Raw genomic sequence first — 72089 nt, 5'->3', positions numbered from 1 at the left:
GAAAATATTGCTGGAAACCACCTTGTTTGATACATCACTTATTTGTTAAAACCCTATGCATTACTTATTTCGTATATTTACCACTTTCATTACTCATAATGGTTTTGTGACAGAACTATATTCTTCATTAGAGAATCAGCACACACATAATAAAAGATTAACTTCTTTGTTACTGTACAGTGATAGTTAACGCACCAATATTTTATTTAATTTAAAATTTAAACTTAATTTAGTTTTAATTTAATCTCAAGTTAACTATGCTATCCAGTGGTATATATCCAGATGTTGAACAACTAACAAAAACGGAATGTTAAATTATAATCTAGTGCCTTATCCTACTCTTTTTATGAGACCTACTTTTATTGTCAGTCTTGACATCAATGTGAACGCTGATTTGAAAAAATACGGAATCGGGCTGCAAACTGTGTAAAACTTCTGTGGCAGTGAAACTAAATAATGCAGCCATTAGTATAAAGAAAACCAGATTATTTTGACAAGTAGCTGGACATAACACTATTCCTAAATTAAAATTTTACTGCAAATCCCAAGCTAATGAAATTTGCAAAAAAGTTAATTAAAAAGAAAAATACATCACTAGATAAGTTCCTAACTGTAGTCTAACTTCTCAAGGCGGTAGGACAGCCTAATATCTGCACTACATATTTGTAGCCACTTTGCAGTTAATAGTCTGCTTTGGATGTTTTTATTGCATATTCAATGGTTACCATTTGCAATGATAGTGACTGTCATTTTTAATTAGCATTGAGTAACAGCCTACTAACATAAAAGACTTTCTATACTTACAATAAATAACCGTTGGCTCATAAAAGCTTTCATAGTAGCTTTAGGTATATTGGCTTTGTGGACTTCAACACATACACACAATAACTTCTTCCAGAACTATACAAACTTCATTACCGCCAGCTAAGACTGATTTTATACCAATTACAAATTCAGGAAAGGATGCTGAACCCACAGCAGGCATTTTCTTAAAAATTAATGCTTGTACCTCCAAAAAAGCCCCCTGTGAATCCATTAACAAAGATGCTAAATGGTAACATGCTTTAGTGTTTAAAGCCAAATGATGAAATTAAGACAACACTTTTCAGTATACAAAGTTATCGCAGTCTGACTGTTACAGTTATGACTCCACAGAAAAACCCTCACTTTTTGTAACACAAAGCTATTAAATGTATCACAAGAGAGGTACTCTAACGAAGAGTTAAAAGATTGACAGTGGATATTAAACACACTACTGTTCCATGTCCAGATCATTTCTGCTCAAACATTATTTTCCAATTATGACATTGTCAGAATTCACAGTAAATAACATTATGGAAATAGCTGTCAATCAGAGAAGTGGCTTCCTGAAAAGGACATCAGTCCAACTGTTCACACTACTCCCAAAACATACAGCAGAAATACATAGCATGGTGCTGCACAGACTTCAACCTTACCTTTCAAGTGTTGGAATATGTCATTGCCTCTTCTCAAAACACTAGAAAAGATTTTGGACTTTATTCCTATCGATACAATTTGAGGATCTCCAGCTGACAAATACTCTATCTAAATCATCATGATTATGAAGATGGAGATATTCCTAAAAAAAGCAAAGCATTGGGATAGAAAACAGATGACAAGAAGTTGTTTCTTGAGACAGAAACAAACATAAACACACCAAGGAAGTGTCAAGAGTGTACCCATAACATTCATTAGAACATGCTGCCCATATGCTAGGGCGAAGGGTCAGTTTAGCATTTTATCCTATATACCCCTACACCCACTAAAGACCCGCTTACATCTTCAGTCTTGCTAACAGGCTGTTTCTCCCAGGATGGATTTGGACAATCACAATCTATGAACCACCTCAAGTCTAGGCTGCTGTGCTTTTCCTTACCTAATTCAGACATGCTGCATCAGAAGCACATCCAAAGGAACAGAAAATCTTACTGGCATTTCGGGGAAACCTGTGACTAGCAGGCAAAGCTATCACCAATTGCCTCTAAACCAGAAAAAACACCCCTCTCTATATACATTTAGAGCACAATACTGCAAGGCAAGAGGCTATCAACCGACTAGAAACACTGGAAAAAATTAATGAGGAACAGAGGTAACGATGTAGTCAACTACAGAACAAAATAGCTGAAAATCACATGCAAGCACTCAAAACTTAGAATGACATTAAAGAGTACTTAAAATATCTGCCAAACTTAGCTATGTACCTATTAATTTTGTTGTACAATGCTAATTACAAACCTGAAACTATCTATGGTTACAACTTGTGCACGCTACTGCTAACTTCTTGTCCTCTGTAGGTTTATACTGCTTCCCCCCAGTCACAGCAGGAGCAGGCAATCTTTTCCATACAAGTTTTTAGCACTTCCACAGGTTAAGTCCTCCCTTAACTGGGCAGGCAGAGATGCTCAAGTTAAAAGCAATGTGTCCTAGATTTAATTAGGTCTTAATCAAAATAAGTATCAATAAGGTCCAGAAACCTTGATACACAATCAGGATGCAAATGTGTTTATTTTGATACAGTGATACAGTCAGGACCAGAAAAGCTAAATTTTTAATTGCTCCTACAGGGATGAATATAGCACCTTGTTTTAGACATCTTCACCAGTATAACAATGCAGGGCTGAAAGTAATAACAGCATATCTTAAATAGATTAAAGGATTTCATATCTTTAAATTTTTATGGCACAATGACTCTACTACAATCTTTACTTTCTTCAAGCTGCCTTCCCAGGAGGTAAAAATCTGCAAAACCAATTTCCTGCCCCACAGTTATTGAGTAGCATGGGAAATGGCAATTTTTTTCTCCAGAGAATCTTTCCCAGATACTTTGACCCTAAAATTAAGCAGGATCTTTTCTTTAATTTCTGTGCCAGCATTTGGAGAAACACATCAACCCATGCACAACATTAGTGCAACAGATCTCTCCGACTGTGTCTCACAGTCTGAACTCCAGTGGTCACCTTCTCTCTCAACTCACACTAAAGAATATAATGGACATTGTTTTTTCATATCCATTTCTACCAGAAGCCCTGAGGAACGATATACTAACTGCATTAGATCAAATTCACATCGCTTACACAGAAAAGTCAGAATGACTATGACACTGATATCACTCCCTCACTGCAGAAATGGAAGGTGAAAGACGACTGGATGTTCTGTACTTTAAAGTACTTAGAATAATACATTCTTTAAATATCAACTTCTATCTCTACATGTCTGTCACTGAGCAGCATAAACAGCGTACCAGAAAAAAGAGGGCATACACATACATTTGACAACTTAAAGGGAGATATAAGAAAATGTCACACCGTACTCTTTCTGGAGGCATATCAGGAAGCAAAGCAGGGAAACGCTGAAAGATCTACAAAAAAGGGCATGCAAAAGCTTTCAAGCTGCCATCATTTCCTTGCAAAACACAGGGAAGATATTCCAATTTGCACAGGCATTACCAATTCACACCATTCTCACTGGTTCACTTTCTGCTACAAAAGCCAAGCACAGTTATCTGAAAAAGGTAGAGAAATACATAAACAACACAGCGTAAGTTATAATGATTTCCACAGACACCCACCTAATCTTTACTGTTCTAAAAAGAAACTGTCATGTAGTTGATGCTCTAAGATTTACCAAGCTAACAAATGGCATAATTTACTAGATAGCGCATGCACTCAGTTTCTCAAAGCTGAAAGAATCCCTCTCCACACACATTTCTTACTGAGAAATATAAACAGAAGCTGTTTGGATACAAAAACTTCTATTTATCCTATTATTTATGTGCTAAGACATGTTCCAGGCACTGTGTAGACAGGAAAATACCATTGTATAAACAAATTTTACAAACTAAGCCATACTGGCTTGCTCTCCAGATGAAGAAAAATATTCCTGTCAAATGGAAAACTGTTGGAGAAATTTGTTTTTAAGATTCTACAGTTCTTTTCAGAATAAAAATCTTGTTCTTTGAACAACAAAATAGAAGTATATTTTTGAAGTGTTTGGGGCTGTTTCAACTATATCCAAGAACAGAAAATAGCAAACGGCCATTTTCAGTAACAAAATACTGACTTTGCTATCTACAAAGATACTAGGAAATAATTGAAGCAGAGTAATGCATGAAGGAAACAGTGGAAACTTAAGAGGCAATTTGTACTTCAAACTATGATTTCTTAAATTTTACCATCAAATGTAATATTTAACTGCTCCTTTCTGGCAATTGATTAATCCAATTAGTCCTTGGCAAGTCACAAATTATAAGCATTATTGTGAACTGTAATGAATAACCTGTACAGGCTGACAGTCCACTCTCTAATTCTTTCTAAACTGCTTCACACTTTTTCAGCATTAAGCTATCCCATACACACTACATTGCATCTGAAAACCATTTACGTAGTTTCCTATAATGCGCAAGTGGAGCAAGAATCGTCTCCCAAAGACCCAAGAACACTTCAGACTTTGCATTGCATTGGAGAATTTCCATGACCACGCACAGAAAGAACAAGATAAATATTGTAAACTTTAATCCTGAAAACCCTTATTCACTTCAGTAGACCCTGTGACTTAAGTGAAACTATTCAGCTGTGTGGGACTGAGCACAAACATAGCTGTTTGCGTAGGAATTCTCAAACTTGCATTTCTTGTTTTTGCAATCTACAAATACAATCGAGAAGGCCAGAGGTTCTCCAATACTAATGTAAATAGTCTTGTTGGGGAAAAGGAGAATTTTTTTTTTTCCCCAGCATCCTAAGATGCTTCTGAAACTACACTTCTGGCTGAATCCCAACAGAACAGTTGAACAAGTCAATTCATCACATCTTTTGTTCAAAATTTTTAAAACAGAGATTGATAATCTGTCAAGACTCGGCTAACAAGCTACTAACCAGCCAGCTGATATTCAGCTACCTAAAAAAACTTCTAAATTAGCAACAACAGTCTGGAAATACCTCATCAGCACTATCCCTGAGCTTTTTTCTGGAAACACTTTATTATCAAATCACTAGTGATTTAATTTTTGTAATGCTTAATGACTTTTGATGCAAATAATATATGAGTATCCACCATCTATTGGTCACGTGTGCTACTGCAAGACAAATATTGCTTGTCTCAAAATTTGATCAGTAGATATTGAAGTACTTTAAGAAAGAATTACCATGATACCCCTTCCGTGAATGGAAAATGGAAACAGAAAGGTGAATTGACTTTCCCTAATCCAGTAGGAAAGCAAGGAAAACATTATTTGCTCCAATTCCACTGTCCTATTCATTAGGTTGTACAGCATCCTGGGCCTGAAATACCAGCTATATCACCCTTAAATACAGTACATCCTAATAAAGAAAGATGATAAAACAATTTCAAAATACATTGAACAATGAAATTAATTGTCACGCATCAATAGCTATATCTGAGTTTTGATGTAGTTTATAGAAGCTTTCTGCTTCAATCTAAAATAGCAATCTCTATATAAATAAAAATTTTCATCTGAAATAATAATCCTTTATTAAGGCAATAACAATGTACCATTCCATTCAAATGTCAACGCCAACAATAGGAAAAAAGAAGCAAAATACTGCCCACTAACAGCAGCAATGGCATTCCTTTTCCTTCTCTTCCTCCTTACTAGGGCAGAATACAAAGCGAGTTTTTAATGATTTTCAAGAAATGACAATTTAAAAACAAAAATCAGTACATTTTTAGTTGATCATTTCTACTGTGAGAACCATTTCTAACTAATGTGAACTACACTGCTGTTGAGTCTATTTATCATTTTGCCTGAAGTCCAAAACCGTACATTCCACTCACAGGTTTAACCCACACTGATGCACCGTAGTAGTGAACGCAGTCTCCTAAACAGATACCTCATAACACACTCTTAGAATATTTGGGAAAGGAAAATGTGGGATTATGACCCACAAAAAGCTAAAATTGTTTCCCAGCAAATCCATAAACACATTAAAAGTTTTAACACCAAGTGTCTAGACTATGCTAAACTACAAGTTCCCCTGTGGACTTCTCATAAGACAAGTGCTTCTCAACCACCATCTTGAGAAGGGAGATCAGGAAACTCAAAACTTTAAAATATTTTGTTAAAGAAGTTTCTTACACATTGTCAAAACCCCAGTACGTTTTGACCTCTATTACTAGAAAGCTGCACATACTTCACATCCCCAACATGTCTCTGCACTGTAATAGTGAATGTACTTTTCATTTTTATAGGGAAATGGTCCCTCTATACTGGAAATTAAACCTGACCTCTCCCCTTTCTGTTTCCTAAATATTCCAAATAGGTAATCACTAGTTAGTATCTCTGGTGGCTCTTTCAGAACATATGACTTCTATGTGCAAGCATGACAGTCCTTCCCATGTCCCTCTGAGCTGATCAGCATAATCTGAAGTTCTTCCCTGAAAAGCTCAGGGTAACGTTGAACCCTCTCTCAACTCAAGGAAAATCAGAAACACAGTCAAAGTCTCTCTGGCTGCAGTTCAAACTCCCCCAATACCTACCAGCTGAAACACTAAGCTCTGATTTTATTTTCTACTTCATATGACCACCATTCTTCAAGTTAAAAAAAAAACAACCTAAATACATATCATATGCATGTGTAAAAACAGGAATGCTATGCAATCCAAGTAAATCAATATTGCTTAATTCTGCAAGAACCTAAAATGAGTTAATTCAGAACATCAGACTTGACCTGTCAGATCTTATGCTGCTGTCACTTGGTAATGTAAAATCTATGCTGGGTTCTGGTTTTGTTTCGATGGAGTGGGAGGATTATTTTAATATGGACAGGATTGATATTGTTTTAATATGGAATAATTTCATTCCTGTATGCGTGAGCTGCTGTTGATATTCCCAACCAGAAAGATTCCTTTCTAGAATTATCATCAATATATATTACAAGAGAGTGTTTACTACCACCTGCCTCTGTTCTAAAAGCCTCCTCAGTGTTAATTCCCAGAGCAAGGCTACAGGTCTCCTGCTCAGAATTTCTCTTTAGATTTTCTAATCCTTTTCTCCTTTAATCTCTATTATACAAAAAGAAATCCACATACGCATGGTCTGTGAGAAGCTAAGTAACTTTACCTCTCACCATAGTTACCACATCTGATTTAACCACTGGCTCCGGACATTGAATCATTGTCCTTTAAGATTTAAGATTGTATTTGTGTATGCCTCGATGCATTCAACAAGCATAAAATCCTACAAACAGACTGGTTTTAATATCATTAGTAGACAATGACATTTCAATTTATGCGACTAAGATAACATACCATCCACCTCTGCTATTTCTGCACTGTGTGTGTTGTTTTCCAAGATGTTGAAAGCTAAAATGTTTAAATGTGTTATTATGACTGTTATTAAAAATATTTTTCCCTCTAATTCAATTCTTTGAATGATTTTGAAACAATTTTATGTTCAGATTTTTATCAGTGTGCTCAACTATCCTATTAGACTTTTTTGTTTCTCATGGTAACCAATTTTATTTGGCTTAACAGAAGCTGTTCAAATATTTAAAGGCAGTCAGAGATGGCAGGAGTTTATCTAGGAGCGTACATGTTGTGTCACAGATATTCCTTTCCTTGCTCTTACTTGCCTTTTTTTTTCCCCCCTCAAAAACAGTAGCAAACAAATGAGATCTCGACGAGCCACACTGTACCGGGAACGTGCTCGCTTCATCTGTTTATGTTAATATTCAAGTTACAATGGGCACATTTCGAAATTACAAGCTCGGCAGTTAAAACAGATGCTTCTTACGATCCTTCCTATGCCCTGTATCCCTCTGCCAGTATCGTCAGGCGCAACGCAAGAACTAAACTATAAACATCTGCAACACCTCTCTGTTTTGTTAACATTCTTTCACACGTTTTCTTGCTAACTCCAAAAAAGGCTCAACGGTGTAAAAAAAAAAAAAAACAAAAACACAACCACCAACCAACATTGGAATTGGAAACATCTGCGAGATAGCTACGGAAAACGGAATGAAACATGAATAAACAAAAACATGGCGAAAGTGGCCTGGGGTTGTTACACTGTCAGATCATTTTTCCAAGCCCAACATCAAGGCTTTTGTTACAACCAAAGCGGTCATTTGCATGGAGAACCAACAGGGTTTCTTCTTCTTCAGCGTTTTCCCGATCGTAACACACACTCGCTCGCCCCGATGCACACCGAGGCAAAGCTCCTTTCCTGCAAACCCCCACCGCGGCTGAACGCGCACATACCGCAACCGCGGAACCCCCCGAACGCCAGCCACGCTCCGCACACTGAGCAGTTTGCTAGGAAGGCGTAATTTAGGTATAAAAACGAGACAAACCTTTGGAGCGCTGCCCCAGCCGGAGTTGCTCTCCCTCTGCTCTGCTGTTCCTGGCAAGATCAGGCTGAGATTAACAAGTCCGCGCTGCTCTGGCAGCCGCGCTCCTTGGCCTTTGCACACACGCCGGGGGCTTTCGAGAATAGCAAACTTTCCGAAAGTTAAAAACGGAATGAATTAAAGGAATGTAAAGGACAATGGCAGGAAAGCGGAAAACACTGCCTGGACAATTATTGCAGCAGTACGCAGGGCACTGCTCTGTAGTTAATGCTGTGTCAGCACTTTCTTTCTAACACCACCTCCCCCCCCCATTTTTCAGGGGGCTATCACTCAGAAAGCAAAAAAAAAAAAAAAAAAAATTGCTCACGGTTAAAAATTTTGCTCACAGGTAAATCCCCTTCCCCTTTGCATTTTAAAACGTCCATTTAGACCATTCAGAAAGTTACAGGAGTCTGTGCACTTCATCAGCAAGTCCCATATGCCATTTTTTATGCAAATACAACTCTTTTTTTCAATGAGATTCCACAAGAATTTGATCTACATCGTGAATTTTGCCCTCCCCACCACTTTTTTTTTAAATAAAAGCACATTAATAAATATTTTTGACACCTGAAAATCGGTTTGCATAAACACGGAATAATTTCTAAATAACTTTTACAGGCATGCATCGCCTGGAAGGTACCAGAGACATTAAATTGGCTGCTCACACAGCTGATTCAGCACAGACAATGGCCTCTACTGAGGTCTCAACTCTAATCCATTATGGCAACTTTGTAACCTCAATTGCCGAGTGCATCTACATTTTCCCCTGATAAGGAAAGTGTCCTTATAACCATGCTAAAACAAGGAAACAAAGCGTTTGATCTGCTATTACTCCTTTACAACGACGCTCTAAACTGCGGCACATCAGGGCAATCTCTCCTGCTGCTGTTAATCGCTGGGTTTTGTTTGTGGGGGCTTTTACACTCTCGGTAATTTCCTCTCAGGTACAGAAATAAACACACCAGCTTCTCCAGCCTATTTACATAAACCAGATATACTAATACACTTTTCAGTTATAAGCTTAAAATTACAATACCAAAAAAAGCACTGTAGTCATATTATTACTTTCTTTTACAGTAAAAATATGCCTTTAATGTAAAAACTGTGCAACGGCCTAAGTCTGCTGGGCAAGACAACCAAAGCATAATTTTGCCCCTTTGGACTGATATGGAACAGCAAAGACAACAGGCAGCTCCTCTGACCCTGACAAAACTCAGTATCTCAACACTTGTTCATCAAAAGGTGTGTCTCTGCTCTCTGTGAATTTCTGACTCCGCACTACTGTTGCATACATATTACATAAAATCAAGTAGCATCCCTTAAAATGGAGCAATCCATTAAAAATGCTCAGTTGCTGTGAATAACTCAGTAAAACAACAATTTCCCCAGGAGGAATTGTCTCATCCTCATTATCTTCTAAAAGTCATAACACTTACTGAATATCTTTCTCAAGGTATCTGATATTAGTACAGGTCATCTTGCATTTCTGTCTTACAAAGACAGCTGCCTGGCATATTTTGAAGAGAAGCTGCTTTGATATTAACACCTTATTCTGTCAGTGCTGTGCACAGTAGTTAATAAAAAATACCAACGTTTCTCCCATTATTCAGAAGAAAAAAATAACATAGATTAAATTTAAGGTCCTAAATACTTCATAACTTCGTAACTCACCAGAGGAATATAGTGAAGGCTTCTACTTCTCCATCATAAGATGGACAGTATAATCACCACCCATCTGCTCAGGCGAAGAGAGCTCTTCTGGCCAGTGGGGCAACCTGTGCTCCCACCTGACCCAACATACACCTTGGTATCACTGGCTTACACCAGTCTCATCTGCTAAAATGAGAAATGATGGTGACACACATTCACTTCTGCCACCCTGGCACAGAGGTTCTGAGATCCACAAAGAGGAAAGAGAAGCAAGTAGAGTAAAATCTCAACCCACGGCAGTTTTCTTCAGCACGTGGAAGCAAAGCACTAAGGTTTCTGCTTTGCTCTACCAAATAACATACAGAGTATTTACGTTTTTGAAAGATACATAATTTGCATGTGTAGTTTAATGGTAGGCAGATGTTTTTCTCTAATCATTAATCTGTGGCAAAGCAGAAGACTATACTTTTAAGATACCGTCAAACGAGTAAGGTTCTCCTAAAGGTTTGGAGTGCTCTGTATGCACTGCTTAATTTTAACTAATTGCTAATTCACATTACTAAGACACTAAATGAGGACAAACATTAACAGATTATGATTTAACTGGACAATGCCAAGAAATACAAAATGGAAGCTGATTTTTATTCTTCCTTTTACACTAATAGGGGACAAGGAAAAACAAACAAGATACGGTACACAAACCTTCTTAGTGGATCCAAATTCGTATTTCCCATTTAAGAATAAAGCAGTAGAATTTATAAGAACTGTAAAAGCAAAGTTCTATTGGTAATTAAACTAATTATAATTAATTTAAGCCTGAGCTTTATAACTTTGTATGGTAGGTTAAGCAGAAGACATTTATTAACCTAATATTAAAGAACAAAGTACAACCTCTGTATATGAATAACCATACCCAGGAATAACAATAACCATAAATATTTTGTTAAATTCAGCAGGAAACGACGGATTTTAACAGGTTCTAAAGATCGTTAGCTTAGTTCTTATCTCCACATTTATCACGCCAACACTTATATTATAAATCAACAGCTGCAACCTAAAGTTGAAAACATGCCAGAAATATGCATAGGTTGTATCAATGTTTGCACATGGAGCCTAGAACATAAATTAGTTGACACTCAACACTTAAAGCTTCCTTTCTGAAGTTGCAATATTTAAAGGTTAAAGATTAGACATGCTCCCTCTTGTGTTAAACTAAGAATACACGGAATACATGCTGTTTTCTCTGACATGATGGTTGCTTGGCCATCTGTTCCATTAAGCAAACCCTTTAACTTTGGCTACTAATGTCTGACAAACCTTCACTAATAATTCTCCATGTTTAAAGACAGATACAGTCTGAGTGCATAGCCTGTATCCATAGAATATGTGTTACATTAAATTAGCTACTGTATTATGAGAAATGCCCATTAAGGCATTACATACACAAAAATCTGTTGCAAATAGGTTTTTTTGACAAATACATATATGACTTGGTAAATTACAGGGAAAGTCACACTTCTTTGGTCCCTATAAGCATCACTGGCCTAAAGAGTTAAAGTATGTCAAGTTCAAGCTGTTCAGTAACATCAATGATATGGAATATTGAACAGCAAATTTCCTTCTAAATATTAGCTTACAGAATGTTTCAGACAGGAACAACAGGAAGAATTTACACTGCCACATAATTATGTTTGTAAATACAGCAACAACTGAGCTAAGTATTCAGTCCTCCACTTGACAAGCTCAGGTGAACCATTCTCTGCACAGAGCCTTAATGGAGTCAAAATCCTCCTTACACAAATCCTCTGGCAGAATCTGGCCCCAAGATCATGTCTAGACATGAATGTTAATCCCAGGTGTAACTAACACTAATGCTTTTACTAATATACTTTTTAAACAAAGGCTTTGCACCTGGTGTGGGCTTGGCAAATTATGTTTAGGCATACATTTGCTTATTATGGTCAGTACCAGACTGAATGCCAGGGCAGCTGAAAGTAAATACAAGTAAATACTTTACAGTCCAAAGCTGAAGAAAATCTAACACTCAACTACATGACTTCACACATTTTCTTTTATTTACCGCCAGCCCTTTGTGGTGATAGAAGATGCTCTCAGTGCAACAGGGCCTACGTACATTGGAAATAAATAATGTTACCAAATACACTAAAAAACATACTTGTTCAACATGACTTGCTCTTTCAAACCATGAATGTTAAATGTGTCTTATCTTCCTGCAAATGTCTGTGTTTATTCCTCTACAGTCTTCTGCACACCAGAAATAATATAACCACAAAGTTTAGAAAAGGCAGCAAAAACCACCACAATTATTAATGGATACAGGTTTTGGGGTCTCTTTAAAGCCTTAAACCACAACAGCACACTACCTGAAACATATCTGCTGACAATGGCAAGTGCCTGCATCAAGAAACAGAACTTTTGCCACCGATTTTAGCAACAGAAAAAAGTTTCTATTGCTGCACGTACCGCTCCTGCTCAGCACATTCCCACTTTCTTACTGTTATGCTGCAGAGCTAGTAGCTTCAAGGTCTGACAACGTGCCTTCCGTGTCACTCACAGTGAGAAGCTTCATGTAGGGTACTAAAAGTGGGCACATGTTATGGTTGAATCTAAAGACACAGCACTCCACGTATTATCAAGAAAGTAGCTTTACGTCAATAGCCAGAGGATTAATACTCCAGGAGTGTTTTTATTCCCTCAGACACACAAGTAGAGACAGTCTACAGGATCAGGCCCCTTTTTGTTTTATATGGAAACATCCACGTATGCTCAGCAGGGGGATTATTTCTTTAAACCAGTGCTTTTCACCTTACGGCCCACCAACTCCCGTGGGCCACTCTCCGGGACTGAACAGAAGGTCAGCAAGACAAGCAAGCGTTTTGAGTGCACCGGCCAGAGCGAGCTCCACAACTCGCTCCGGATACTGCTGGGAGCCCGCAAACCCAGCCAAGAACAGCAAAAAAATAAAAGAGAGAGGAAAACCCCCACAGTTGACTCCCGCCGCTCCGGCCGTGCGCCGCTGGCCGGTGCTGCGGGCCCCGGGGCGGCAGCTGCCCCCTCCCCAGCGCGGCGGCCGCCGCTTCCCCCCGGCGGGGGCCGCAGCGCTGCGCCGCTCGCACACGCCCAGCCAGGGCAGGGGGGCGCGGGGCCGGCGGGAGACACTGCCTGCCGGCCGCGACCGCTCCGCAACGGCCGGGCGGGAGCCAACCCCCCCTCCCCACCCGCCCTGCCCGCGGGGGAGGCGAGGCCGGCCCGGCTGCTGAGGGAGCTGCTCCCGCCCCGCGCCTCGTCTCACCCCAAGGAAACAACTTGGCGCCGGCCCGCCCGGGAGCGGGGCCCCGCCGCGGCCTCCCCTCCGCGGCTCGGGGCCGCCCGGCCCCCCCCAACTCAGCAGGGAGGGCAGGGGGGACCGCGGCGGACTCGGGAAGGGAGAGAGGGAAGGGAAGCCACACCAGACGCCTTCGCCCGCCCCGGTCGAGAGAGAGCGGCGGCGAGTGCGGAAGGGCGGCCCAGCACCAGGGAGAAGGACCTGAGGGGAAGGGGACTCACGCTGTCTCCGCTATTTAAACCTCTTCCCGCCGCCTCCGCCTCACTGACTCTCACTCACTCTCTCCTCCCCGCGGAACTTACTAGGGGCGGCCCCCTCCCCTCCCCGGCCAAGATACACAGAGCCACACGCCGGGCCGCCGCCGCCGTTGCCCCGCCCGCCCCCGCCAGACACGCCATCCATTCGCTCAGATTTCTGTCCGTCAGCAGGACGACGCAACAGCGTTGGGTGGGAACCCTGCCCATCAAAGTGCGCTCCGCACCGCCTCCTCCGGGCCCCGCCTCTCGTCCCGCCCCTCCCCTTTCCGGACACCTCGGGGGTGTTAAAACGGCCGTTTTAAGTCACCATCAAAATTTACTTTTAGGTCCCACCTACTGATCTCTAGATGAGATTCTGATTGGGCGATGGGAAACCCCTTCCTATCGCGACTGGGTGGCTGAATGTCCATAACCCCCCAAAATCCCGCCTATCTCGATGCCGTCATTCCATTTGATTTGTCCGCGCATCCAGGCGGCCCCGCCCATTTCCACACCGCTGCCCAATCAGACGCGGCTTCTCAAGCTCTAAGGCGGTGTCGACCCGCACGAACGGAACGTGCGAAAGGGTGGCCTTTATTGGTTAGCGCCTCTCGCCTCGCTGTGGCTCTTCCGCCACCACCGTCCCGCGGAGCGTACCACGCCGCCGCGGCGGCAGGGGTGGGGGCGGGCTGGTCTCAGGAGCGAGCGTCGTTGGTTCGTCCCGTCTCCATCAGGGATGGGGCGGAGGAGGGCCTTTATTGCCCGTCATGCCGCGCGCGCTGTAGGTAGCTCCCTCTGGTCCGGGCTGGGGGAGGGCGGGGGAGGAGGAGGGAGGAGGAGGTTGATGCCTAATCCAAGATGGCGGTGCAGGAATCAGCTGCTCAGCTCTCAATGACTTTGAAGGTGCAGGAGTATCCCACTCTCAAGGTGGGTGCCGAGCCTCCCCTAGCACGGAGGAGAGGGGTGGAGCCGCCAGTGTCCCGCCGGAGTAGCGCTGAGGGGGAGATGAGGGCTTGGCCAGCCGGGCGCCCCGGCCCCTCTTTCCCTCTCCGCCTCGGGGGCCCCTGGGGCTGCGGGGTGGGGTTGTGCTTGGGGAGGGATTCCCACCCCTTGCAGTTGCCCGCCCGTCCCCGTTTTCACCCGCTTGACGCCTTGGCTTGTGCCGTTACGGCTTCTTTTCCCCTCCCCCTCGGCTGAGGGTGAGGGACGTGCCTGGAATATGCCGCTCTCCCGGGTGTCTCCGTGTCCTAAGGTGAAGGGGGAGGCCCCCGGGCCGCCCCAGGGACACAGAAAGGGTCGCTGAGAGCCGGAGGAGCCGGTCGAGGAGGGAGAGGAGGAGGAGCCGGGTCCTTGTGGCAAGGCGAAGCTGTGGTCGTGGGGTGATGGGGGGGGTTAGGGCCGTGTGAATGATGGCTTAGGAAGACCGGGGGTTGCTTTAAATGCTCACCCCAGATGATTAGCTGCATCTACGTGGCGTTGTTAGGAGACGTGTTAAAGGGGAGGGAGCGGGGGTGGTGGTAGAATATGGTTCCCTGGCTTCTTGGTCCCCCAAAGATGGAGCTGAGCTTAAAATACAAAAAACGACAAAGGTACTGGAAAAGGCTGGAGGCCTGTAGAGACGAATAAGCGCAATACTTACGGTTTGGTAAAAGTATGGAGTGTTGGTGAAGGTGCTGGGTCTGTGTGAAGGATGGTGGTTGCCCAAGACTGCATAGCTGGTCTTTGGCTTTAACTAGGTATTGTAAAGCAAATGAAGGACTCGGTACTGAGCGGTAAGGTCATCGCCTTTAAGAATTGTTGGACTGGAAGGATGATGCTCATAGGAATCAATGGAAACCTTTGTTTGAAGTCTTGTGTTGTATATACAGTAGGTCTAGCACAGTAATAGCAATAACTGTGGAAGGGAGCTAGGAGGAGGATCTCTATTGCAAAATGCGTATTTGAACATCTCTCATGTCAGTGTGTCAACGTTTTTTTCATCTTTCGTAGATGTTTATGCAAAGTAAACTTTGTTGTGCTGAGATCATGCTGCGCTTTCACGCCCTGAGTACAGTGCTCTTTGCAGCGTTTGTTTTGCAGGCTTTCTTGTGATGTTCTTGTGCATGTCCTCCTTCTCCACTCTCCTTGCTTCATTCTGCTTAAGTCCAAGAAGCAGAAGGACAAAGTGTTGACTCCCATTTTACATATGAAGGTTTCTTTCTATCATTGTGAAGTGCTTTAAAGCTGAGAGCATCAGGCTTAAATTTTAAAATATCTGTGAAGAACACTCTAGCACTTTCCACAGCCAGAAAAATGTGAAGGCATTTAAAGTTAAGATAATCATTTTAAGACTGCGTTTTAGATGTGTTCCAGTTGTTATCACAGCTTTGCTTGTTACATTCCTAAAAAATTACTGACACAGAGGACCAGTGAGATTTTATTTTGCTGCTTATGACTTAAGATGAATTGTCAAGGTGCCAGCCATTTAAAAGGTAGAGAATATTTTGGACTAATTCTTTTATTTCCACAAGCATTCTTTTTCCCTGAAAAATCTTAACAAAAATATACATAAGAGAATGGAATGTTCTTTGTAAAGTTGGGAAGCTGAATAGTAAGAGGGTGAGACACCCTTGCACTGAGACTCTTAATTTCTTACCAAAGGGGATGTTTATTGATTCTTCCCACCACCCATTCAACTTCTGGGTTGTTCCTGTAATCTTTAATAGCATTTTTCATTGTTTGAAAAACCTGCCAGAACAGTGTCTGCTCAAGTCTTTTGAATGTATCCTCCTAAATGTTCATAACTCTGAGTCATATATCAAAACATTTTAGTGGTGGAGGTAAAAAAGCAGCAGGGAGAAATGAAGACCAAGGCTAAAGTCTACTGAAGTAAGTTGATATCAAATCCCCTTTTCTTCATTAGAAGGCAGGTGCCTACAAGTTTTTGTGGGACTGAGCCACTGAATTTTTATTTCCAATTTATTCATCAGTGTGTGAAATGAATGCGTATCACTTTTTTAAATTTTGTCCACCATCACAGTAGCTCAAATATTTCTCTGGGAGCTCTGGACACTGGTTATTTTCCCTGATGTGAGTAAAATAGAAAAGATTGTAGACTTGTATTTATATCCTTCCTGTTTCCTCGCTCTAGCTTCCTCATGCCAACATCACTAGATAATAGTTGTGTAATAGCTCTACATTTACAGTATGTTCCACAGAGTGCCTTTCATGTGAAAGAGTGCTTAAAACTGCAAAGGGAAATCCCTTTTCCATAGCTAAATTGTGGTTGCAGCAGGAGTAGAAATGCTTCAGCCACTCTTCAAAGTTCAGCTCAGGGGAAGTAAATGGACTTCTTCAGCTGAATCTAGGGAAGCTATTTAAGTGTACAAAATTATACTTCAGTATTTGCCCCCCTTCCAGTCCCTTCTCAAGGGCAAGAAGGTTGCCAGCTATTCTTCCTCCAAAGTGCTGTGGAATCTTTTTTTTTTTTTAAAGCCTACTGATAGCGAATTATGCCAGTCTCATCTGGGAGCATGTAACATGAAAGCTGACAGTTTAAAAACGAATGAATGCAAACATTGTTATCGTAGTTCTTTGCTGAAACACTAATAAACAAGTGATGACAGGAAGCTAGATAGTTTATCCACATCTTTAGAAGTGTGAATAATTATTAAACTGAACTAGCAAACTATGGAGTAAGACCCCAGAAGTGGAAGATGGAAGACCTGAAAGCAGGGATGATCACTCGTGAATAATCACTGGGCTGTTCATTGGCAAACAGTTAGGGTTAGCTGGGCTGCAACTGCGTTAAAAAACAACTGCTCGAAAGGAGAGCTATAGAAGCACAGAATACTTGAGCACCTTCTCAGAGCTGCTGTTTGGCTTCTTTTGTTGGCAGCTGTGGCAGGGGAAATGCTGGCAGCAGACTTAATATGGTACTAATTTCTCATGGAAATACCATGTTTACCAGACTGTTAAAGAGGGAAACAGATAGGAGAATAGGATTATATGAAGTGTACGTTGTTTCTATCTCGAGTCTGCAGAATTGCAGAATAGCTGAGGTTAGAAAGGACCTGCAGAGATAGTCTGGTCTGATAGCCTCCCCGCAAAGCAGGCTGAACTAGAGCAGTTTGCTCAGGGCCATGTCCAGACTGTTCTTTATTATCTCTGAGATGGAGACTCCAGCCTCTCTAGGCAAACCTCTTCCAGTGTTTGACTGCTGTTATGGTATTTAGTGGGGGGCGGGGCGGAATCTTCTGTTTATATGGAATTTTCTGTATTTCAATTCGTGCCCATTGCCTGTTGTCCTTTTACTGGGCACTGCTGAGAGTAATCTGGCTCCATCTTCTTTACTCCCCTATCAGGTATTTATACACATTGATAAGACTTCCCCTGAGCCTTTCCTCAAGGTTAAACAATCCCAGCTCTCTCAGCTTCTCTTCATATGTCAGATGCTCTAGTCTGTTAGTAATCTCCATCGCCTTCTGCTGTACTTGCTCTAGTATGTCCATTTTTCTCTGGTACTGGAGGCCCAGAACTGGACACTCAGCGCTATGCTGAGTAGAGGGGAAGGATCACCTTCCTTGACGCTCTGGCAATGTTTTTCCTAACACAGCCCAGGGTGCTGTTGGCCACCTTTGCTGCAAGGGCATGTTGCTGTCTCATGGGCAACTTGTCCACCAGGACCTCCAGGTTCTATTCTGCAAAGCTGCTTTCCAAGCTGTTGGTCTCCTTCCCAAGTGTAGGACTTGGCATTTCACTTTGTTGGATTTCATGAGGTTTGCCCATTTCTTCAGCCTGTTGAGGTCCCTATGAATTCGACGCAACTATCTGGCATATTAACTCCTCCCGGTTTTGTATCATCTGCAGACTTTGGAGGTGTACTCTGACCCATCATCTAGGTCACTAATGAAGATGTCAAACAGTTCAGGTTAACTTCTTTTTCCCACTCAAGCAGAAAAATTGCAAGATTGATTTTTTTGCATAATTGATTGCATTAAGTTGGGGGGGGGGGTTCCCCTATTTATAAGTTTCACTGCAAGTTGTTGTTTTGAACATAGATTTGTACTTCGATATTATGAGCCACAGAGTACTTTTGACAAAACTTCAAACATATAGCAGCAAAAGTTGTTCAGTAAAAGTGGTTCAGGCAGAAGTTGAGAAGGATAGAAGTAACAGAACTTGTAATATCCAGTGCATTGTCAGTACATCAGTGTACAAAAAAAAAAATGACACTTCTAGATAATTTCCTGATTCGTGAAGTGCTTTTCAAGTAGAAGGTTGACACAGTAAGATAAATGTCGATATTAGTAACAGCCAGTTCTGTACTCACTCAGTGTGAAGACTCATATCTCCCGTTAAATCCATCTTCAAACCAGATGCTCTGACTCACCGAGTGTGCATTGAATGTCCATACCGAGCATTCGCGTGTTGCTGAATGATGCACTTCCTGTTTCGACACATCCTGTGTGCATGTCAACAAACAAGTGTGACATCTTTTGTACTGCTGCTGTTCTTCTGCCCTGGGCTGTGTGCGCCGCAGTGTTTTAAGAAAAATCTAATACTGTGGGACTTCAGAAGAAGACATTGGAAAGGAGCTAAAGTAGGAGTTGGCTCCTGTGGGAACTGGTCTCTTTTTCCACCCCTGCCCACTCCCTATAAAACACATTTTGAAGTGATTAATGAAGGAAGAAAATGCACTAACAGGCAATAAGTAACAGAGTGGCCATGATCTAGAGATATGTTCCTTGATTATCAGTACTCCATTGTGCCTGCAGGAAAATACTTCAAGAAAAAGACTCTCAAACATTTTACAAAAGATCTCCTATTAGTCTCTTCAAAGGGAATACTTACCTGATGTTGCAATTCACAGTTGCAGCGTACTTGATTTGTAGTGTTTTGACAGGACAGTGCACTGAGTTCTTGTGAGTTTGGTTTGTGTGGTTGTCTGCTATAGAAATAATATGTTTGTATGGTAGCTAACATGTTGGGGTCTTTAAATGTTGATATAAAGCAAGAATAGCTGTGAAATCTTTAATTCTTTGCATAGTGAATGTTTTTTAAGAGCTGGGAAATGGGAGTAAAGATGACCTTCAAACATTTGCTAGATATCGTAATAGGAGGAAAATGCTTCACAACTTTGTGTGGTAGGAGTGGACCTCTTCTTGGATGTTGTGGACCACCCGGTGTTGATTTTTTTTCTCTCTCTAAACCTCTTCACATAGTCTTTCAATTCAGTAGTTCCTATATTGATCAGCATAATCATGGACCTTTTGGGCCCACAGATTTAGGAAAGTACTGTTTTGGCAGATGGGTGTTTGCTATAAGGGCATGCTGGCAAAATCCATCCATCCTGGTGAACTGAAGAAACTGCCTGCATTGTAGTCTTGGCCTCCCATAGCTTACAGCCTGAAGATACGCTATACAGGAAGTGTTTGCTAACCCAGAATGTGAAATATGCTATATTACTTGCAATACATTATTGCTTATTTAAATAGAGCAAGTTTTTGTTAAGATATCTTTGTTTTGATAGCTAGTAATTTAACTTTCACAACCTACTTTTGATTCACCTCAGCTTTTTTTGAGTGCTCCGTGGATTACCTTGAATTGTAAACTAATGAGAACTAAAGTAAAACAGGTGATATATTGAGTAGAACTTTGGTCATTCATATATTCTGCTCTATCAGTCTGCTGAATCCATAATCCTTAATTATTTGTCTTGGGAGAAATGCTGTCACTTCAGCTTGATTAGGTTAATTTGGGAGCAGTCTGATTGGAAATGGGATCCCTAGCCTAAATGGGCTAGCCAGTATCTGGACTGTGCAAACACAGGAGGACGATGACCTCTTTCATTTAAAGAGGTGATACTGTGATTAAAATGAGCAAATATTTGGAGAAGAAGGGAGGATCAAAATAAATGAAGGGACTTGCTCAGGACACAAACCTCATGTGTGACCTTAGCTTAGCAACTCAACTGCTCCTTTGGATGGGGAGGAATGCTTGGGTTTGTGTTAGTACTCAAATATTTCTACTAAAAGGAGAAAAGCAAAGACATTTCTTTTGAGGCGTGAGTCCAAGATGGCAGCTAAAAACAAGTGTATTGAAAATGAGTGGTCTGTGATGTCCTAGTGTGGCTCTAGACAGGACTCTAAAATGGCTGTCCATTTGCTTACATAAGGCTGCAAGACAGCTTTATATAACTGTAAAATGGCTTGTAAAGAACTTAATTTTATTGTTGGAAGCCTTGTTTAAAAGTTTGTAATGTATTCAGTAATAAGTTACTAGCGGTTTGTGTAAAAGGATAATATCTTGAAGGATTATAATTGTTTCTGTTGAGTGAGTATGTGTGTAGCAGATGGATGGTCCAAGAATTTTCACTGCTAATTCTCTCCTGTATTGAAGTAGCAGCTTTGAATATTATAATGGTATTTTCTTTCTAAACACAGCTGCTCTAGGATATGCAGTACTATCTTCCTGAGTTGTAAAACAGACATGTTTTTAACTAAGGGAAACTACTAGGCTTTATACTTCAAAAACATTGAAACTGGTTTTAAAAAGAACTATTTTTTACCTTCCAAATGATCTGCAACTGCATTTAGGCTTGTGAAATTATTTTGTTTGTTTTGATCTGCATCTCTTGAAGAGTTTATATTAATGCTTGTACCTAATTAAACCTAAATCTAGCCATTATTCTAAGCCTCTCATTCCTGAAATATACTACTATTCCTTTCTTTTAACTTTCTTTTGTTTTTCTGGTTTTGCCTAAACAAGGAAAAAATAGTTCTATTTTAAGGGATTGGTAAGAGCTACACATCAGAAGAATTCATTCTGTGAATAAGTGGTGATATAATTTATATTTTGGATGAGTTTGGTGACAAATAATGGTGCTGACTCACTTCTGAAATCATCCAGGAGTTCTAGAGGAAGAAATCAAAGTGTATAAAAGTACAGAATTTCAGTAATTCTGCATGGAAATGCTTAGTTGTTATTGGTTGGAGGGAAAACTTGCAATAGTTTATTGTATGCTGCCTCATTTTTCAAATGGCATCATGTATAATAGATGTCTTCTACTTTTCTGTTTTGTTGAAGGTGAGCATGGGGATCTAATTTAGTCTCAAGAAAACAGCTTAATGCCCAAAGGTATTTCTTGCTGGATTTCCCTTTTCTCTTGACACTGTTCATTAAAACTATGTAGGAGATGCTTAATTTTTCTTCCAGGTTCCCATACTTCCTGTTTCCTCTTGCATAAAGTAGAGCTAAGTTGTCTTTGCTTTTCTTTTTTTGAAAGGCAGTTTCATCATTGTACTTCTCGCTTTCTTTTCCCTGCCTATCTGTAGCTAGGCTTAATTTCATATAGGGGCACAATGTATGGCATTTGAAAAAGCTTATTTATACCTCAAAGTCTTCAACTGAATTCTCTTGGAGAGCTCTAGATTCATACAAATCTCTGGTGCTTTTCAGGTGTTACAAGCTAACACAATTGAGGAGAGGAAGCACATAATTTTTCTGACCCTTGAAAGGAGAGCATAGCTCTGTAATGGTTCCCCCCTTCCCCCCCCCCCCCCCCCAATCTGGTAGGACTTTTATTTTTCTTGAAACTTTTTTTCTTCCCACTAGTTATCTGACTTCATGTACATGAGAAGACTTAAAAATCCATTTCAAATTCCCTCCTGCCTCTGATTCAGTTCATTTGAAAAGATAGACAATGTAGGTATTTGTGCTTTAAAAAAAAATCTACACTTTATGTGGCAAGGAGTTGCTTTCAGCTAGGAGACTGTAACATGAAGGAAGAATGATTCACACAGACATCAGTAAAGTCAGGATATATAGTTAAAACTTCCCCACATATGAGTTGGTACTGCTGTCAAGTTAGACCTGATCAACTTCTTTCTCCAAAATACAGGAGGAAGTAGGTTTGCAATTCTGTAAAAGAACATCCAATGTACAAGGTGCTTGTTTCTGTTGTCTATACTGTTTTCTGTGAAAATAATTTTTTTAGAAAGTAAACCTTTGAAAATTCCTGTTAACAGGAGACTGGGGAATGATTAATGGTCTTGCTTTCCCCACTGAATAATTCTTCCTTCAACTGTGATGACTTTTTTGAAGTATCATTCTTAGTCTATAATTGCCAACAATCAAAAAACAACCAGTCTACAAACTGGTTTTTACTTTCTATTTCTTTCTGTTACATCTGAACTAGTTTCTTATATGCAGTCACTGTGGGGTAGAAACTCTTTTTGATTAATGTTGTGGTCTGAAAAAGATTGTTTGGGTTTTAGTTACTATTTTTATTTGGAATTCTTTAGGCTTGAATATGCATAAGTGAAGAAGGAATCTAGCCTATGTTGTAGGATGTGACCAGATCAGTTTGAGAACTGTGTGCTAAAAGTCTAGTGTAAGGCTAAAGACTTGTGGGAGGATAAAGGCTTACATTTTTCACAAAACTTTAATTATGAAAGAAACGTGCAATTCAGTCTTTCAGTATTACTGTGTATTAGTTAGGAAAACTTGTGGGCAGTATCTGGCTGGTATTTGAAGTTCATGCAGTAGCCATTACACTTTGGCCTAACAACCTACACCTCTAAAGGAGTAGAAATGCAGGATGTAATGCTTTTTTATTAAAAGCTGATTTGGTTTAGGGAAAATTCCTTTCTCCTGTGTCCAGTCCTCTTAATTCTCTGGAAATTCTCTGATGAATGCTGAAGGAATCTGTCTATTTTCCACAGCTATAAAAAAAAAAAAAAATCCCTCAAAGTAGAAGACATTGTTTCAGTAGTGCTACTTTAAGTAAAATTTTAGTGAGATTCTTAATATAATATGTTAATATTAATAGATTGATCTATTTTTTTTCCAACCAATGGCTTTTTGATGCAGAAATACTGTCCTGACTAATGAAATATGGAATAAGATACATCAGTTACTCTGGCTTTTTAAAAGGAAAGTCATGCCATGCAAAGATATTGAACTTCTATGTCAAAAAAAAAAAAAAAGGTGGTGACGTGGTGGTGGATTCGGTTGATAGTTTGTGCGTATTACTGAATGTTTTTTGGAGATATCCCTTATCAGGAACTCTTGAGAGAAAGAAGACAGAAGTCCTTATGTGGATAGGTAACTGGGCAAGATAAGACACAAACATCAAGATTTAATAGCCAACCTCTGTAATGGAAGAAGGTTAGTATTAGGGTTCTGCGTTCATCGCTGCCGGTACTGCTGATACTCAGCTGTTTGAACAGCCTGGAAGAGAGAATGAGTGCTCAGATGATCCAGTTTCCTTGATGATACTAAGATAATTGAGGTATCATAGGTACAACCCAAGTGTGAAGCATTGGAGGAGAATGAGAGACTGAACGGGTGTTAAAATAGATTAAATTCAATATAGGCAAGTGTAGTGTGATACAGATTTTAGGTATAGTGGAGAGAAAAACAATCCTCATCTTATATACACAATATCTGAGTCAGAAATTATCATTATTGCTCAGTGGACTCTTGGAGTTATAGTGAATAGTTTCTGAGAATGATCAGGTTAATGTTGACAAAGTTAGGACAAAAGTGTTGGAAAAGGGAAGAGTAGAGAACCTCAGTATGTTGCGATGAAAATCCATGGTTTCTTCTTCTCTCAAGTACTGTGAGTTACTCTTATTTTCTCCTTTCCCTCATACTGAAAAAAGATATAGTAGAACTGGAAAATGTCTACAGAAGGGCAACAATGATTAGAAAATTGGAATGGCTGTCTTCAAAGAATGATTTAGAAAGAGCCTCTTCAATCTCAGGAGACGTGAGAGGCACAGGAGAGAATGAATGTTCCCTTTTTTGCTTCTGAAACAAGAACAAAAGTGTTTCAAATTAGGCTAGCAGTTGACAAGTTAAAACCAAGAAGTGTTTCCTCACACAGTGTGTGAGGCTGTGATATGTTTCACCACAGGATATTGCAGTGCTAAAACTCTACAGGTCAACAGCAAACAGCAGAGTTCATGGATGAGAAACACCCTGTGGTGTTTCTTCCATAAAACTCCCACTTCTGGCTTAAGAAGCCCAAAGAGACTATTTGGGATTAATAACCTTATGTTCTTGCCTTTGTTTTTTTCAAGTGCCATCCCCTTTCTGGATGTTGTCAGAGAAAGGATAGTGACAGAGGAGAGGGACTTGTGGTCTTACCTGGTATGGCCATTCATATCTTCATATGGAGATTAATTTGGTGTCTAAATCAGTAATGGGGATCTATCATCCAGACTCTTTCTAGATGAATTCATAAAATCAAGGTAGAAAAGGACCTCTCCAGACAGTGTAGTTCAGGCTTCCTGCTGGAATCTGGACTAACTTTAAAGCTAATTTGAGTTGCCCAGGGTCCTGCCTAATTCTGAAAGCTTCAAAGCGTAGAGATTCTACCACCTCTCTGGGCAACTGTTTCAAAACAGTGCTTACCAACTCTCCTGGTTAAAATAATTTTTTTCTGTATGTCCAGCTGTAGTTTTCTTTGCCTCTTGTCATCTGCTTCCTTCCTATTGCTCTGCAACTGAGAAAAGTCTGGCTAGCTCTTATCTGTGACCTTTACCTTTAGGTAGTGGAAGACTTCTATCAGACTGTGCTACTCCCAACTCGCTATAGCCTTCTCTTCTGCAAGTGAAACAAGCTTGCCCCTCACAGCCTCTCTTTGGATTTTGTATCTGCCAACCAGTTAACCATCATGGTAGCAGCCGTCTGGACTCTTTCCAGTTTGTCAACATCTCTTCTTTGGCAGGAGAGGGAGGTGACCTGAAAACCAGACCCAGTATTCCAGATGAGTCTGCACGAGTGCTGAGCATAAAGAACCATCACTCCTCTCAACCCACTGCCTTTAATCTTGCTAATGCAGCCTGGTATGTGGTTAACTTTAATTGCAACAAGATGCTGTTGATGATTCATGACCACCCTGCTGTCTATCAGAACCTCTACATCTTTTTCCAAAGAAGTGGTCCTAGATAGTTATTCCACAGCCTGTGCTAATGGATTGGGTGGTTTTGTGCCAGGTGCTGGGCTTTGGTTTTTGGCTTGATTGCATTTTGTAAAGTTCTTGGTGTGTTTCTCCAGCTTTTCCTTTCTTCTGAATGGCAGCTTTGCCACCCAGCATTATCAAGCACTCCACCAATTTCTTGTACTCTGTGAGCTTTCTGATTGTGTGTTCTGTTCCATAGCACAGATGGTTGAAGAAGACGTGTATGTTGGAACTGATAACAATTCCTTGTGACACAAGCAGTACTTGCAATTGGTCACCAGGTAGCTTCTGGACCACTGACGATTATTCTTTGAGCCTGGCTGTCCAGTCAGTCCCTAAACCATGTTGTATTCCAGCCATTCAGTCCCCATCTCCCCAGTTTGGCTACAAGGGTACTGTGGGAGACTGTCATGGTTTAACCCTAGCTGGCAGCTAAGCACCCCACAGCCGCTCGCTTGCTCCCCTCTCAGTGGGATGGGGGAGAGAATCGGAAGGGTAAAAGTGAGAAAACTCATGAGTTGAGATAAAGACAATTTAGTGGGTAAAGCAAAAGCTGCGCATGCAAACAAAGCAAAACAAGGAATAAGTTTACTACTTCCTGTGGGCAAGCAGGTGTTCAGCCATCTCCAGGAAAGCGGGGGTCCATCATGTGTAACAGTTACTTGGGAAGACAAATGTAATTACTCCAAATGTTCCCCCCTTCCTTCTTTTTCTCCCAGCTTTATATGCTCAGCATGATGTCATATGGTATGGAATATCTCTTTGGTCAGCTGGGGTCGGCTGTCCCGGCTGTGTTCTCTTCAGCTTCTTGTGCACGCCCAGTCTCCTGGCTGAAAAGGCCTTGACTCTGTGTCAGCGCTGCTCAGCAGTAACGAATACATCCCTGTGTTATCAACACCATTTCCAGCACAAACCCAAAACACAGCCCCATACCAGCTACTGGGAAGATGAACTCTACCCCAGCCAAAACTAGCACAGAGACGATGTCAAAAACCTCGCTAAACTTAGCATGAAAGACTGCCAGTCCACTCCTGTCATTCTGAAGTAGTCATTTCATCACTGAAGGAAAACAGTGTTGTCAGGCTTGATTTGCTTATGGCAAATCTAGACTGGCTTTCCCAGTCACCTTTATGATCTTGGAAAAGGCATTCATCTGAATTTTTTTTTTTCCCCCATAACTTTCCCAAGAACTGAGATGAGGCAGACCAAGGCAGACCAGCCTGTAGTTTCCATGATCTTCCAGGTTGTCCTTTTGGAAGAGAGCCAAGAAACTTGCACTTTTCAGTCATTGAGGACTTTCCTTGTTCACTATGACATTTTAGAGACGATAGCTTAACAGTGTCATCAGTGAGCTCTGATATCTCTATAGTTTGATATAGTGACCTGTATATCTTCAGCTTGCTTTAGAATTCTCGTGTGAATAGTACCTCTCTCCCCAGACTCAGTTGCTCATACACAATTAGGAAAGCTTAGGAGAAGACCTGACCAGTAAAGGCAAATGCAGCATTTAGAACTGAGACTTTCTGTTACCCTTTGTTGCGAGGTCACAAACTCAACTCTGTACATTCTTCTCTTCATATTTCTTATGCTGCTCAGCTGTCTATAAAGCCCTTGCAATTACAATTGCGTATTAGTTTGAACTCTTACTGAGTAAAGTGGAGGTATGTGTTGGCCATGATGGTAACAAGTGCTGGATTTCTAGCTGTGACTCAGAATGCTTTTCCTTCATCATGACTGGAGGACTATAACAACTCTGCAAAGAAGATCTTTCCACAACTCAGATTTCTTTTGTTATCTCATACTCTCTTCCAGGCAGAGAGCCCTTTAACAGTGTATGTCTTTTTACTTTGTTTGGAAACTCCATGTTCTTAATGAGTGAGTGAGTGACTGTGTCTGTCATGGAAGCTGCGAGTATGCAAGAAGCTAAAACTTTGCTACATTCTTGAGATGCCGTTAAGCTGCTTAGTGGAATTCAAGGTGCTAAAACCACCACAAGAAGTTGAGTCTAGTTGTCTGACTCCCACCAACATAAATACCATTGAGGTAGTGGAGCTTTTTAAGCTTTGATCACTCTAATGAACTTCTATGAAGGAAAAAGGAATTGCATTCTGCTCTCCCTTTCTATATTGTTAAAGGCTATAGATGGTATGTTCTCATGGCATGTTTTTTAAAGCAGATTTTCTCTGAGCCTGTAGAGGAAAGCATGGGCTGAGGTGAGAGTACTTAGCAGCGGTCTGTTTTGATTTATGGAGGGATTACTAACTGCGTGCATGTAGATACATTTAGAAAACCTTAAGAAAAGAAAAATTAAGAATCTCATTAAAATGTTGATAATTAATCTAAAAACAAAGGTAGATATGCATTGTAGGATGATGTGTAAATTGACTGGTTTAACTTGATATTATTTATATTTCTTTAAATATCTTTTTACAGACTGATAATAAACACTTGGGAAGCATATACAGTTTGCTAACCATCAGGATACAATGTATGCAAGCACTTAATACTTGCTTTTTTTTCTAGTTTTAGTATGTATTCAGAAAAATCAAGAAAATGATATAATTTGGTAAATGAATGGCTTGTTGAAATTTTTCTTTTGATGGAAATATATTTAGTATTAAACTCGCTATATTTAAGGGTATTTTAAGTTAAATTTGATGTTGCTTATGAAAAGAAATATTACCTATAGTTGCGCAATTTGAACAGTTCTAGCTACTTCATGATTTTAGAACTAGTCAGTCTTGCCTTGGTACCTTCTTGGCATTCATGGGCTAGAAGAGGACTGTGTTTGGGCTGGAGGCTGGACAGTTAACATCACAGTTGAGTTCCTAAGTGTAAGCTTAAAAACTGCCTTTGACAGTCTTAGCTCTGTTTTCTATTCCTTCCACCCAACTGAACAACCAAGGTATAGCTCTCATGTCAGTCCTTCCTCCTCTTCCACCAGTTCAAGCTTTTAGACCCAGAAGGATCCTCTCCTAAGTCTTATCACCACAGCTAGAGGTTGTTGGAGCATGTTCTGGGATAGCACACCAGCGTTTTCTGGCTTTCTAAAACCAGAGTGAAGTAACTCTTGAAATGAAGAAAACACTTGGATCAGGTTATTCAGTTGTCTCTGCCCCTCTGTTACCATTTAGCACCTGGAAAGAGTCATGCTACATTTGCAGCAGGCTCTAGCCAAGCAGACTTTCCTTCACATCACAGTAGCAAAATTTTGATCTTAAAAATTCGTGTTACTGTAATTTTACCCCTTGTGTAGGCTGTTCTAACTTAAGTTCCTTTTCATTAGGTTTAAGTTTGACCTGTTTTAGTACATGCTTAAGCTGAATAATGTGTCTGCAGCTGTGGAAGTTGATGAACAAAAGAATCGGAATCTATTTAGTGACGCTGGAATTCAGTGTGCTGCCCACTGATATTTTACATCTCTTTGTATCCTCTTGCATGGTCATGGTGTGAGCCAGCTGAGGTGTGGTTTTTTAAGTTCTAATGCATAGGACAAGTTGATATTGTGCTTTTACAGAAGACATTCTGGTCAGTTCTTGCTGCTTTATTTCAAATTTTTTCAGTGTTTAAGAGCTGAAAGCTAAGGCCATGATAGAGTTAAACCTGGCCAGGGACATCAGCTTCTATAGGTATGTCGGTGATAAAAGGAAGACTAGGGAAAACGTGGGCCCCTTCTGGAGGCTGAGGTACTTAATGACTTTTTTTGCCTCAATCTCTTCACTGGCAAGTGCTCAAGCCACACAGCCCAAATGACAGAAGGAAAAAGGGACTGGGAGAGTGAAGAACTGCCCACTGTAGGAGATGATCAGGTTCAAGATGGTCTAAGGAACCTGAAGGTGCACAAGTCCATGGGACTGGATGAGATGCATCCATAAGGGATCTGGCAGCTGAAGTTGCCAAGCCACTCTCCATCATATTTGAGAAGTTGTGGCAGTCTGAAGTACCTACTGACTGGAAAAGGGGAAACATAGCCCCCATTTTTAAAAAGGGAAAAAAGGAACACCCACAGAACTACAAGCTAGTCAGTCTTGCGCCTCTGCCCAGCAAAAGCATGGAGCAGATCCTCCTGGAAACTATGCTAAGGAAAATAAGGAAATGATTGGTGACAGCCAACATGGCTTCACTAAGGGCAAATTGTGCCTGACAAATTTGGTGGCCTTCTGTAACTGAGTTACAGCGTTCATGAATACGGGAAGAGTTACTGACATTGCTGACCTGGGCTTGTGCAAAGCATTTGGCACTGTCCCACACAACACCTTGTCTCTAAATTGGAGAGACGTGCATTTGACACGTGGACCACTTCGTGGATAAGGAATTAGCTGGATGGTCACACTCAAAGAGTTGCAGCCAACGGCTTGGTGTCTGAGTGGAGACCACTTGACAAGTGGTGTTCCTCAGGGGTCAGTATTGGGACTGGCACCACTTAACACCTTTGCAACATGGACAGCAGAATTGAGTGCACCCGCAGCAAGTTTGTTTACAACACCAAGCTGAGTGGTGTGGTTGACAGGCTAGAGGGAAGGGGTACCATTCAGAGGGACCTTGATAGGTTTGAAAGGTGGGCCCGTGCAAACCTCATTAAATTTAACAAGACCAAGTGCAAGGTTCTGCATCCAGGTTAGGGCAATCCCAAGCCCAAATACAGGCTGGGCAGGGAATGGATTGAGAGCAGCCCTGAGGAGAAGGACTTGTGGCTGTTCGTTGATGAGAAGCTGAGTATGACCTGGCAGTGTGAGCTTGCAGCTCGGAAGGCCAACGGTACCCTGGGCTGCATCAAACGAAGCATGACCAGCAGGTTGAGAGAGGTGATTCTGCCCTTCTGCTCTGGTTTTGTGAGACCCCACCTGGAGTACTGCATCCAGCTCTGGGGCCCTCGACATAAGAAGAACGTGGACCTGTTGGAGCAAGTCCAGAAGAGGACCATGAGGATGATCCAAGGGCTGGAGCACCTCTCCTAAGAGGACAGGCTGGGAGAGTTGGGGTTGTTCAGCCTGGAGAAGAGAAGGCTCCGGGGAGACCTTTTTGCAGCCTGCCAGTACTAAAGGGGGCCTACAAGAAAGCTGAGAGGGACTTTGTACAAGGGCTTGTAGTGTTAGGACAAGGGGTAATGGCTTTAAACTGAAAGAGGGTAGACTTGCGTTAGATCTAAGTAAGAAATTATTCATTATGAGGGTGGTGAGGCACTGGAACAGGTTGCCCAGAGATGTTGTGGGTTCCCCATCCCTGGAAGTATTCAAGTCCAGGTTGGATGTGGCTTTGAGCAACCTGGTCTAGTGGAAGGCATCCCTGCCCATGGCAGCAGGTTTGGAACTAGATCATCTTTAATCATCCCTTCCAACCCAAACCATTCTATGACTGAAACTTTTTCAATGTTTAGTAGCTACTTATCCTTCTTTCCTTAAAGTAATGCTTCCCTAGGCTGAGTACTGTAGGTCACACTTTACCTTAAAGAATAACTGTGTAATCCAGGCTTGGTCACAGAATGATACTGGCAGTAAAAATTGAAAGTCTCTAATGGGCTTGTGGCACCTAATGATACATAAATTTTGCAGCTGTCTCTTGATCCAAAATGTTCAGTGTTCACTGTTTTATAACTATGGTACCTGAAAATTAAAGTGAACCATAATTAAGAATTTTTAGAATTACATTTTCCAGAGCATTGCTTTGTTATGTTCTCCTTCCACTTACTTTCATTATTGAAGGGGGAAAAAACCTTATTGGTACAGTGTCTGTAACTTTTGAAGAGTTCTGTGGTAAATCCAACCAGTGCTGGGAAGCAGAGTCTCTTTTGGAGCATAGGAGCTGTACAAGTAACAAAAGAACCAGTGAATCACAATGCAGAGTCTAGATAAGATGCTTTCTCAGTAAGGAATGTAGCAGTTGCAATTTCTAAATTTTGGTATTCATCGAATCTAGTCCTGTAAACTAAGTTTGAAAGCTGTACCTGGATACTATTTACAAATATTCTCTAATAACTGATGGCCCTATAGTAAGAAACAAGGGCTCATGCAAATTATGAAAAACTCTGGTAAGGAGTATTTACTGTGAGTTTCAGTTGTGCAAATACTTTCATTGTACCTTTAAAGTCATTTCCCTTGTTATGGTATGTTAAAATTATGTTTAGCAATATATTTGTTTATATTTACTTTCAGATTATACAGTAAAACAGTTTACCTCTCAGCCTCTTCCACACAGGATATGCAGATCTTTTTTGGGGGTAGAAAAAAAAAGATAAACCAAGATTTAAAAACCTATTGCACCTAGACACCTTATAAATGATATATAATGATGACAACTGAAATTGAAAGTCCAATTGTTCTAAATGTCGTATGAGCACAGACTGTGCCAGAAATTTGCACTCTAAAGAGACAGAGCATGGAAACAGGAACTGTTATTGCTCTTGTGTGCAGATAAGAAACTAGGGGAAAAGGGAGATTAAAGCTAGATTATTTTTTTCCAAACTGACTAGAGCTGCATGTCCAGTTCAACTGACTGCTCAAAATCTAATGAAAACACTTTTTGTAGTCAAACAGATACCTCAAATCAATAGTAGCTTCTGAAAATCTTGATTGATGTAACTTTTCAGTGGAAGAGCTGATTAGCAAAGTATTTGCAGAAATTGAATTCAGTGGATGCAAGTAACTGAAGAAAACACGCTTTTCAATGAATAGTAACAAAAATGCAGGGGAGAAAAAGGGAAGAAGTCTTAATGCTGTCTCGCATTAAGTCTTGGAGTTGGAAACAAGCTCCCATGCTCAAAAGCATGAGATGTCAAAATAATGATCCCCCTAACACCCATTCTATCTATGGGCATTAAAAACCATTTAACTTTTTTGTGGAAGTGGAGAAGAGAAATAGAGCTATACATAGAACAAAAGATGGTTATATAAACAACTAAGGAGGTGTTGAAGCCTATTAATTTTGATGTTTTATGTGGTTTGAGTTTTGGGGGGTGTGGTGCTGGGATTTTAGGGGAGGATGTATAAGGAAAATTGTTTTAGCTTGGTAGTTCGTGTGGTAAAAGCTTGTTCTGTTCCTTGTTTAGGTCTTAGTTTGAGATGCCAAATAACATTAAATAGATCATTTCAGTCTTTCTGAGAGGAAGAGAAGCCCTTTCGTGTCTTGTCAGGAGTATCTTTGTGTTATGCTTCTACTACAAATAAAAAAACCCTATTGTAGGTCATATAAAGTCTTGGAAAGCAAGTACTTTGGCTCATCTTTCTTACTCTGAACCTCAACTGTTTCTCAGTGCATCTCTATTTGTGAATTGCAATGGTCATGTAGTAACCTCTCTCCTAATAGAACCCAAGAGGAGAGTGGACCCTGGGGATGCTTTCTTGCATGCAAATGATTAGAAGGAAGAAAATGGAGGCAATTTTCATGTAGTTGATTAGAAGTGATATACTTGAAAGATTTGTAATCTAACATATACGTGATATGCACCAAACGGAACACTGATTTGTGTTTCCTCTTTTACCTTTAATATGTGTAATCTGATTGCTAGCTAAATTATGCCTTTGATTAATGGAAAAGCAATCAAGATTATTATAACTACCTGAATGAACTTCTCATGGACTTCTTCAGGATAAAAGATATGGATGAATTAAGTGTATAACACTGAGATGTTTTTAGTTCTAAAGTTCCTGTTGCCGTGAAGTAATAGAACTTCTAAATCACTTATGCTGTCGCTGTAGTGGAAGCAACATGATGGGAGCAGCTTAACATTTACTGTAGGCTTGCCCCGAATCATTTGGTACCCTAGAATTTGACTAGGCAGTAGGCTACTCCCATATGTGTCCTTAATGGTCATCAGTAGCAGTTCTGATATGGTTGTCCTATTAAAGGCATGGGACAAGTAGGACAGGAGGCCTCCAAGACTGGTTAGTCTCTAAGCCAAGCAATGGAGCTTTAGAGGAATTCAGCAAACTTAGTCATACATTTTGGGCTTTTTTCACAAAAGTGAAACTTACGGTGGAGTTTCTCTTAGCATTCATTATAGTCCTACTGGAATTAATATTAAAAAGTAGTCCTTCATGGGCAGAAGTAGGTTGGAGACCTATTAGGTTTCCTGAATAACCATTGGTGTACTATGTATAAATTTTTCGGTAGCCAATATGCATTATACATGCTTTCTCAAAGGTAACTTTACATTTCTTTCCTTCATAAATTCATAAGAAAGAAAAACTTTAAAAGCCATGTTCGGAAGGGTGATGTCTTATTTGTAGTTAACTTGTAGCTTTTCTTTTTTTAGATACACATTTGTCTTCTGCTTTCTGTTCTCCCTGAACTGTTTCAGTCAAAGCAGGATAGGTGAAATTGGTATCAGAAAAGGATCTAGCAGCTTTTATTTCCTGTCACTGTTTTTTCATACTCTTTGAAGTGTCAGCTCCTTGCTGAGAGGGCTTAAGTAAGGGCTTTGATATGAGAACTCAAGTTCAATTAATGACCTCTAGTGTCCTGGAACCTAGGTGTTCTTCTAACTGCATCAGATAAAATAATGAGTCTCTTTAAACTCTAGAAGACCTGACTTTTTTAATATAGAAATTCTAACAACTTGATATTTCTCATTTAGGTGCCATATGAAACACTGAACAAACGGTTTCGAGCTGCACAGAAAAACATTGATCGAGAGACTAGCCACGTTACAATGGTTGTGGCAGAGCTGGAGAAGACACTGAGCAGTTGTCCTGCTGTGGATTCAGTTGTTAGTCTCCTGGATGGAGTAGTTGAAAAACTCAGTGTTCTGAAACGAAAGGTAAGTGATGTTCTACCTTGTGATTGCTTTGTCTTTACAAAGTTAACATAAATAGTTTTCTGCAATGCTGTTTCCTTGAAATTTCTTTTCAAGATACAGGTATTACTAGCAGTGTAAAGAAAGGCCTTAGAATACACAGCAAAGCAGCAAAACTTACTGTATCTTGCCTCACTGTGCTTATGAAATGTGACTTGGTGTTCCATGACCGTGTATAACAAACCTCTGAGAGGCAAAATTAATATGTACTAATAGTTCTGAAAAGGAATTTATCTACCCACAGAAAAGAAATAGTAGCAAAATGAATTGATCTGTGTTGATTCCTGCTTGTCTAAAAGAAAGGTTTGTGCAGTTGCATTAATTGATCACTTGAGGAATGAAAACGGGTAGAAGGTGAGTCTGAAAAATGTTTAAACCCCGGAGCGGGAGTAGTTGTATGCATTGATGAGGCTTCTTTGCAGAAGAAACTGTGAGTTATCCTGGATTGTTACTTGAACATTTTTTATAAATACTAAACTTGCAGGTTATAAGGTTCCTAGGGAATATGACTAAAAGCATTTTAAACAAACTTTAGCAGGATAACCTGCTTCTAGCTGTTAAGCTTGAACACTTGTATGAAATACAGGAAAACTTTCATGCTTTTACAACATCTTTTCTAAGAACGAGTTAAAAACATCGACTATATAGTATAAGCCATCGTTATTTTGGATGGGAATATTACTCATCCTGAGACTCATCAGAACACTTACTTGAAACAGATCTTGCAGAAAAATGAAAATAGCGCTCTCGCCTGGCTTTAGAGCAGTGCTTCTCCAAAAATAAACAAATGGTAGCAGAGTCATCTCATTAAAACTTAAATGAAATAACCAACAGATATAAATCTTTAGACTATATTAAGTGAAGCATCAAAATACCTTGGAGGTTCGTAACATGAAAATAACACTGTCATGTATGTTGATTTGGGGTTTTCTGCTTGAACAGGTTAGCTAGGTGCTGAAAAGCTGTTCTGCAAAAGACTTCATAAATCTAATTGCTGTTTTCGTCTTTCGTTTGTGAGACTTAAAGAGGTCTTGAAGGATATGTTTTCTTCACTTCTCTGTTACTTAAAGAAATTACTGCTGTTTCTGAAAGGTGCTAGATTTTGCTTGTAGGTGTGTAGTAATGATGTAGAGGAGTAATTTATTTACTTGTTGAATCTTTGCTGACTGTGGGAGTGTGTCTGAAGGCATTGCTGAATATTTTGGGTGCAAGGATGTATTTTAATGTAATTGCTCATTTGTTTTTGACTGCCTGAAAGACTGTGGGGAATCTTACAGCTGCTCAGAAAGAACAAAAGGGGAAAAAAAAAAAATGTTTAACAATAAAAGTGAAATACAAAGGTCTTGGGTTTTGCTCCAAACCCTCAACTCCATCTGTCTTCTCTGTAATCTCTGCCCCGAGCAAAATGATTGTTTTCTTTAGGGCCTTTGGGCCCATGTGGGATCTCTGTTTCCTTCTGTGTTTAGACAAGGATGTGATGAACTGCTGAGATGGCCATAATAGAGTTAGATGGTTCTTTTATTTAACACCTTACTCGTAAAAAAGAGCTTTTCAACACAGCAGGTTTCTTTGGGTTCTGAAAATGATCCTGAGGAAGCCTAGGACTCTGTTTTCTCTTTTGTATCCTGTTTAATAGGCTTGTTCCCTCAAGTTCTATTAATGTCCAGTAGGGCCAGTCTGGATAGGCTTGCTTCGGAGGGTTTTGAAAAGGGTCTGTACCCTTTGTGGATGTGCTAGAGGGATCAAAAAAAGAGCAAGAGCTGTAGAAGTCCAGATACAAAACCATATAAGGAGAGCCCTTTGGAATGAGAAGGACTTCAACCTTTGTGTATGGCTGCCTTGAGTTCTCCTAGTTGTATTCAGAATAGTTCTGGAGGTTGCCTTCACATCTGATAATACGGCAGAAATCTAACAAGTGAAAGCGAGTTTTGGCTTCACTTAGTGTTTGCTTGCTGAATAAGACTCGGTTTATAACTTAAAATACCGATCTCCAAACCATACGTTACAAAATAAAGCTAAATTCGGTAATAGAAGTAACTCAGACTTCGGTACTAAAAATAACTCAGGCTATATATGTTTACATGAATTTTAGTAAAAGACTGTCTTGTATAGTGACTAGGGTTTTAGGTACTAGAATTTGGTATCAAGGGCCAGATCACAGGCTTAATTGGGGCAAATGCTTGATAGGCTTTTCTTTTACAAGTTTTCATTTATTTCACTTTCCTTTTCAAATATTGATCTTTCCAGAAGTCATCTGTAAATGAGCATGCATGGTAAAAGAATTAGAACCAACCTGTGCTTCCAGAGCTGGAGCTGTTATTTGAGGATGATACTGTAGTCTGAATAGCTTGAGTACTGGGAAGGTAGCTGTGCCAGCATGGAGCGCAAAGTGGGCTATGCCAAAAGCCAGCCAGGTTATTTGGTCTGTGCTTGGTTGGCAAGCTGTGCAGTTATTCAAATGCAAGCCAGCAAGTTTAAGTCACCACAAGTAAGGCAACCCAACCTGAAATTGCATCACTAGTGATACATGGCAGATGGAAAGGTACTAAGCCTCCCTCATCTTCTGATTTGCTTTTACCTTAGCAAGCATATAAAAGTACTGCAAGCTTTCTTGTGTTCTGTAGCCTGGCATGGCCCACGATTGTCACGTGCTGTACACTGAGTCAGCGAGCTTTGAATTATGATATGTCTGTAATAAAATTGCCTGATAAAATTTGCAGCAGAACTAATCAACTACATAACTTTGAGGTTGAAGGAAAGAAAGTGTGACTTGAGTGTGTGTTTTTAATTAAAAAAATGTTGTGGAGATATTTTGGGGGGTGTGTTTTGTGCTGGGCATGCCAGTATGTTGGTTTAAAAAAAAGTCATTCTGTTTTCTCTGGACAAATTTATTTTCCTAAGTAAGGATCTTAACAGTAGATACATGTTTCCAGAGTAGCAAAGGTAAGTAAAGTAATACCAGTTTAACAAAGCTGATAACTTTTGAAAAACTAGTGTAAGATCCTTAAATTAGAGGTGTCAAGAGGCCAAATGTTTATATAATTTTCATTATTGCATGACTGATTAAAATGGCTCCAGTGTATCAGAAGTAATGTGAGTTTTCTCTGCATCGCTCCTCAGTAGAACTAATTCAGTAGGACAGCTGCTTGAGGAAGGAGCCATGCATAGTTTAGAGGTGGAAATTAATGATTTTCAACTGTTTGTACCAGATGTCTGCAAACCTTTACAAGGTTCTTCACAGACTATTACAGCAGTTGCTGCTGTAGTTGCTAGGTTGCTGTTTTCAGACTAACTACACACTAAGCAGAAAAATTAATATACTCATAATGTCAGATGTCAAAACGTATCTATACGCAAGAATCTCAGAACTGGACCAGCCACGCTGAAACTGATGTACTGCCATAGGAAATCTCTTTCGAAATGAAAGAAACGCTATTGGGAGTAACTGTATAATATGTAAAGAATGCTTACAAAAAAATCTTACTGTATTTTGCTTTAAAACAAACTGAAAAATGTATAGCTTTTACTTGTTCCTGTTAATTTTTACTTTTTAGGCAGTTGAATCAATCCAGGCTGAAGATGAAAGTGCAAAACTCTGCAAACGTAGGATTGAACATCTGAAAGAACATAGTAGTGACCAGCCAGCTGCTGCAAACATGTGGAAGAAGAAACGTATGGATCGTATGATGGTGGAACATCTTTTACGCTGTGGCTACTACAATACAGCTGTAAAACTAGCAAGACAAAGTGGTATTGAGGTTGGTAGCAATGTGCACTAACTTACTCACAAAATGGTAGTAAAGAGGAAGTTGGCAAATAGGAACAAGCTGCTCTAGCCCTGTAGCAGCTATTTTTATGTATTAGTGTGCCCTTATTACTGATGTTTATCTGTTAATCTTTAGGCCTGAGTTTGTTCCCCTTACTTGACATAAGTTATATTTTAATGTATTAAATAAGTCAAAACTGAAGGCATAACTTTAAGTCACAAATTAAATGTGTTTAGATAAACACTTTGCCCTATTAAAACTTAGAATAATTCTCAAATGTCATACTGAATTTTTTGTTAGAGGCCTTTAGGGTGCTGATTAAGCAGTTGACTGAGCTTCCCATCTGTCTAGGCACACTTAGATGATACGTGTAGGTAACCAGACTGAGCAGAATGGCATATGCCATAACTGTTTTATTGTATCATCCTAGTTTTTAATGCATCAAGAGGAGAGCTGGCTTATACTTTGGAAAATAAATCTTGTTACAATTTGGGGGTTTTAGTAGGCAGTATATCTTGCATTGTCCATAGAAACTGTTTGCTGTTTCGCTTACTTCACTGTTTACCAGTCTGTAGTTGTCACTTTCCTTTTCACTGGTTAACTAGTTGGTTTTGCTTCCATCTCATAATTGCTGATGAAGTATTGTGCACCTTGGTATAGCTTCTCTGTGCAGACCAAGGAATCCACACTGTGGTCCTCTGACAGCCACAAAGACATTAAAACTGATTCTTTAAGAATTTCCTGTTTATTTACAGAAGTTATTTTAGGTAGCATTTGCTGTTTGATCCTCAGTAATTCTTGAATTTTAAGTTCTTTCGATATTCCTGATTCCAGAAGGTGTGCAACTCTTCTTGTTAAAATCTTTTTCCTATAAAGATGCTGAGGCTTTAGTTGTATAATGTATCAGAAATAGTGTGGCCGGCAGGAGTAGGGAAGTGATCGTGCCCCTGTACTCGGCACTGGTGAGGCCGCAGCTTGAATCCTGTGTTCAGTGTTGGGCCCCTCACTACAAGAAGGATGCTGAGGTGCTGAACCATGTCCAGAGAAGGGCAACGAAGCTGGTGAGGGGTCTGGAACACAAGTCTTCTGAGGAGCGGCTGAGGGAACTGGGGTTGTTCAGTCTGGAGAAGAGGAGGCTGAGGGGAGACCTTATCGTTCTCTACAACTACCTGAAAGGGGGTTGTGGGGAGGTGGGTGTTGGTCTAGTCTCCCAAGTAACTAGTGATAGGACAAGAGAAAATGGCCTCAAGTTGCGCCAGGGGAGGTTTAGATTGGATATTAGGAAAAATTTCTTCACTGAGAGAGTGATCAGGCATTGGAACAGGCTGCCCAGGGAGGTGGTGGAGTCGCCATCTCTGGAAGCGTTCAAAAAACCTGTGGGTGTGGCGCTTCAGGACATGGTTTAGGGAACATGGTGGCGCTGGATTAATGGTTGGACTTGATGATCTTTCCAACCTTAGTGATTCTGTGATTCTAGGAATGTGACTTACGTACTTTGCCTTCTTAGGTGACGTAGTTAGCACATCTCTCTGAGCTAGTTGAGGGGAAGAGATTTTTGTTACTGGTTTCAAATTACAGCATACATACATGTTCTTTGTCTTCTACAAGGAGCGTATCTGCCACATGTCTTTCTTACTCCTTGGTGCCTTACCAGTCTGATTCTCTTCAACAGGCGGCGATTTCAGTAAATACCAAAAAGAAAACAGCAAGTAGAGGTTGAATGGAAAGGAGAGGGGAAGTAGTTTACAAACTATTAATAGGAAATAGTCCTGAAGAAATTCAGTGAAGAGGCTGCTACACCTCACTAAAGATAACCCATGCATGTGAGTCAAAAACCAAGACAATTATTTTGGGATAATTGCAGCTGAATGGTCAGCAGCTCTTCCACTTCTGGTGCATGTTTCCCTCTGTTTTGAGCAGCAGCTCATCTCCTGCTGAATCATCATGTTACCGTACCTACTAGGTCTGCTGAAGAAGCACTATGGAAATATTTTCACATTTATAGCAAGTTCTATTATGCCTGATTAAGTAATGCTCAGCTTCGGTTTAGACATGAGCGTGGAAGTCTGTCATGATACACTGCAAGACCATGTGATACAAAGCATTGCACTTGTGAAGCCTTAAAGCTTTTCATTCTGTTTGCTGAATGGAAACTTTTGTCTTCAGAAAAAAAGTTTATTTAACTTCTGCCTTCAAGCCTAAGTATTTTTATTTGCATAACATCAAAGTAACTTCACTAACACAGAACTTAGTTGCACATGTTGAATTCACTGAGGCCATATTTCTTCTAGTTTGCTAAAATTAGGTATGTTACTCAACACTAAAGTTTTCGTTTTGGCTAAATGAAGATAGGCTCTGGCATTGTACTCAGTCTTTCTTACTGTATGGTGGTACTCATTGTAAACACCATTTACAACGGTAACTTACTGAGACTTGATCATTATACAGAATTTGTGGTTTTGCTGGTTTAATACAACAACTCCTGTGTTTCTTTTTGTTCCTTTCTGGCTGGAGCATGAGAGCATTGAAATGTTCTCTAATGCTTAGTAATGTAACTTTGCTGCAGAGATGACAAAATGTCATGGTATTCTTCTTTCATCCAAAGTAATCTTTCTGTTTACTGTAGTCTCAACTGTAATTTTGATAAATGTCTCCACCACTGCAGGGTTCAGAAGCACATTGCTGTATAGTGAACCTGGTCATATCACTTACCTGATGATTTATTTCTTTATCAAGACAATATTGTTACTACTGGGTAGGCACTATACCCTAAGCAGGAACCTGAAAAAAGGTGGGGGTTTTACTCAGTTATCTACCAGCCTCACCTCTGGCAGGTGGACAAGTTGAGCGTGTCCCAGCAATGCACTCTTCTGGCAAAGAAGATTCAAGAGCACTCTTGGTTGCTTTGGGATGAGCATCACCCCAGGGCAGGGAAAGGGTGGTGATCCAGCCCCTCTGCTCAACATTGGTTAGACCCACATGAAGTGCTGTATCTAGTTTTGGGTTCCCCAGCAGACACACTGGGGTGTGGAGTGTCCCTGGACTTGGAGATACTCAAACCCAGATTGGACTGGGAAAGGTCCCAAGTGGCCTGTTGTAGATGACCCTGCTTTGAGCAAGGGGACTACAGAACCTCCAGAGGTCCCAATCTGAACCATTCTGTGATTCTGTTTCTAGGATTGCAGGCCAAATGGCTAAAAGTGCCCTCTGCCACTATATGAAAAGGCTGCAGGAAACTTCTCCTTCCATTTCAGCTGTAGCTTGTGGATCTGAGGTTAAGCATCTTTCAGTAGCTGTTAGACCAGTCTTGGGAGCGTGTCTCAGCCTGCTTGTTTTAAGTTCCTTGCATGGCTTCTGAATGCTAAGAGACCTGCAGAGCTGCTAAGGTACTTCACGGGTAGAAACAGTTCAGAAAGCATTCTGCTTCAGTGACCGAAAGCAAACCGTTAAATCATTCATATGTTTTCCAGTAATACACAGCATACAGTTTGCTCAAAGATTGGCTATGTCCTATAGTGTCCAATACTTACATTACTGATGGGCTGTGGCAGATTCTATCCTGCTTTCTAAATTAACTACCTTCATAGGAATTATATTCTTGAATTCTTGTCATGGAAGATAAGCACTTAAAAGCCGTGGTTATAAACTAGGAAGCAAACAGCTAAGAAATACTGGATGTGAAAAATTATAGGGAAGTTTAAATATTGGGGTTGCAAACTACTAGCTCAAGTTAGCAATAACTTCTGGTATGTGGCATAATATAAAGCATAATGTTATATGGCAACATAAGAACTAAACCACAAATGTGTAATGTGTGTGATATGGCTTTAAAGAACAGTAATGCTGCTTGGGAAAGTAAATCAAAATGTGAGTAATATTAAAATAAGAGCTGACAGTCAAGGACAGAATTGCCATGTTTGTGCCAAAGTAAATATGGGGTGGAGGGGATTCTATTGTGGGCTTTTTTCCTGATGTCTTTTGGCTCTCTGATGTTGTGAAAAACAGTTTGGGTTGCAGATCCAAACTAGATGTTAAGTTTTTGTTACAAATGTTTTTGTATGTTTTGCATACAAATTAAGCTCATCAGTATTGGCTTGTTACACTTAATAATGATCTTATTTTGACTCTGTTATGACCTTGGAGTGCAACACTAATATAAAAATGCATATTTTCATCTGCAGATTCATATATTCAGCTATCTGGCAGGGTTGTCTGTTAACTTGAACTTTGCTATTCCATGTTCTGCTATATTAAATACTATCTTGTTTCTGTGCCATTAGTTGATAGGCAAATCTAGTTTTGGAAATGTGGTGTTCCAGTAGGAAGTTGGTTGCTGTTTGTAGATAAGTTTTGTAATTAGGTTAAGTATGTAGTGCTTTGTTTGCTGTTCTTAGGGGTGGTGGTTTTTTATTTTCATGCTTTTTCTAGTCCCTTCTTTGGCTGGGAAGAAAAAAAAAAAACAAACATATAAAGTGTCCTTGTGTTCTTTGCTTAAATATGTAATAGCCATAGTGATTTTTGCCTACATGATTGAAAACAAACCCAGATTCTGAAGCTGCCAGTCTCTTACATGCTGTAAATTCTCTTTCTGTCTTTGCTTAGTTTATTTTAGTAAAAGAATGTGTGTCCTTGCCTTAATGTTCATACTGTACAAAAGTTGTACAAGTGGTAATGTTTTTTTCTGTGAAGGATAGCATAAATTTAAACCAGCTATCTGCGTGTTAGGACAGGGAGCAAATGATTTAGAAATCTATAAATCACTGAGGGACAGAAGAACTACTGCACCCCTGGGCAGGGTGAGCAGTGGCACTGCAAGGTTGCAAGTATAGGAATGCTTGAGTTGAAATAATTCTCTTAAATAGCTTAAAACTGGTTAATTTCACCTTGCATCATGGATTATGCAAATTAGTGGTTTTAGGTCAGTAATTAAGTAGGTGCATCATCCTTCAAAGATACTTACCTAGCTATTTGCATTAATACCAGTGTGCTCCTCACTTTTGAGAATTGTGAGGGAAAAATGTGAGTATTCCATTGACTTCAAAAGTTTTGTCTAGACACATGACTTTTCTAAACCTTGAAGTGGGAGTTCAGATATTCAGTTTTTGTCAATGGTTTCCTTATTGAGCAGAACTTCTCAATCTGTGTTAACTGTTAATTCCTGGAGAATATCACAATAGGGCAGATATTGCAGAGCCATTCTGAAAATATTCCATTATCTTTCAAAATGGTATAGTAAATATATTTTTAAAAAATAAATTTTGATTAGTATAACTGAAAGGAATAGTAGTCACTGAAAAAATCTGATTATCCTCTGTCTCCCCTCTCTCCAATTTGGTCCAGTTCTTCCTCTCTTCTGCATAAACACAGCCTCCGTTTTCATAACTTGGAAACCATTTTGAACAGATTAGCTGAACTGAGTATTTGGAAAGACACCTGCAAAAAATTCAGGTGTGTTTCACAGTCTTAATTTTGTTATGGAAAGTCATGAAATCTTCTTTGATGTCCTTTTGGAATAAGACAAATTTGAATTCTTCCAAGTCAAGCTGCATGGCTTTTAACCAAGTACCTCATCTCTTCTTCATACTGTTCTACATCACTGTTGCTTTTTTCAACCTCAAAGCTAAAGGTTCTTTCCTTGCTTTATAAAAGTATTCCTCAACAGTGTGAAATGAATCCTTCAGCTGAGACCTCAGTGGAAGACTGATGAATGATTTGTCTGTTATGGGGCAAAAATCTTACTGAAGCTACCATTTTTGAAGTAATCCTTTCCCTGAATAACTGTTCCTACTTGATGACTCTCTCAAAAAAAGAGAGACGGAAAATGACCTCACTACAAGAAGGATGTTGAGGTGCTGGAGCGTGTCCAGAGAAGGGCAACGAAGCTGGGGAGGGGTCTGGAGCACATGTCTTATGAGGAGCGGCTGAGGGAACTGGGGTTGTTCAGTCTGGAGAAGAGGAGGCTGAGGGGAGACCTTATCGCTCTCTACAACTACCTGAAAGGGGGTTGTGGTGAGGTGGGTGTTGGTCTCTTCTCCCAAGTAACTAGCGATAGGACAAGAGGAAATGGCCTCAAGTTGTGCCAGGGGACGTTTAGATTGGATATTAGGAAAAATTTCTTCACCGAGAGATGGTCAGGCATATTGGAACAGGCTGCCCAGGGAGGTGGTGGAGTCCCCATCTCTGGAGTGTTCAAAAAACGTGTGGATGTGGCACTTCAGGACATGGTTTAGGGGACATGGTGGTTCTGGATTAATGGTTGGACTTGATGATCTTGAAGGTCCTTTCCTGATGATTTAAGCATCACAAACAGGAACAGCATTAAGTCTTAACTCAAAAAGTGAATGAAAAATGCTCACCAAGAGTACTATTCTGTTCAAAATGTGATAGGCTTAGGTTTGCTTAGGTCTCTCTGAAGCTCACCTCCTGGTTGTTGACGGAGGAGAGCAGATGATATTGAACTCGGAGCTGCTTGGATTTTTAAGGAAAGTTCCATATTTAAGAAGCTGATTGTCTTTGCCTGTCCCACTGGACAAGTTTCTTACACCTGTGTAGCTGGTATTCTTGTTCTGAGGGATGTGCAGGATAAAGGCATTCTGTAGTCTGTGAATGTCTACAGCTGAAGGCAGATCTGCACATCAGGAGGAATGAGCAGCTAAGATCACTTCTGTGTTTTTGCAGAGTGATCTGTGCTCCACTGAGTCTTTTAACATTGCCAGAGCTGCATTCTGCTCTGTGAATGAAGAGGACTATCACCATAGCATACTAATAGTAGTGTGTATAGCGGGAGTGAAAGCTTACGTCTAGAGGAGAAACTTAGATTTTATGTTTCCTAGATTTCTGAGAGTGAAACCTAAATCTAGACTTAAATCTGAAATAGTCATAACAAATAAGCTACACAATAAAGTTCAGGAGCATTGGATCAGTAAACTTTTAATACTTGAGCAGGATGGATGTCAGTAATACATGATTGCTTCAGTAACGTTTAGAAAAACTTGCGTGAAGGAAGCCATATAATCTTAAAGTTAAAAGCTGAGTAAGTACTTCTCTTAACAATCATACCAGCATACCCTTAGAAATCTTCCTTGTTAAGACATGTAGTCTAAGAATGGCTTGTAGGCAAACACACAACTATGTATTAAATTAATTCATCAAAACAAGTTTATATTCATAATACTTCAATCATCATGCTGAATATTATTTACCCATTTAAAATTGAATGTATTTGCTTCACTGTCATGCAGAGCATAGACAAGCTGATTTTCTAAATGCCGGCTGAATGGCAAAAGGTGTCTTTTGTCTGGAGCTATTTGTGTCCATTTCCTATGACTTGCTGTTCCCACAGTAGAGATGTTTGAGAAAGCTACATGTGACAGAGCTCCTAAACTGGCAGGACTTATTTAAAGGTGCCAGGATGTTAACTTGTGCTGTTTTGAGTTACCTTACAGTACTAGGCTGTAGATGAGCAACTTAGAAACTCCTTTAAAGACGTTTTGGTTGTTCGTAGTGTACGCATGGCAACTTTGACTAGATTGGTATAATGAATGTCTGGGTATGTTCATCTGAACTTCAAAGTGCTGTAATTCCTGAACAGCCTTACATCTGCAGTTTGTCTCAAGCATCTTTAGGAATTATAATTATGTAAACGTGAAATAGTAAAGATTGATGCAGAATAACAAAACTTTCTCATTACAAATCATTTCGTGCTTCAAAAGCCAGCAACATGAAGTGTGCTGTGATGCTGAATGTCTCTTTTTTTCCAGTCCTTTTAGACAAAATGGGTTACCTGCAGTGTATAACAACAGAGCTAATTTATTACAAAATACTTAATCGGGAAGGCTAGTCATTCCAGAAAGATTCTTGAATTGAAACTTTATCTAAAGGGAGAATGGTGGTGTCACCTGTAGATTGCCTAGATATTGAAGAGGTTTGGTTTCAGTTATGCCTCTGAGATTTTTTTTTTTACTGTATGTTCTTCCTGCCAGACATTCCTTCAAAGTGTAAATGTTACTTTACATTTAACACTTTGTCTTATTACTGTGCTAGATGACAGAAGTTCACTTTTTTGTGAATATGTGCAGCTGCTAATACAGACTGATCCTGCTTGGACAAAAGTTGTAGGGCTCATGGTCAACTGGCAAAGGATTAGTTGTCTTTTCTCTACTAGAAGAGGCTAGAAGAAAAAATGGCCAAGGTAGAGTGAAGACCAGAGACTTTCTTTTCCCTGCCCAATGATACATCTTAAGCTCTAGAGGCTTTGTTGCGTTACTCTAGTGTAGACATTTATTACGGTGCTTAGCATGATATAATGTACTGCTGGATGAGGTGCAGCCATTTGCTGAGTTACAAAAATTGCTGAGGCAGGAGTAGAGCATGTATTGGGAAAACAGCTTGCTAATAACCAACCTAAGCGCTAGCTACAACTGTGAGGCTCTACCAAAGTGGCTTATGTGTGTGAGCAAAAGTAGGCAGATGAAACATTTCTCTTTATTTGGTTCTGCAGCAGTCAGTACCAGAATACGTATAGTTTTGGTGACCACATCTTAGGAAAGGTGTTAGAAAAATTGGAGGGAGATAACTGGAAAATGTGAGGGGGTGAGTGCTTTTGCTAGGTATGAGAGCAAAAATCATATGCCAAGGAACTTCATAATCTAGGAGGAAACAGTACACAGAATCAGAAATCAGAAAACTTAAAGTTTGAAATCAGACACCAGATTAGAACATGATTCAGTCACTAAAACCAGCTACCAAAAGAAGTACCAGCATCTACTAATGTTAAAGACAATAATCTTCAAGTCAATGTAAGTTACTGGGGTTTTTCAAAAATAACCAGGTAAAATTAAAAGGTCTGTGCTATATAGAGGTCATGGAAGATCCTTTTATGTGAAAACTCGGCTGTACAGCATGCAATACTGTGTTTACTTTGTAGACAAAAACTTTTCTGGCTCTTCTGTTGATGAATCTGTGGTTTGGCTGTCTTTGCTCTTTTCTAACAACTAGCTCTGCAGCTAGCTTTTGAGTAGGACATTCCATCAATTACTCTGTTTATTTTCTCTGTAATCCTGTTAATGTGTGTAGCATTATAACACTTAATAGTAACTTAATGAACTTCAGACAACATTATTGTATGAGCAGAGAGTAAGGAGGCCTCTTAACGTTATTTTAACTGACCTTCAGTAACTGGGATGTTGCTGTATTGTCAGGACCTATGCCATTATTTTCTTAATAATCTGTGTTTCCCTTCGATCTCTGTATAGTTCATACATATGCTGCATTCACTCTGAAGGATCTTGTAACCAGCATCCTTTTACTCCTCCCCTTGTACAGGGGCAGAAGTATTGATGGCAGGGGGAAAGGTCTCTCTGTGTTACTGACATCAAAACCTATTGCCCTGTCCCACTTTTCACCTGCACCTCGCTCTTCCTCTCCGTACATGTTTCCAAGTAGGCAGTGTTACTGTGGTGTGTTCTAGTCGTCCTGCTCCTGCAGACTGACGGGTTTTTCACTGTTTCTCCACTGCAGAAATGTGCTAACCTCTTTCTTCCTCCCCAGATGGTCCTGTTTGTCTACCTTGCGTCTGACTTCTTCCCAAGTTGTGTAAGGATAAGCATGGCATCTAGATGATCCCTGGGCTTGCTGTGTATTCATCACAGAGAAAACTTTAACAAACTAATATATTAATATAGAAGGCTAGTTTGACCTTTTTGTTTATAACTGTTCATTATTGCCCTTCAATTTCAGTTCTATAGTTGTGTCCTAAATTATATTGAAGGTTGGGTTGCAAATTGAGGGTATGTAGTTCAGTATGTGAGTAGTCATTGAAAACTTAAAACAGCTTTTTTTAAAGTTGTTGTTTTAGAGTGGTCTAAGTAAGTGTTTATTGTATTTCATATACAAGTAGTTTAAATAAACACTTAACGTACTATTGAATGCTGAAATGCATCAGCAAAGCCTTTTTTAATATGGAGGTAGTGCTCGTATGCATGTAATATGTAGAGATAGTCAATCTTACTAAAACTGTCATTGGTACCTACTCTTGGCAAGAGCCACTGATACCTTGAGGCATACTGGCCTATTTTCAATTTCATATTGATGCCAGTAAGCAATTAAAAAGAAACACTTTGCCTGTTTAAAAAATACGTAAACAGCATCCCATGATATTATGAATCCCCTATTTTTACAACAGATAGCCTATTTTATGACTGTTGGAGCTTTCTGCCAAGGAAGGTTTCCTTTCTATAAAATGCTACTTCTTTCCACCTGAATTGAATCTTTTTTTAATCTTGTCATTCTTTTTGGATGAATCATCTTGTTTTGAGGATAGCTCATGGGGCATTTGAAAATACCAAGTATTGCTTGTTTTAGTACTTGTTTCTGTTTGAATCTTTTTAACAAGGCTCAAAACCACATTTCACATGTGAAATATTCTGGATTTTATTTTAATGCATAAATGTTCATGTGACTTATAAGGGATTTTATCATGCATTCCTTCTGATAGCTTTCCAGACTTGTGGCTGGAGATGTCATGAAAGTACTTCAACTCATGTGCAGCGTGGAGACCAATGGAGAGGAATGACTATTGACCTGGCTGCTCCAAATCTTAAAATATGTTACACAAATTAAAAACCTCACATGAACACTACAGAAATTGTGAGCAAAAGCTTTATAGCTACTAAAGAAATTATGCTTTTGTTCTTTTTAAACCATTTTTTTAATGCAAGATCAGAAGCAAAGCTGCTATGTTGTTGTATCTTGTGCCGAAATGTATGAGCAGTTTTCTTGGTGAACTTAGAGCCACACATCTAGATCTGAAACTGTATATTGAATAGTTTGGGTTTTATATTTGGGAATGGACTAATCAAAACACTGTCTGGTATATTAAAGAGACAAAATCATTACTGACTCTTAAAAACGGTTTGTAGTGAAGTTCAAATTTTTACCTGCTGAGAAACAAAGTCTTCCCCTCATACTAATCTACATATTTGTCTTTTAGTTATGACTATGAAACTAACGAATTTTTGTAATTTAAGCAAAAAATTTTAATTTGCTTGAGGTGTAGTTACAATATAAAGATGTTTCACTTAAAAAAAAAAAAAAGTTGGATAAAGACTTCTGCATATGTGCTGATGCATAAATAGAAAGTCAGAGCTTTCTAAAGGCATCCCAGGGGCACTCTTAAACGCCACGTTTGAAGAGGTCACTTCTAGTATGTGACTAAAAACTCTTGGGTGGAGTTACTGTTGTTGAACTTTATCTTACTTTGACTACTGAGATGTGGTTAGTTTGTAGCGAAGTGAATAAAGTTTGCTTGAGGTATGTTGAAATAAAAGAATTCTGTGCAAATACTTGAGTGTATTATCAGTAGTTGCACAACTCCTATCAAAGAAGAAAGGCAAACAAGTTTCCTAGGCATTCATTTTTTTTTAGCAAGACTCTGCTTTTTTTTTTATTTACTTAGTTTCTGTAAATATGTGGAACTACTGCTGCTCTTTTTCAATTCACTACTGAATTGTCTTAACTTGTGCAGGACCTTAAAGTTACAGACTTTGTTTAGGCTTAAATTAAAGTTAGTCCACACTTCAGTATATGGTTGCCAGATTCTCTTTCAGTTCACAACTTTGTAATAGATGTAGATGTGTTTCATTTCAAATTCATGTGAAGCTAAAACAGCCACCAGTTAGAAACAAATTACTACCTTTGTATGCACCGTCTCATTATTTCACGGGTATTATTCTTCATATAAATGTCGCTGTATTTTGGGGAATCGCTTTTTCTTCCTTTCTGTAGTACAACCCTGTGAATTCCTGGCATTCTGGGCCCATTTTAATTTTCCTCTTAGTTTTGATGCCTGAAACTAGTGTTTAAAGTAGTGATTATTTTCCATTACAAAGCAGTTACTCCATGCCTTCTGGAACTCATGGAGCCTGGCTTGCTGCAGGTTTGTCCTGTAGCTGATGTAAGCTTTATTCTGAATTGCCCCTTCTGTGGAGAAAACCTGCTGCAGATCTTTCCAGCATTGACTCTTTGGTATCTAAATAACTAGTAAGTGTTTGCTGCAACCTTTCCCTCCAGTAAGGGCAGGTGCTGGAGTCTCCTGAAAACAAGACACTGCTAAGGCGAGAAACCTCTTACAAAGAGTGAGATCCCCTGCTAATTCAGCCTCTGTCAACTCCTGCTCACACTGACCAGAGAGTCCAAAAGCTGTTCAAAGGAGGGGACATGCATATACATGCTTGGGATGTTGTAACTCACAACCCATCTCAGAAAATGGAAATGCCATACAGGGATATAGCTTTTATGTTGGCGAGGAACATATATGTAGTAATAATCATCATAAAGGAATCCTCATTCTTCATAGTATTTTATACCTTAGTAATTGGAGTTCTGTGCAGAATCGTAGGGCTGGTAACCTCCCTCCCTGGAGGCACTTGCAACTTAAAAAGAAGCAGTGATATTTTAAAAGCTATATATATGTAAATCAGGCAGAGCACAGGGTGATGTATAGATGTATTCTTTGTGTAAATAAGACTCTGATTTCACTTAAGTGTCTTCAGTCTTCATATGGATTTTCCTCTAATAATAACAACTGTTTTTCTCTAAAATTTGAACTGTTATAATGGATATGATAATTTCTCATTTTATGATAAATTTCATCCAGCGCTTAAATAGCTAACCTTCTGATACCTGGTTAGTGACCCTTGAGTTGAAGGGAACGTTAGTTCACTGTAGTCCAATAGTCTTTAAAGCAGAAATGATAAAATCTAGGTGGTACCTCCATGCTTGTATTAGAAAGAAGAAGAGTGCTTATGCTGTGTGTCCCGCTCTAGTTTTTGGATAATTGTCAGTAATACTTGGGATAGAGTTCTTCTCCTCCTTGAGCCGTTTGAAACTATTTTTCAGTACAATTGTAGAAGCCGAACTAAATGGAAGTTTGATGTTAATCAGTCTTCCTACCCAATGTCAGGTATTCTGCATTTGTAAGCAAGTTAAGGCAAGGTAATTTAGGCAAAATTATCATGGCAATGCACAGGAGGCTGGAAAGTCTGTGATAAGAGTTATAGTTTGATAAGAATACAGAAATAATCTGTGTGCAGTTCAGGGTTCTCTTGTACTTATGCAGTACTGGAAGTAAAGTATTGCAATCACTTTTACAATGTGAAAACTGAAATTTTGAAATGAAGGAAGACTTTACAGTGTTGCAAAAGATGGTAATTAAAGACTTTAGAATTGCTTTTTAATTTTTATGCAAGTCAGAAAACGTTTGCCATGATGCTGAATGCTTTGTCAGTTGGAGGAGGAGTGTGCAGCAACAGATTTCTTGCTTCAGCTTTTTCTCCACCTGCAAAATGGGTGGCAATATTTCTCTAAAATCATGTATTTACATTCACTCAATTTTATATGTAAACAAATTATATGAGAGGCTCTTCATAACAGAATATTAAATCTTAATGCTGTTTTGGGAACTGATGCACGAATGTTTCTGTATTGTCTATAGCCTGTGCAACTCGGAATTGCAGAATACCTTCAGAAAACTGTGCAGCATTGGGGTCTTAATGGGGATTTTTCTGACTGGAACATGAGCTATTTCTTACAACTGCTAGTGCTCTTAACTGGTTCCCATCTGTACAAGGTGTGGCAGACAAGTTGTACTCCAGTGCTGGCGTGTGTCTACATAGAGCTGTGCTGTCTTTGATAAAGCCAAATAATCCACTGATACTCCTTTCTTCTCCTTAGTCCTAGCTAATGCAGCGCACCATGGCGAAGCATCAAGAGTAGGCACCACCAAAAAAGGAAGATAGGAAAGCATGATCAGATTAAAAAAAGCTTGGTTGACATGAGCACTGTGGGTTTTTTAAAGGTTTATTGCCTAATTGTCTTAGTATTTTTCTTCTATCAATCTGCATGATTAAGACTTCTGACTACTTTTTATCCAATGCAAAAGCTATTTCTGTCCATACAAATGGATTTCTTAATGCCTTTTTTTAATATTGTTCCCTAACTTTCTATCTAGTCAACACAGAAAAAATCCTATTTATTGGTGCAATTTAAATGCAATTGTTGATTCTGAAAGAAACTTTTAATTAAAAATGTTTTCCTCTGCTTTCTGGATACAGACTGTCTATTTAACAGACGGCTGCCAAGCTTTGACTTTTTTTGGCAACCATGAATCTAATTAGCATTTCTGTACCAAATAGATCCTTTTTTATTTTAAATCTTCAAAAGGAATGTAGGAAAACTCTTTTTATTTAAGGGAGTTTTGTCTGCCTCAGCAGTAACTACAATCTTTTTGCTCATAGTTGAGGGTTACTATACTAACACCTGATTGATAAATGCATCTAGTTGAGATTCCCTCACCAGCTCAAATGCTGCCCTTACGCTTCTTTAACGTTTTTTTGTGATGATGCTTAAATTATGAAAAGCTAACAAATGAGATGAAACCAGTGATTTGTTTCTGCATAGCATATCTAGTCCTCTTTTTAATGTAGAAGAAAATGCTTTTGTTTTAATTTGCTGTAAAAGGAATTGCTGTTCATTAAGAGGATGCATAGCTCAAGCTTGAGGAGATATACAGATATGTTGTTATTTTTAATTCAGATTGAATCATCTTTCCGTTCAGCAGCTGTATGGAAAAATATGCAAGCAAGATAATGAATATGGCTGCATTATATGTCAAATTACTTATACAGATGAGGGGCATGGGCAAGAGGTTTTATGTGGTCACCTTATCATGCGCAGGGGAGTAATGCATTTTTGTCCGCTTGAGCGTCTCATCAGAAAAACTTCAGACTACAAAAAAGTATAGCTATTATTTATACACACACACACAGATTATTCTCATGTTCTGGTGCAAAAACTTAAAAAAAAAAAAATCCTGTTGTGGAATAGGTTGGCATTCTTTCAGTCCATTTGCCAACACATTGATAAAATACTTATTTTTTTTTTTATCCTTAAGGGGATGGGAGGAGCCAGTGAAAGTCCAATCTTAATTTTGTTCTATAAACTTGTAAATGCCTTAGCTCTGACCTCAGTGTGGATTTGATACTTCTTTTGATGGTGTAATGGTTTTGTTGCTATGATCATACAATCTATAAAATGTAGTTGTGTTAACTACACTTAATATTTGGGTTTTAAACTCACATTCAAGTCATAAGCGAGAAAGCTTTAGTAAAAGATGCAATTTCTGCTGCACTTTAGAAGTATGTGTGGTCTATTTGCATTTTTGTAAATAACCATTCTGACAAACTTAGCATGATCTGGTCCACTTTTCCAATAGTATTAGACTTTTTCTATTTATGAAGAAAAACTGGCTGGTGAAATGCAAGATGTGAATGTGATATGCCTGATGATACTTCTATTTTTTTTTAGTCTTTGTCTCATAGAAGGTATAAATTGTAAGTGTATTCAGCTGTTCTATCAGCTGAAAATGCCATCTATTTCTGAGTGGTTTTGTTCACTAGAGCTACTGTAATATTTGTGATATTCAGTGTTTTGCTGTGAAGTCTACATAAAAATGAACTTGTTAAAAATTAGAGTGCATATTAATAAAATATTTAGTACTGGATTTCTGTTTGTGTACTGAATTATGATTTCCCACTGTATTTTCTTCAGCAAAGTATGACCTGTCACAGCATGGCCTATTTTACGCAGCTCTGAAATAACTTCTGGTGGATCCATTCTGAACTGGCACCAGTTCATATCGTTTGGGAACATCTACCTAAGTCTGTTTTTTGGTGGTCGTTTTTTTTTTTTAGCAGAAATATATGGAGGAAGAAAAATTATTTGATGCTCTACTAAATCTTTACAATACATTATAAATAATCTTTACAATAAATTGTATTCAGTCGTGTTTGCCTTGATTGATCTGAATGTGTAAAGTTGCTGGTAATTACAAAGAAGCATAGGCATATTACAGGTTTGCTCTGGGCAAATTTGATAATAGGTTGCTGCTTTTTCTTCAAAAACACCTGCTTGTGACAAGCACTTGAGGAATCTTGTGGCCCACCCATTGCCTGTTTTTTAACGTAGTAACTTTGTTTTATCACCTCGGTGTTGGATGATGTCAACAGAACTATTGTAAGTAATTGAAGGTCTGGAGCCTACAACATTAAGCAAGTGAGAGAAAATATCTTTGACACCTCAGACCATTGTGGGACTTTGCTTAAAACTCAATAGTTATAGATGGCTAGGTAAAGTAGATTTAGATTCTCCTCTTCTATGTAGTTGTTGCGCGCTTTAGCAAATGTTATGACATTGTTGTGGTCCAACTGACTTAGTAGGCCAAGCTTGGAGGAAACAAAGTGCTCCTGGAAGTGTGAACTGCATGGAAGTGATCATGGCATCTGGTCACTTTCTGTGAAAAGCTCCTAGGTTTACTCTTTCTTTTTGTAATAGTTCTGTTGTAGAAGTAGACTCAGAAGAATACTGTCACTATCTCACTGTCAGAATATCAGAAATGCAGTCTTTAAAATATACTGTAATGTCTTTTTGTAAAGTGCTATCCTAAAACCAGAGGTCTCTAGAACAAAGTCTTTTGTATCTCTGTGTTCCAGTTCTGTTGAAGAGTGGATTGCTGTGTAAAGTATCAGTACAATTTAACAAGACCTGCTTTCCTTTCTTGTTTTTGAAGGACTTGGTAAATATTGAGATGTTTTTGACTGCTAAAGAGGTGGAGGAGTCATTGGAAAGACAAGAGACTATGACTTGCTTGGCTTGGTGTCACGATAACAAATCCAGGCTCAGAAAAATGAAGGTATGAAAATGTAACATGTTCGTGTTTTGCTGAAATTGTTTTCGAAATGTTTTCTAAACTACTTGCATATTTGATGTGGTTAATTTGGTTTAAATTATAGCTCTTGAATGAGGCCTTGTATAAAAGTAAGGACAGTAAGTACAAAACTCTTCTTTTAAGAAGGTATAGGTAGTTGGAGCTAAACCAGCTCACACAAACGCCAATCCTGAAACGGAGTGATAGGTCATCTTCTGGATGCGAGCGTTGTCTCAGTAAATTATGCTCAAATAAAATAATAAAATTTGGGTTTCGTGTGATTTACAAATGTCTAAATGCAAACGTGGTGTCTTGATGCATGCTGAAACCAGGACATGAACTTACACTTATAACTCTTTGCATCCTGCTGAGAATATAACTCGGGTTATATATGAAGGTATCTTGAGGGTGAGATTAATTGGTAAACCTATGTCCTCAGGCTTAACACTGAGAGAAAGTTCATACAAATTTTGTCTTAGTATTTTTTAAGTGTTGTATATGAGACAATAAATATTGAGTAAAGGACTAACTTTCTGTGAGAAACTAGTGTTGAAATGTGTTTTTCAACAATAAAAGCTGAGTCTAATCAAGTAATAAACACAGTAAGTCTTTCTTTAGCCATTGAATACCATTGAATGACCTGAACATGCTGTATACTTGTTCCTATGCAGTTGGTTTAAATTTCCTTGTCTCTTAAATTCTGCATTTCAAAACATGCTGTAATTTTCTATAGGGCTTGCAGAAATCTGTTTTTTAACTGATATTAACCAAAATCCCTGCCTCCCTCAAAGATGCTTGTGTCTTATTTTTTAAACTAAGTGCTTTCTTTAACCAAAATTGTTTGAGTGCACTTAATGATAAGCAAAGAGTGACGTTCTCTGTCACTCAGGGCCGCCAAAATGAGAATGAACCGAAGATGGGACGCAAAAGTAAATCGGCCAGTGATTACTCTAAAGAAAATGATGATCTTGTTATGGAAACCATTAAAGGAAAACCAGAATTGGTATGTAAACACTACTGCATAATTACACTGCTAAAAAATTCCCCTTCTGTAACCTTGCTATGTTAAGTAATATATGAAAATCTGAACATCTTACTACTTCATCACCAATCTTCAACAAACAATAAATAAGAAAAAATCTTCCCCATCCCTCCTTTTGGAAAACGACAATAACAAAATATCTATTTCTGCAAGCCCTACTACTTTTTTTTTTTTTTTTTAAACAAAAGCCAAAGCTAAGGCTGTGACAGATCAGAATTGGAAGAAGAGAAATCACTATGCTTCTTTTTGAATCACAAGTAAACATTTCTTCTGGTTGTGGTTGCTTAGCTACTCATCAGTGTTAATATTCTAAAATCTCAGCCACCACCTCAATACAAGCCTAATCTAAAAATTGAACTGTATCTTGGCCTGGGAGAGCTCACAGTCTGGTGTTTTTTACAGATGTGAGGGATCTAAACTCTTGTGAATAGCTGCTGTGGAATTGTTTGAAGGTATACAAAGTTGAAATGTGTGCATCATCTGATTGCCTAGGACTCTCTTCTAGTTACACTTGCCTGCAGACCCCATACAGTCACTGGCTTGCAGCTTACTGGAAGATTCATAAACAAAACACAAACCCTGAAGATTGTTTTGGGATGTGTGTTTTTTGCTGTTGAAACATTAAAGAAATACTAAGCCCTAGAATTTAACATCATTAACAATTTAAAAGCTTGATCGGTTTTTTAGTAGAAACAAATTTAGCTAGAATTCCAAATGAGCGGGTTGTGTAGATTTGAATAACAGGGTATTTTAAAATAGCCCTATTTGAAAATTTCAAAAAGTAGAGAAGAAATTTTTATTCTCTACTAAGCATGGGATTGAGTACAGAAAAATGCATAGTGGGAAAAAATTTTATTGTCTAGTCCTTAGACAAGTATATCTTAACATAGGACAGAATGCATTATTTTTATGTTCAAATGGCTTACATTTCAAATCTTCAAATAAGCAATTGTTGCAATGTGTGCATTAGTCACTGCAGGCAGTGAACTGATAGAAATTTGGAGTTGCTCAATTTCCTACCGAAGTCACTGAGGAATTCTGATATTATTGTGCCGATGTACAATAAACAAAAGGCAACTATTCATTAGAAGCATGGGTGAAGAAAAAAAACATTTGCCAAATGGAGCAGGGTAACTCAAGGAATACAGTTCTTCTCAAGATTCAGAGGAATTTGGGTTTTCATTGTTTTCTTAAGGTGATAAAACAGTTGACTGTCCCTATAAAGAAGCATAGTGACTTGTTCTTTTATGGGGGGAGAATCTTTTTAATTCCACATATTCAAAGGGTTTTTTGTAGATTTTGTGAACTGGTGATGGAATTTGCTTTAAAGGGACACTGTCAGCTTCATTTTACCTTTTTCCCAAAACAAGTAAATGGCATTTGGTTTTCTCCTTTGAGACTCGTTTCCCAGCTTGGCTTTTAGATGTTTGACAAGAAGAGCAGTGCAGAAATTAGAAGAAACGGAGGGAGGGGATTGCTGCAACTTAAACTCTGGGCTGTTTTTTGTTAATATTGGGGACTTTCAAAATAGTGTTGAAAGACTTCTTCTTGCAATCTTCTGGGTAGACTTCCCTCGCCTAAATTATCACATAGGCCCAAACTTCTGTTGAATCTACTACTTTAAATTGTAAGAAAGTACAAAGAAACCACCTGTTACTTGCATCCAGTTACTTGATGCTTTGTCATTAGGAAGAAGTTCATCCCTGCTAAATACTGAAGTTTTGAAGAAGGCAATAGGAAGTTTTTGTTTGCTTTTAGAGAATATCTGGGCTCATGTCTTGTCCATAAAGTCAGCATTTCAACTTTTTTTGCATGAATGCCTAAAAGCAAGCAAACAAGGTTGTGTGTTATTAACACTTTCTTTTTTTGTTGTGCATACTTAACATACTGTGCAGTTTTGGCACTGTCTAAGACCCTGTCTTGTCTTTAATCTCAGAGCTGTCTGGAGTTCAGCCTAAGGATTCAGGAGTTCATTGAACTCATTCGACAGAACAAGAGACTGGATGCTGTGAGGTATGAAATTAGGATGCTTACCAAATAATTTTCTTAACAAGATAGTATTATGCTTCATTAGAAACATGTAGCTATTATTGCAACACCCAGAAGCCCCACTGCTGTAAAGGATCGTGCTAATGTTGTGATTATTCTTCGGATTTAAGCTGGGCTTGCCTTTTTTAAAGGCAAGGTGTCATTCCACAGGTGAACCTTTTTAAAAACTTAATGTTGTTGCTGAAACTCTGCATCTTCTTACTTGTCAAAATCAAGGTTTAGAAGATTAATCTGTTTTATAAAATGATTGTATTTTCTTGTGGCATACAATGTAATGGATATATTTACCCTTAGCTTATCTTCAAGAGGTACAGCTAGCTTCTCATAGAAACTCACTGCAGGTTTAATCACAAAATATACTAAAAGGTTAATGAAACATGCATCTAAAGATTAACATTTCAATTTTGACTGAATTCTCTTCTGTTTTACTATCTTCATTAAACTTCTTGTTCTACAAGTTATGCTTTAGGCTAGGTTCGCCCTCTGTATTGAATGGATAATTTGGAGTCCTGTGTTCTCATGTTTGAGAATAAGAAGCTAGATTATGTTATCCTCAATCCCTTCCCCAGGCCCCACATGAAGAAACCAACTCAGTATCCTATTTTCACCTCCTTTGAACTAGTTCAGTACGGACTGCTTTGAGAAGAAAGTAACACTGCCCAAGGTTACCAGTTCTGCTGAAATGAGTGCAATTTTGATACTGGGTCTATAAAATGTGTTGATAATTCTGATAAGCAGTGATCTTGCCAGCACCACAGTGTGGTGCAGGTGGCAGAGTTGCTGGAGCTTACACGTGGACAGGGGAGAGGGGACCTCATTCTGTTTTCTAAGAATATTTAAAACCTAGGGAGAGATGACAAGTTTTATTGCCAGACTTGAAGCTTTGCTAATACATTCCAGTGATAACACTGTGGCCGTTTAATACTTCTGACAAATTTTACATTAAGTTTCAAGTCTTACTGCTTTTGATGACTAGGTACTCCAGAAATTGAAACGAGCAGGAGGCCTGTATTAGTGGCAAAGTTGCTTTTTGTTCAGAGGAGCAGAGAGCTGTAAAGAACAAATAAAGTATCAAAATACAAGCACAGATTGAAAGCATTCTAGCACATTCCCAAGTTTTAGATGCAGAAACTCTTCTGCAGGGCAAACCACATCACATAACTCTTCTTGAATAGAATGAGTGAGAAAGATGTAGTTGTTTAAAAACAAGAATAAAGGAAAAAGTAATGCAAGTATGTGGAGAAGCCAGTCTAATACTAACACCACCCCCAAAATTACTCACCTTTTTGGGGTTATTTCCAGTTGTTACTTCTAATTTCCTTCAAATGTGTTGCTTGCTTTGAGCTAACTCATATAATTCCTGCTTTGCCCTACTTGCACCTAAATCGTTGTTTTGGCCCCAGCCAATGCAAATGTGCAATCTGATAATAAACTCCAGCTAGTTTTAATGTTAATAATTAAAAAAAAAACCTACATGCTAGCATTTAGGTATGTGCACTTACCCTTTGACAGAGTTCTCAGATTCTAAGGAATTGTCAGGTACGTACGAAAGGGATGAAAGACACTCAACTACATTATCTGTCTTCCAAAGCCCATGGTGCTCCTTATATCCAACAAATACTGTGCCTTTGTGCCTTTAGCTTTATTCTCTGCTAAGTTTGCTTGTTTGCCAAATGTGCAGTCATGCATCTTAACAATGAGCAGTCCATGCTCTAAAAACTATTTTCTTTGAGCTGCAGCTTCCTTATGTAGCTTTAAAACCAGAGGGCAGGCATAGAGCTGAAATGAGGAGATAGGCTGAGAACTGGGACAAAGCAGATAAGGTCATCCTGTATTTTATGGTTGTTACTGGATATGTTTTCTTCTGATCCCTTTTCCACATCAGAACTGGTAAAATTTGCAAGCTGTCAACCCTCAAGAGGACCCAGCACTCTTGGTGTGGAATAACTTGTACTGTCATAGCCTCTGGGGTTTAAAATTTACAGCTCTTATCTACATTGCAAATAGGCATCCATATTGAATGTTATTAGGGGTGCAGCATGTATATTCCATATACCTATTGAAAGTCAGGGTTGACATATATTTTGTACTCAGAATTGTAACTTGCTAGTCAAACAATACTGCTTTGACTTCATAACTTCTTGTAAAATGAAAACAAGCTACAGAAGTCCTTCTGTCTCTTAATTCACTCCTTTTTAGCTGTGTGCATTTTGATAATTTTGTACATTGAGTTCAACATCTCGATGCTTTCCTTAAATAATGTGGCTTTAAAATGTTAGTTTTCATCATTTCCTTTTTACTTTGCTTCAAAATAAATATGAAATGAATAAGGGAATATATTTTGGGAAGGTGTAGCGTAAGTCTCATTGCTTCTAGCAAACCGTTGCAACTTGTGTTTTTATTAGCTTGCTTCTGTTAAGTGCCTGCAGCAGGATTCTTTCAGTATTGTGTCCGTGGTGCAATAAATAGGTCAGGCATCCATTAGAAAGCAGAGAAAGAGGCTGTTTACCAAGTAGTTTCCTGTATGAGTGGAACTCAGAGAACTGACATTTTGTTGAAACGCAGCTGGTGTTTAAATAAGTTTGAAAGCTTTGCTTACTGCCTGCTGAGAACCTCCGAAGTGACATATTGCTTTTAGGTTAAAATTGGTGTGAGCTTTAAAAATATACATCATATTAAATAAGTGTTTGAACTTCTGTAGATTTTTAGTACATGAGTACAAACAGACCTTTCTCTAAGGTAGCTTATCAGAGTAGTCTTGAAAGTGCAAAGTCTTGAAATTCAAGAATGTACAAAAAATATTTCTTGAATACAAAGAGTAAATCTCTTAAGCACATCACGAATTTTTTCACCTAGTATCATTAGCCTTTAACTCCCACAGTCTCTTTAGCTTTTTTGTAAAGCTCATACCTATTAGATGAATGACTGATGACACTAATTTCACACTTTTGGAGCTCTCTAATTTCTTTCTGGGAAATCTGACAGCATTCTGCTGTTTTGCTCTTATGGGATGCTAGAGATAGAGAGTTCCTAGCTAAAAGCTTAACAAAACACTCTGTGCACTTCTTGTTCTTGGGATACAAAGGATGAAAGGAGTAACTAAAAATAGCCAAAGATGTGCAGAGTTAAGAGAAAGTGGCCGCAGTCTATTAATTTTAGTAAACTTCTTCCATACAAGGGTGAATAAACACCGTTTGTTTCTTTATTTTTATTATGGGGCAGGGTGGGGGGTGAGGCTGAACAGGTGTATAAAACTACTAATAAAACTTTTGAGCACTTTGAGTATAAATTTTGCTAGTAGTCATAATGGTCTCTGAGATAAAGGCATTCATTCAGGTGTCAGTCAGAAAGACTGAGCAGAACAAACAAGTCCTTTCTCGGTAACATCTTATGTTTGTGTTCAGTTATTGCTACTTGCTCATAACTATGCTCATTCTTGTGTTCAAACATATGTAGATATACACATACACACTGTATAGCTTATACTTTTCTAACAACTTAATGTACCCTTAGTAGAGAGTAAACTGTAAATCTTCAAGTCTTCATAAATACCCTTTCGTTCTTGGATTTGTCAAGTACAATACCTCTGCTGCACCTGCTTGGGCTAGAGGAACAGCTGTTTCAAACAAAAGATGATGGAGTTTGTCCCCACAGATTTTACAGAATCATTCTGGGGTTTGAAAAACAGAACTTTCTACCTATTACTTTGATCTGTCACAAGAATTTAGTTATTTCAGTGATGGTCCACTGGTCATGATTTTAAAAAAAAAAAAAAAGCTCCCTGCTCTAGCTACACTGACTAGTGTGTGCTAATGGTGGTAAAAACATTGTAAATAAGCATTGTAAGGTTCATATATACCTCCAAGAGTGTAATGTTTGCACAAAGAGGTGGAAGCAGCTGAATGAAAGGGAAGGGGTAAATCATGGCATGAGTGCAAATAAGGTATTATTTACCTGTTGTGCATTCATGAGTACTCATATAGTGCAGTTTCTTGCTTTCCAATCTACAAAAGACTTGAGTTCTGCAAGTGAACGAACTTGCTTCTCTTAAAGGAGATCTTGCTTCATTTAATTTCTCTCTGTTGGCCCTCAGAGGATGAAGTTCAGATGTTAGCATGGCAGGTTTTGTGGGAAACCTTGTTTTCTTAAGGGACACAGGCCGAAGGGAAAGTCAGGAGATAGACTAAAACAGCAGGTCACTTTAAAAAAAAAAAAAAAAACAAACTAATTCCTTCTGGCTGAGCCCAAAATGGCCACCACATCCCAGTGTGTTCAGTACTTTGCAAACGATGGAAGTATTGGATTGCTGAGCACTTCTGCTTTGAACGGCTAGTGCCCTCACACCGCCATTATATATTGTACATACACAAAACAGTGTTAATTCTAGCTGTTCCTGAACGCATACAGTAAGTGTGGCCAGTATTTACCTGTTGCAACTCAGAGTCTTCCTATAAGATGGGATGTATTTGTTGAAATGCTGTCTGTAAGAGCAAATTATTAAAGCCTGATGGGGAGTAGGACCACAATACTAAAAAGGCTGGTGCAAAACTGAAGTACCACTTCTGTTCTAATATCACAGAACACAAGTGCACAGTGTTCGGTTCTTTTAAGAGGATTTTTTTTCTCTTCTCCCTCACACATGCACACACAGTAATTTAGCTAAACTGCTAGGTCTGAATTTTTTGCTTTGCCTAAGCTTTCTTTTAAATAGCTATCGCTTTTATCTACAGCTCTGCGCTAGCACTTACTTTAGCTTTCTTCCAGCATGTCCAGGCTGCCTAGTCTCTTCTGTCAGGCCATGGGTTTTGTACTTGTGCTCTCATAACAGTAATCACCTGGGGAATAATATTTACATTCCTGAATTGCTTACTCAAAATAGGAAGCTGGGTGGAAACAGTCTGTCCTACATAACTTCCATTGCTTCCTGGTTTGGGTGGGAGAGGAAGTAGGAGTACTGAAACACTGCTGAAGAGACTGTTCTCATGGTATTGATGACCTAAGTGTAGTTAGTGGAACACAGAGTTGGGGGGGGGGGGGGAGGACGACACACCAACAACTTATCTAGACTTTTTTTTTTATTCAACCTATGAAATGGGCAATTGGAAAATACTGTATATTCCTGAAAGTAATTTGTAACTTTAAATAGGTTTTAAAAAGACTCTCTAAAAGTTAAAAAGGGCAAACACTTACCAGAGTACTTCAGAGGTGACTTGGTTTCTTCCCTGTAATACAAGCTGGTGAGAAATAACAGCATAGGGAAGACTTTTCTACACTTAGGTAATGCCAGAAATTCAATGTAGTGCTGATTCTGTACTCAGTCTACTATGCCACATCTGTGCACCACTGAAAACAGGAGCTTTTAGCAGAAATGCTGAACTAATCATCCCGTTTAAAGGCTGGAGGGTTTTCCTGCACGCTTAAATTCCAACTCGAAAATTGATGATCTTGGGAAGACTAGATAGGGGAGGCTTTCATACAGTGTTTCTGAGGAGTTGAATATCCTTATAATCTGATAATAATTCTCTGGTTTCTTAGTCATAATTTCCTGAAAACTATTGAAGTTTGTATTTTTGCTTTAAATAAGTTTCTGGTAATTCTGTCAGTTCCAGTATCTAAGTTTCCAGCCTTGTGTGTATCTTTTATAATCAGTATGCATTAAAGTACAAAAACTTGTACTGAAGTTCTACTTAATTTTTTTTATTTCCATGGCAAAAAAATTTACTCTTAATAAGGTGTTTTCTACTACATTACCCTGCAGCTTCTTGTACTCTGCACAGAATGCGATATTGCTTTATAGCCTATACAAAAAAAAACCCTCATTTATTCAAAAGTAAACATTCTCTTAAATGTCAGTATAAACAAGGTAGATATTTGAACACTCTTGACGTTTAATGGTTTGGAATAGCTGATGATCAGACTGCATTTATCTCACTTGTGAGTGTGTGCCAAAGGAGTGTGTGATAGATTGAGCTTGCATAAGTAGAGACATTTCTTCTAATAATCATGGATCTCTCATTCTAGATGTAGGTGATGGCAAGACTTCATGCTACAGTAAGAAGTTGTGGTTTCTAAGAAATTATGGTGTCGAATTGCTAATTCTTAGTCATTCTTGCATTCACATTTGCAGAATGTATTTTTTTTCAAGCCCATTAAATGCATCCCCTTTTGGAGTGCATGTATTGAGAGCAGAATCTAGAGTTTTTCTCTGAAATCTTACATAATTCTGTAAATTTACTTGGTTTAAAAACAAGACTGTTTAATGACGTATAAATTCTGTATTTCAGACATGCAAGAAAGCATTTCAGTCAGGCTGAGGGAAGCCAGCTGGATGAGGTTCGACAAGTGATGGGAATGTTGGCCTTTCCTTCAGACACTCATATCTCCCCCTATAAGGTAACGTTATGTTTGAAATTCAGCGGTACAGCAGAAAAATAAAATACATGTTGCAGTTCTTCTTCCTTACAGGAAAATGCATTGATAATCTGAAGATCAAATGTTGTTTTAATTTTACTTTCCAAAATCCACCTTTATAATAGTCCTTAATTTTAATAACCAGTCCTTGCCTGTACATTAATCCAGGTACTATTTGCATTGTTACAGTTGCATCTTAGTAGTAACAGACAAATTCACGTTGAGCTAGGCATACCCCCAACCCAGCACTGAAGATCTGTGGGGCTGGAAGCATGATATGCAAATACACAGCAAGAGACCGAAAATGGGGGAGTACAAAGAAAAAAACTGCAGTTTTGTTCAACATACTAAGCTTTGGCCTTAATACACTAGCAGCAGTTTTCAATTCTACTTCTCAAATTACTATCCTTATGATGGTTGGGTCAAAGAAAGGAAAGATGATTTGAACGATCTGAAAGCATTATTTTTGATGCTTGAAAGTACGTGTTCATTTATTGGGTTCATACAAATTAATGTAGATATTAATGGTAATATCTACATCTAAATTTGAATCAAGAAAAATTCACAGGTAGTTACTGTTTCTACAGATTCTGAATTTGTTTTGTGGTCATGTACTGATTTTTTTTTTTTTAACTTAGCATTGGAGGTAGAATGTAGACAAGAGTTGAACTGGCAGAGATCAACAAGAATCCTGTGAAATGCCAAGCCAATATGTGGCAATGCCAGTATAATCAAGTTTTTTAAACAATTGGTGATGAAATCAATGGTTTACAAACACAAAAAAACCCCAAACCAACAACCCACAGAATTAATGTGAATTTCTGTGCTAATCCTGGAGTCCTAGAAGGATCCTGGTATTTCGGAGTCTACATTTGATCTGCATTACGAGCATGAACGATAGATGTGTTAGAAGACTGGATGTAAGACAGAGCTTATCATTGTCTTAGTAGTTAGAAAGAAATAGGCAGGACGTAAGTCCTGTATGTTGTTCTAAGGGCTAGTTTGGACAGAATGTTTCAATGAGGGAGAGCAAGGAGAAAAGCTAGTGTTGTTTCACGTACAACCATACAATTGGAACAAATTCCCTACTACTTTTTGTGGATCTGACTTAAAACATTCTAGTTTAGGGAAGTTATGTTTTGGGTCCTCTAATAATTACCTAGATAAACAGAATCATAGAGCTTGTTTGGAGATACCTTTAATAGGTTGACTAGGGGTTCTGTGTACAAATGGCTTCTAGTAAAATGACTTTTAAACCTGGGACAAAGTTTGTCAGATCATAGTATCTCTAATAGACTTTTATCAATCCGAGGGAATAAGCATCTTCTGTAATAGGTGAATAGAAATTTCTCTAGCTTGCCATCCTATCTTTTAGGACTTTAAGGAAAACATATTTAATGTTGTGGCAAAACAAGCTATCTTCTTTTGATACCCTTTGAATAAGCTTGTGTGGCTGTGGCTGGAACCAGCTGGACATCTAGTAAGCTGCTACTTTTGTGTCCCATTACCTAGGCTCTTAATCATAGGCTTTTCTTAATCATTAGTAGTACTTTCTCTCTTTATTATGGATCTGTTGTAGGCTCTGTCTGTTACATCATCTCAAGAATTGCCTTAAGGTCAGAACAAAAGCTTCATCCTGCACTCCGGGAACATTCTGGCCTTAGATGGGGCAGGTGACAGAACAAGCACATGAAGTCTGGTGGCAGAAAATGGTGCTTTTTGCTTTAGTTAAGGCAAGATACTTCTATGTATTTACTTTTGCCCCCATCTGTGTAGGTTCTCTGCCTCAGTTCTGCTTGTTGATTTGGAGCATTTAGAAGTCAAACAAATATTGCTGATGTCCAGGATTCGTTCCTTTCTGTGGATTTGCCTCTGAATCTTTCTGCCTCTTCCTCATGTGAATTATTCCTTCATTGGTGCTGGTATTTTTCCAACCATAGGCTCACAGTTGATCCAACTGTTTCTGCTGCAAGACTTTTTTCATTTGCTCTCTCATCTTAGTATTCCTGGTAGTTTTTTTAATCTCTTGAAATCTATCACTTACACTTGCACCCTTTTTCAGCTTCTGTGTAATTCCACTTTCTAAATGCTTGTCAGAAAAACACACCAGGACTGGTTTATGTGAGCTGCATCTCTTCCTTCCCTCATCCTAAGCTGTTCCCAGTTTAATGGGAGCTATTAACACTTTTGATCCTGTCTCCAATCCAACAGTCATTTTGTCTGTGCTCAGGGAGACATGCAGCTTCATAATCTGAGCTCAGATTTACTAGTTGTACAAAAACCACGTCTCCCCACTGTTGAAGTAGTCCAGTTTTTAGTTAGAGAGAAGGGATGGAGAAATAATTGTACTTACTCAGACAACTGCTGTCAAAGTCCAGTTTAGCACTTCTTTAAATGTTGGCCTCTTGTAGTTCTATGAGGTATTTCCCACATTTATCTGAAATATAGTTCTGTGAACATGTAATTTTTAGGATAAGGATGAAAAAATTATTCATAAAATACTAAAGAAAAGTACTATGGTACCATTAAATCATTTGGATAAAAGTTCTCAGGCCATTCTGATCTTCTTGGTGTGGAGGAATTCTGGGATACAGGCTACAACAAAAGGGGTAATGCTGGAGTCCCTCCCTCTCCAGTGTCTTGACTTGAATGAACAGGGAACTGCGGAGAGGCAGAGTGGGCCAAGGTGGTACAGAGCAAAGCATAAAGACTAGTGTCTGCATCACGGTAAAATCACTGCCTAGTAATTTTGGTATAACATGTTTTGAATTTGATGCTGCTACTCAGACTATTGTCTGTCACTAAGTCTTTGATTTTCTTTAAAAGACTGTTTTATAAACTAAACAATATACTAAAATGTTTTGTTTCTTCTAGTTGCCTCAAAGTGTAGCATGCACAGTTGATAATATGAACTGGTCTCTAAGATAGAAGAACATTGTCATTTCTCATTACCAAAATGCATGTTATGGATACGAAGGAGAAGGGGTGCTAGCAGAAGAAAGGATTAGGTCTTTGCCTGTATATATAACATAACATAAATATACTTTCAAAGGGTCTTCACTTCTTACATGACTCCTTCACAGCATTGCTGTTAGGGTTCAATATATCCTTGACCTGCGGATTTAGTTCTTGCTTCCATGAAAAAAATATCACTACTTTTAACTACTGTTCCCTGTTTTTTAGGTAATGCACAGCATTACAATATATATTAAAGAATTTTGTCCTTAAATGTATAGCTTACCTAAGTTTTCTCTAACTTGGGGTTGTGCCAGCTTTCCAAATTAAAAACTTTTTACAAAATTCTGTAAACAATAAATGTTACAAAGAGGTATCGGCAGAATTAGCCTGACTTGAGGTAAAAAAACGCTTCTGACTTTTTGATGGTAATGGTTCAGAGGCTACAGAGCAAACATTGCACAGTATTAATGTTGCTTCATAAGTAGGCCAGCATTCTAGAAAACTAAATGCAAGAAATAGCCTCACCAGGATTTACATACCTTAATTAGAACGTTAGGTAGATGATGGAGAGAGATTGAATATTGTTATGCCAGCTATTTTAAATAATACGTGATTTAAATCATATTTCTGGTTAAAAGGTACTTTCTAAACAAGAACATTCATACTATGCATTAGCATGTGTACTTTTATTTTGCAATTGATTCAGTCTAGTGAGTTTTGCAAAATTTACCACTCCCAGGCTTTTGCCCCTCGGGACAATTAGACTGAAAACAACTTATAGTTGTGTTGTTTTTTAACAGGATCTCTTGGACCCTGCTCGATGGAGAATGCTGATCCAACAGTTTAGATATGATAACTACAGACTACATCAGCTGGGAAACAATTCTGTTTTTACTATAACACTCCAGGCAGGCCTTTCAGCTATAAAAACACCGTATCCTTTAATGCAGATACTACTGTCGAGTGCAAAAAAAGCATTGTGTTTCTTTTCGTTCTATGGATGCTTTTCAGAGAGCTCAAAGAGGAGATGTCTCACTTGAATATTTTTTCTAATGAGTTGTTTTAATGGAGTATGAATTGGTCTCTCTATTAAATTAAGGGGAGATTATAGTAAATGGCATTAGGTTTAAAAAAAAAAAAAAAAAATGTCCAAACCAAAATTTTAAGGTGAAATCTACATTGTGGTTGCATATGGGGCTCTTTCCATGTGTCTTAAGTTAGTGGATGTATCTGCAAAAGTTAGAGAGCTGGGTATGAATTACTTTTTTTTTTTTTTTTTTTTTTTTTTTTTAACACTTACACACAAATTTACCCTCTCTGGTTTTATGTGAATATTCAAATATATCCTGCATCTTTTGAAACTTAGTTGGATTTTCTGCACACTATGGTGTATTAGAGGACTGGTGCTGCTAAAGTGTTCTACGTCAGAAGCTTTACCTGTAGAGGGTGCCAGGCATTTGTTGCTCACTCTTGTTTCTTGAAACAAAGCAAGCACCTGATTCTTACATGTACACATTAAACTTGAATTAAGTGATTGTGTATGTTCTATAACCGAGGCTACACTTGCACAGTTTACTGTCTTTTCCAATGTATGGCATTAACTAATTCTTGTTACATTCTGTGGTGGTTGTTCCTTAACTCTGTTAAACAGACAGTGTTACAAAGAGGATGGGAGCTCAAAAAACCCAGACTGCCCCGTGTGTAGCAAATCCCTGAACAAGCTGGCTCAGCCTCTGCCTATGGCACATTGTGCCAACTCCCGACTAGTCTGCAAGATTTCAGGGGATGTAATGAACGAAAATAATCCTCCTATGATGTTACCAAATGGATATGTCTATGGATACAATGTAAGTGTCGAAATCAATGACTTACTGAAGTCTAAAATAGCAGTGGTTATAGTAATCTTCTACATCAAAATAAGAGCTTATAAACTCAGTCAGAAAGCTAGACGTATCTTCTATACTAACAGCAGAAAAGTAATTTCTTGCAGTAAATATACTTTAAAAATTATGTGATTAAATTGGTCTTAAACTATTGCCTGATTGAATATATAAAGTTATGACATGAAATCAAATGGCATTGGAAATCTCTCCCTCTGGAGAGTGATAATGTAGAATAAATTACTTTTATGGGCAAAGATATTTTGACTTCGGACTATAACATCTTTGTTCCCAAATTAAGAAAAAGTGTATTTACTAAACAGTTAAATAATGCTTTCAGTTACTATTGTGAATATTATCTTTTGATTTCACTCTTTTTCAGTCTCTGCTTTCTATTCGTCAAGATGACAAAGTAATTTGCCCAAGAACCAAAGAAGTTTTCAACTTCTCACAAGCTGAGAAAGTCTACATCATGTAGGTCCGTAAAACACATGATGAAGTGCCGCTGGAATTTTGACACAGTGTATATTGGCATACCCTGTAAAGGGGGGGGCCTTAATGTGTGGCAAAGAAGCAAAACCTGCCACCTTGGGAATCAGACCTGTCGGTGGCATTATTGTTTCTTGCGACCAAAGATCAATGAGCAACAATAAACATTCTTCAAAAAAAAAAAAAGAGAGGAATTATGACTTAAGTTTGTACTTGAATAAAAACAAAAACAAATTTTGATTGTTAAGGTTTTGTAACATAACGTCAAAAATTGGGCTCTTCTCAAAAGTACTTTCATCTTCTAAAGGTTAACTTTCTTTAAAGATGGACACTTGCACTGGGGGAATGTTACAACAGATTTGAAATTGAATCAATTTTTCTTCCCTCTTTTTCACAATTGTCCAAGACCCTTTTGTTATCAAAGATTTCAGTAATACCAATATGTTCTCCTTTAAGCTCCTCTTTGCCTTCTTTTTGATCCTCTCGTGAAGTAATCCTGAACACAAATTATGTAACTTATTTCCATGGGAAAATATTGATGTCTGACACAAGACTGGCTTCTCTGGAGGATCACCTAGGGACTGGTTTGAAGGAGTATCAAGTCTTTTTCCAAACCCAAATGTTTTAAGGAGGTTGCATAAGTATCGAGAGGAACTGAGAACATTTCAGGCAAAATCCAATGCTTGTTTAAATGTTCTTTTTCCAGTCTACCATAGTGTTAAAGTCCTTCTGAAGTTATTAGTTATGTGCATAGGGTTCAATATGAAATCATTAGTGCTACTGCCTTATTTCTTGCTTTGAGAATGTACTCACATGAAAATGAGCTGGTATTCTTAAGTGTTGGGCAAAGTTTCTGAAGATGCCTTGCAGGATGATTACATAATTTTAGGGTCTAAATAGTATTCATTACTGAAACTAATAGTTCAATTTTAACAACTACAGAACACATCCTTATGACTTTTCAGAAGAATTAAACCATTGTAGTTTAAACAAAACCATATTGTAGAGGTTTGTATTTAGCGCTTATTTTTGCATGTTGATGTTGATTAGCTAATAAAAGATTGTAAATGTAAAACATGTTAATAAAAATTGTTTTCCATTTCTTGATTATATAAAATTAGAAAGCTGCTTTGTATTTAAATGCCAAAAAAATTAGCTCTTTTCTAAGGGTCCCTTTTAAAAGGAGTGCAACTTGAGTATTCTGGAAAATTAAAAAAAACAAACTAACAAAACTAAAAAAAAAAAAAAGACCACCACACCACAACCGTAAACATGTTCTTCAGACTCCAAACTCGGAGCATCTCAGTCAAATAACTATTTGTGGTTTAAACTTTTCAGTTATGAACAGTACGCTCCACTCTACATTCCTCTCAGGTTTTTTTCTGTCGCTTCCTCAAGGACTGCCTCATGTCCTAGAGACTTTCTGTTAATAAAAGTTTGTGGGAGAGGCTAGGTGTGAGGTTTTGATGTGTGACTGAGTGCTTTAATGAATGCTAACAAAGCATAGTGGAGGGACTGCAACTTCTGTTCGTGTTCAACACTTAGAGATTGTTCAACACTTGGAGATCACAGATACACAAACTGATTGTATTGGCCACTCAAACTATAAATACAGTGGGATTTCCAGTGAGGTATGTCTGAAAAGGTTCCATTTTCACTAAGCATACATTATTGATGCTTCAGAACAGGTATATCTGGAACAATACTCTGTGCTGCCAGCTTGGCTGAGACCAGTGTTCCTGCACTTACTGCTGGAAGAGGGTCTGTTTCCCTCGGCATTTTCTAAAGTGGCAGATTCAGCAATTCCTTGGAACAAAAGCAATGTGCCAAGAGTTAGGTGAAGGTAGATAATGAGAGAAGTTGCATCGGTAACTGGAGTAATTGGCTGTCAGTTAAGCAGTAACTGATCTCTTCTTCCCTCATGGGGCGAGAGTTGAAGCATCCTCAACAGGAGAGAGGACGTTGCCCTGGGGAGTGGTGTTGCTGAAACTCAAGTGGAAGAGCATCTGGTTTTCTTTGGCAGACTATTCACAGCATCATAGCAGAAGGGCAAGGATAACTCTGAGAATAGCAACCTCGCTTTTCCCTACTTCGCAGAAATGCTTAAAAGGTCAAAGCAGGGAGGAAGGGGTAGATTTTTATCAGCCCTGAGGAAGTGTGTGTGGTAACTGCATAACAATTGTAGGGCATGGAAATTGTTGCTTTTGCTTCTCTAAGTACTAGTTAGAGCTGTGACTTCCTGAGATTTCAGCCCTTTTTGCTTTCTGTGGCCTAAGCTGAGTGGTGAAGAAATCTAGGCTCCCAAAAAAATCTAGTCTGGGAAGGGAGAGGAGAGGAGCAGCTGACAGAGGAGGGCTTCTGTCGATAGGAAGTGTTGCTGCAGAGGGCTGGG

The 72089-nt window shown here is 38.9% G+C and overlaps 1 protein-coding gene across 3 annotated transcripts; it reads left to right on the top strand.

Moving 5' to 3' along the window:
- Window positions 1-14456: 14456 nt before the first annotated feature.
- Window positions 14457-70141, top strand: MAEA (macrophage erythroblast attacher, E3 ubiquitin ligase; the record flags this gene model as incomplete). Of its 3 annotated transcripts, XM_081999082.1 has the most annotated exons (9): window positions 14457-14525; window positions 34121-34303; window positions 37894-38097; window positions 54731-54853; window positions 57847-57923; window positions 64244-64352; window positions 68129-68262; window positions 68980-69175; window positions 69591-70141. In XM_081999082.1, the coding sequence occupies 9 exons, from the start codon at window positions 14457-14459 to the stop codon at window positions 69684-69686; spliced, it is 1191 nt and encodes a 396-aa protein (XP_081855208.1). In that variant the 3' UTR covers window positions 69687-70141. The 3 variants fall into 3 exon arrangements, with proteins under 3 accessions (XP_081855208.1, XP_081855210.1, XP_081855209.1); XM_081999084.1 differs by lacking the exon at window positions 37894-38097; XM_081999083.1 differs by lacking the exon at window positions 54731-54853.
- Window positions 70142-72089: the final 1948 nt, after the last annotated feature.

This window comes from Phaethon aethereus (genome assembly GCF_964289735.1).
Source record: "Phaethon aethereus genome assembly, chromosome: 4".
In the NCBI taxonomy this organism is placed as follows: Eukaryota; Metazoa; Chordata; class Aves; order Phaethontiformes; family Phaethontidae; genus Phaethon; species Phaethon aethereus.
This window is presented reverse-complemented; position numbering and strand designations above follow the sequence as displayed.